The sequence below is a fragment of the Dipodomys spectabilis genome, unplaced genomic scaffold (genome assembly GCF_019054845.1).
Source record: "Dipodomys spectabilis isolate Male_0828 unplaced genomic scaffold, ASM1905484v1 ptg000186l, whole genome shotgun sequence".
Taxonomy (NCBI): Eukaryota; Metazoa; Chordata; class Mammalia; order Rodentia; family Heteromyidae; genus Dipodomys; species Dipodomys spectabilis.
Window position 1 is genome coordinate 1,730,422 of NW_024870863.1, and position 66,187 is coordinate 1,796,608.

The following is a 66,187-nucleotide window of genomic DNA, read 5'->3' on the forward strand; positions in this document are numbered from 1 at the left end:
AGGGTTAAGGTGAGGGTTTGGGTGACGGTTAGATTTAGGATTAGGGATAGGGTGAGGATTAGGGTGAGGTTTAGGCTGAAGGGTAAGTTTAGGGTTAGGGTGAGGGTTAGGTTTAGTGTGAGTGATAGGGTTAGGGTAAGGTTTAGGGTGAGGATAAGGATTAGGGTGATAGTTAGGTGAGAGTGAGGTTTAGGGATAGCATTAGATTTAGGGTTAGGGTTAGGGTGAGTGTTATGGTTAGGGTGATGGTTAGGGTGAGGGTGAGGGTTAGGGTTAGGGTTAGGGTTAGGGTTCGGGTTAGGGTTCGGGTGAGGGCTAGGGTGAGGGTGAGGGTTAGGTTCAGGTTGAGGGTTAGGGTGAGGGTTTCAGTTAGGTAAATGTTACGGTTAGGGTTAGGGTGAGGATTAGGATGAGGGTGAGGGTTAGTTTGAGGGTTTGGGTTAGGGTGAGGGTTAGGGTTAGGGTTAGGGTGATATTTAGGGTGAGGATGAGGATTAGGGTGAGGGTGAGGGTTCCGGTGCGGGTGAGGGTGAGGGAGATTGTGAGGGTTAGGGTGTGGGTGACGGTTCGGTTTCGGGTGAGTGTTGATGATGAGTTCGGATGATGGTGAGTGTTTGGGTGAGTGTGAGGGTTAGGGTTAGGGTTAGGTTTAGGGTAAGGGTTAGGGTTAGGGTTAGGGTTACAGTGAATGTTAGGTTGAGGGGTAGTGTTAGGTTTAGCGTGAGGGTTAGGGTTAGTGTGAGGGTTAAGGTTAGGTTTAGGGTTAGTGTGAGGATAAGGGTTAGCTTGAGGTTTAGCGTGAGGGTGAGGGTTAGGGGTAGCGTTAGGGTTAGGGTGAGGGTTAGGGTTAGGGTGAGGATGAGGGTTAGGGTTAGGGTGATGTTTAGGGTGAGTGTGAGTGTTACGGTGAGGATTAGGGTTAGGGTTAGGGTTATGTTTAGGGTTAGGGTTAGGGTGAGGGTTAAGGTTAGTGTGAGGGTTAGGGTTAGGGTTAGGATGAGGGTTAGGCTGAGGGTTAGCGTTAGAGTTCGGGTGAGGGTAAAGTTTAGGTTGAGCGTTAGGGTGAGGCTGAGATTTAGGGTTAGGCTTAGGGTTAGGGTGAGGGTTAGGGTGAGAGTAAGGTTTAGGGTGAGGGTAAGGGTGAGGGTGAGGGATAGGATAATGGTGAGGGTAAGGGTTAGGGCGAGGTTTAGTGTGAGGTTGATGGTTAAGTTTAGCATTAGGGTTACTGTGAGAGTGAGGGTTAGGGAGAGGGTTAGGGTTAGGTTTAGGGGTAGGGTGAGGATTAGGGTTAGGTTTAGGTTTAGGGTGAGGGGTAGGCTGAGGGATAGGGTTAGGGCTAGTATTAGGGTGAGGGTTAGGGTTAGGGTTAGGGATAGGGTGAGGTTGAGGGTGAGAGTAAGTGTGAGGATGAGGGTTAGGGTGAGGTTAAGGTTTAGGGTTAGCATTAGGGTTAGAGTTAATGTAAGGTGAGGGTTAGGGTTAGGGTTAGGGTGAGTGTGAGGTCTAGTGTTAGCATTAGAGTTAGGGTTAGGGTTACTGTTAGGGTGTGGGTGAGGGTGACGGTGAGGCTTATGGTTAGGGTTAGGATTAGGGTTAGGTTTTGGGTTACACTGAGGGTGGCGGTGAGGGTGAGGTTTAGGGTTAGGGTTAGGTTTAGGGTGCGGGTGAGGTTTAGGGTGAGGGTTCGTGTGAGTGTGAGGGTTTCAGTTAGGAACGGCTTAGGGTTAATGTTTTGGTGAGGTTTAGGCTGAGGGTGAGGTTTAAGGTGAGGTTTAGGGTTCGGGTGAGGATTAGGGTTAGGGTTATGGTGAGGGTTAGGGTGACCGTGAGGGATAGGGTTAGGTTTAGGGTAAGGGTGAGGGTCAGGGTTAGGCATAGGGTTAGAGTTAAGGTGAGGGTGAGGATTAGGTTTAAGGTTAGGGTTAGAGTTAGGCTGGGGTTGAGGGTGAGGGTGAGGATTAGAGTTACGGTTAGGGTTAGGGTTAGGAAGAGGGTTTGGCTGAGGTTTAGGTTTAGGATTAGGGTGAGGGTTAGGTTTACTGTGAGGGTTAGGCTTAGGGTTGGGGTTGCGGTTAATGTGACGTTAAGGTTTAGGGTGAGGGTTAGGTTGAGGGTTAGGGTTAGGTTTAGGGTGAGGGTAGGGTGAGAGTTAGACTTAGGGTTAGGGATAGTGTGAGGGTGAAGGTTAGTTTTGGGGTTAGGGATAGGGTTAGGTTTAGGGTGAGGGTTTGGGTTAATTTGAGTGTTAGGGATAGGTTTGGGGTTAGGGTGAGGGTCAGGGTTAGGTTTAGGGTTAGAGTTAGGGTGAGGGTGAGGTTGAGGTTTAGGGTTAGGATTAGGTTTAGGGTTAGGGTTACGCTGAGGCTGAGGGTGAGGGTGAGGTTTAGGATTAGGGTTAGGGTTAGGTTTAGGGTTAGGGTTAAGGTTAGGTTGAGGTTTAGAGTTAGGGTTAGGAAGAGGGTGTGGCTGAGGGTTAGGGTTAGGGTTAGATTGAGGGTTAGGGTTAGTTTGAGTATTAGGGTTAGGGTTAGGGTGAGGGTAAGGGTTAGGGTGAGGGTTAGGGTGAGGGTGAGGGTTAGGTTTAGTGTTCGTGTTATGATTAGGGTTAGGGTGAGGGTGAGGGTTAGGTTTAGGGTGAGGGTTAGGGTTAGGTTGAGGGTTAGGGTTAGGGTTAGGGTTTGTGTGAGCGTGAGGATTAGGGTTCGGGCAAGGGTTAGGGTTAGGATGAGGGTGAGGTTTAGGTTTAGGATTAGGGTTAGGGTTAGGGTTAGGTTGCGGGTGAGGGTGAGGGTGAAGTTTTGGGTTAGGGTGAGGGTTAGGGTGAGGGTTAGTGTTAGAGTTAGGGTGAGTGTTAGGGTTAGGGTGATGTTTATGGTGAGGGTGAATTTTAACGTGAGGTTTAGGGTTCGGGTGATGGTGAAGTTTAGGCTTAGGTTTAGGGTGAGGTTTAGGGTGAGTGTTAGGGTGATGGGTAGGGTTAGGTTTAGGGTGAGCGTTAGGGTTAGTGTGAGGGTTAGGGTTAGGGATAATGTTAGGTTTAGTGTGATGATAACTGTTAGGGTAATGGTTAGTGTGATGTTGAGGGTTAGGGTTAGCATTAGGGTTGGGGTGACGTTTAGGGTGAGCATTACAGTTAGGGTTAGGGTTAGGTTTAGGGTGACGGTGAGGGTTAGATTTAGGATTAGGGTTAGGGTTAAACTTAGGGTGAGGGTGAGGGTGAGGGTGAGGGTTAGGCTTAGGGTTAGCATTAGGGTGAGGGTAAGGGTTAGGGTGAGGGTTATGGTGAGCTTGAGCGTTAGGTTTAAGGTTAGGGTTAGGATTAGTGATAAGGTGAGGATTAGGATTTGGGTAAGTGTTAAGGTGAGGGTTAGGGTGAGGGTTATGTTTAGGCTTAGGGATAGGGTGAGGATTAGGGTTTTGGTTAGGGTTAGGTTGAGGTTTAGGCTGAGCAATAGGTTAAGGGTTAGGGTGAGGGTTAGCTTTTGTGTGATTGTTAGGGTTAGGGTAAGGTTTAGGGTGAGGGCAAGTGTTAGGGTGATGTTTAGGGTGAGGGTGAGGATTAGGGTTAGCATTAGGGTTAGGTTTATGTTTAGGGTTAGTGTTGGGGTTAGGGTTAGGGTTAGGGATAGGGTTAGGGTAATGGTGAAGGAGAGGGTGCGGGTTAGGGTTAGGGTTATTGTGAGGTTTAGGTTAGGGTGAGGGCTATGGTGAGGGTGAGGGTTAGGTTGAGGATGAGGTTGAGGGTACGGGTGATTGTTTCAGTTAGGTAAGTGTTAGGGTTAGGGTTAGGGTGAGGATTAGGGTGAGCTTGAGGGTTATTTTGAGGGCTAGGGTTAGGGTGAGGGTTAGGGTTAGGGTTGGGGGGGTTAGGGTTAGGTTTATGTGTAGAGTGAGGGTGAGGCTTAGGGTGAGGGTGAGGTTTCGGGTGAGGGTAGGGTAGGGGAGATGGTGAGGGTTAGGGTTTGGGTGAGGGTTTGGGTTCGGGTGAGTGTTAGGGTGACGGTGAGGATTAGGGTGAGTGTGAGGGTTAGGGTTAGGGTTAGGGTGAGGATTCGGGTGAGGGTGAGGGTTGGGGAGAGGGTGAGCCTTAGGGTGTGGGAGAGGGTTCTGTTTAGGGTGAGTGTTATGGTGATGGTGAGGGTTAGGGTGAATGTGAGGGTTAGGTTAGGTTTAGGGTGAGGTTTAGGGTGAAGGTGAGAGTTAGATTTAGTATTAGGTTTAGGGTTAGGGTTAGGCTTAGGGTGAGGGTTAGGATGTGGGTGAGGGTTGGCTTAGGGTGAGGGTTAGGGAGACAGTGAGGGTTAGGATGAAGGTGAAGGTTAAGGTTAGTGTTAGTGTTAGTGTGAGGGTAAGGGTGAGGATGATGGTAAGGTGAGGGTGAGGATTAGTGTTACGATTAGGTTTAGGATTAGGGTGAGGGTGAGGGTTAGGTTTAGGGTTAAGGTTAGGGTGAGGGGGAGAGTGAAGGTTAGGGTTAGCAATAGGGTTTTATTTAGGTTTAGACTGAGGGTGAGGGTGAGTGTGAGGGTCAGGGTATGGGTTAGGGTTAGGGTTAGGGTGAGGACTAGGGGGAGTGTGAGGGTGAGTGTTTCGGTTAGGTAAGTGTTAGAGTTCGGGTGAGGATTAGGTTGAGGGTTAGGATTAGGGTTAGGGTGAGGATTAGGGTGAGGGGTACGGTTAGAGTTAGGGTGAGGGTTAGGGTTAGTGTGAGGTTTAGGGTTAGGGTTAGGGTTACAGTTAGGATAAGGGTTAGGGTGAGGTTTAGTGTGAGTGTGAGGGTTAGGGTTAGAGTTAGTGTTAGGGTGAGTGTCAGGGTGAGAGTTAGGATTAGGGTTAGGGTGTGCGTGAGTTTTAGGGTTAAGGTTAGGGTTAGGGTGATGGTGAGGGTTAGATTTAGGATTAGGGTTAGGGTTAAGGTTAGGCTTAGGGTGAGGATGATCTTTAGGATTAGGCTGAGGGTTAGGGTTAGGGTTAGCATTAGTGTGAGGTTAAGGGTTAGGATGAGGGTTGAGGGTGAGGGTTAGCGTTAGGATTAGGGTTAGGATTAGTGATAGGTTGAGTATTAGGTTTTGGGTAAGTGTTAAGGTGAGGGGTAGGGTGAGGGTTAGGGTTAGGGTTAGGGTTAGGGTGAGGTTTAGGCTGAGTAGTAGGTTTAGGGTTAGGGTGAGGGTTAGGTTTAGTGTGAGTGTTAGGGTCAGGGTAAGGGTTAGGGTGAGGGTAAGGTTTAGGGTGATATTTAGGATGAGGGTGAGGGTTAGGGTGAATGTGAAGGTTAGGGTTAGGTTTAGGGTTAGGGTTAGGGTGACGGTGAGGTTGATGGTGAGGGTTAGGTTTAGGGTTAGGGTTAGGGTGAGGGTCAGGATTAGGGTGAGGGCTAGGGTGAGGGTGAGGGTTAGGTTGAGGGTGAGGGTGAGGGTGAGGGTTTCACTTAGGTAAGGGTTAGGGTTAGGGTTAGGTTGAGGATTAGGTTGAGGGTGAGGGTTAGTTTGAGGGTTAGGTTTAGGGTGACAGTTAGGGTTAGTGTTAGGGTGAGGGTTAGGTTTAGGTTTAGGTTTAATTTGAGGGTTAGGGTTAGGGTGCGGGTAAGGTTTCGGGTGAGGGTAACGGTTCGGGAGAGGGTGGGGTTTAGGGTGTGGTTGACCGTTCAGGTTCGGTTGAGTGTTAGGGTGACGGTGAGGGTTAGGGGGAGGGTGAGGGTTAGGGTTAGGGTTAGGGTGAGGGTTAAGGTTAGGGTTAGGGTGAGGGTTAGTGTGAAGGTGAGGGTTAGGGTTAGGGTTAGGGTTAGGGTGACAGTGAGGGTTAGATTTAGGATTAGGGTTAGGGTTAAGGTTAGGCTTAGGCTTGAGGTGAGGGTTAGGGTTAGGTTTAGCATTAGGCTGAGGGTAAGGGTTAGGGTGAGGGATAGGGTGAGGATGAGGTTTAGGGTTAGTGTTAGGGTTAAGATTAGTGATAGGTTGAGGATTAGGGTTTGGGTAAGGGTTAAGGTGAGCGTTTGGGTGAGGGTTAACTTTAGGGTAAGGGTTAGGGTGTGGATTAGGGTGAGGTTTAGGATTACGGTGAGGTTTAGGCTGAGGGGTAGGTTTAGGTTTAGTTTGAGGGTTAGGTTTAGTGTGAGTTTTAGGATTAGGGTAAGGGTTAGGGAGAGGATAAGGGTTAGGGTGATGGTTAGGGTGAGGGTGAGGGTTAGGGGTATCATTAGGGTTAGTTTAGGGTTAGGGTGAGTGTTAGGGTGAGGGTGGGGGTTAGGGTTTGGGTTAGGGTGAGGGTTAGGGTTAGGGTGAGGGCTCGGGTGAAGGTGAGTGTTAGGTTGAGGGTGAGGGTGAGAGTGAGGGTGAGGGTGGGGGTTAGGGTTAGGGTGAGGGTTAGGGTTAGGGTAAGGGCTAGGGTGAGGGTGAGGGTTAGGTTGAGGGTGAGGGTGAGGGTGAGGGTTTCAGTTAAGTAAGTGTTAGGGTTAGTGTTTAGGTGAGGATTAGGGTGAGGGTGAGGGTTAGTTTGAGGGTTTGGGTTAGGGTGAGGGTTAGCATTAGTGTTAGGGTGAGGGTTAGGGTTAGGGTGATGTTTAGGGTGAGGATGAGTTTTAGGGTGAGGGTGAGGCTTCGGGTGAGGGTGAGGGTGAGTGAGAATCTGAGGGTTAGTTAGGGTGTGGGTGAGGGTTCAGGTTACGGTGAGCGTTAGGGTGACGGTGAGGGTTAGGGTGAGGGTGAGGGTTAGGGTTAGGGTGAGGTTTAGGGTGAGGGTTAGGGTTAGGTTTAAGGTTAGGGTGCAGGTTAGGTTGAGGGTAGGGGTAGGGTTAGCATGAGGGTTAAGGTTAGTGTGAGGGTTACAGTTAGGTTTAGGGTTAGTGTGAGGATAAGGGTTTGGGTGAGGTTTAGGGTGAGGGTGAGGGTTAGGGGTAGCGTTAAGTTTAGGGTGAGGGTTAGGGTTAGGGTGAGGTTGAGAGTTAGGGTTATGATGATGTTTAGGTTGAGGGTGAGTATTAGGGTTAGGGTGAGGTTTAGGATTAGGTTTATGTTTAGGGTTAGGGTTTGGGTGAGGGTTAAGATTAGTGTGAAGTATAGGGTTAGGGTTAGGGTTAATATGAGGATTAGGCCGAGGGTTAGGGTTAGAGTTGGCGTGAGAGTAAGGGTCAGGTTCAGGGTTAGGGTGAGTGTGAGGGTGAGGTTTAGGCTTAAGATTAGGGTGAGGGTTAGGGGGAGGGTTAGTGTTAGTTTAGGGTTAGGGTTAGGGTGCAGTTTAGGGTGAGAGTAAGCTTTAGGGTGAGGGTTAGTGTGAGGGTGAGGGATAGGGTAATGGTGAGTGTAAGGTTTATTGCGAGATTTAGGGTGAGGTTGATGGTTCAAGTTAGCATTATGGTTACGATAAGGGTGAGGGTTAGGGAGAGGTTTAGGGTTAGCTTAGGGGTAGGGTGAGGATTAGGGTTAGGTTTAGTGCTAGGGCCAGGGGTAGACTGAGGGATAGGTTTAGCGTTAGGGTTAGGGTGAGGTTTAGGATTAGGATTAGGGGTAGGGTGAGGTTGAGGGTAAGGGTAAGTGTTAGGGTGAGCGTTAGGGTGAGGTTAAAGTTTAGGGTTAGCATTACGGTTAGGGTTAGGGTAAGGTGAGGGTTAGGGTTAGGGTTAGGGTGAGTGTGAGGTCTAGTGTAAGCATTAGGGTTAGGGTTAAGGCTACAGTTAAGGTGAGGGTGAGGGTGACGGTGAGGCTTATGGTTAGGGTTAAGATTAGGGTTAGGTTTCGGGTTAGACTGAGGGTGGGGGTGAGGGTGAGGGTGAGGGTTAGGGTTAGCGTTAGTTTTAGGGTGAGGGTGAGGGTTAGAGTGAGGGTTCGTGTGAGTGTGAGGGTTTCAGTTAGTAACTTAGTGTTAGGGTTATGGTGAGGTTTAGGCTGAGGGTGAGGTATAATGTGAGGGTTAGGGTTAGGGTGAGGATTAGGGTTAGGGTTAGGGTGATGCTTATGGGGAGAGTGAGGGTTAGGGTGAGGGTGAGGGTGAGGGTTAGGGTGTAGGTGAGGGTTAGTGTTAGGGTGAGGGTTAGGATGACGTTGAGTGTTAGGGTGAAGGTGAGGGTTAGGGTTAGGTTTAGGGTGTGGGTTAGGTTTATGGTTAGGATGAGGGGTAGGGTGAGGGGTAGAGCTAAGTTTAGGGTGAGGGTTAGGGTTAATTTGAGGGTTAAGGTTAGGGTTATTGTGAGGATAAGGTTTAGGGTGAGGGTTAGGGTGAGAGTGAGGGTTAGGGTTAGCGTTATGTTTATGGTGAGGGTTAGGGCGAGGTTTTATGGGGGGGTAAGGGTTAGGGTGAGGGTGAGGGTGAGATTTAGGGTTAGGGTGAGCTTTAGGGAAGGGTGAGGTTTAGAATTGGGTTAGTCTGAGGGTGAGGGTGAGCATGAGGGTTAGGTTTAGGATTAGGGTTAGGGTTAGGGTTAGGGTGAGTGTTAGGGTGAGGGTGAGGGTGAGGATGAGGATGAGGGTTAGGGTGTGGGTGAGGGTTAGGTTTAGGGTGAGGATTAGGGTGAGGGTTAGGGTTAGGGTTATGGTGAGGGTAAGGGTTACGATGAGGTTTAGGGTGATGGGTAGGGATAGTGTTAGATTTAGTGTGAGGGTTAGGATGAGGGTGAGGGTTAGGGTTAGAATTAGGGTTAGGGTTAGGGATAGGGTGAGGTTTAGGGTTAGGTTTAGGGTGAGGGTGAGGGTTAGGTTTAGGGTGAGGGTTAGGGTTAGGTGAGGGCTAGGGTGAAGGAGGGGGTTAGTTTGAGGGTCAGGTTGAGGGTGAGGGTGAGGGTTTCTGTTAGGTAAGGGTTAGGGTTAGGGTGATGTTAAGTGAAGGTGAGGGTTAGGGTGTGGGTGAGGGTTCGGGTTCGGGTGAGTGTTAAGGTGATGGTGAGGGTTAGGGTGAGGGTGAGGTTTAGGTTTAGGTTTAGGGTTAGTGTAAGGGTGAGGGTGAGCATTAGGGTTAGTTTTAGGATTAGGGTGAGTGTTAGGTTTAGGGTGATGTTTAGGTTGAGGGTGAGGGTTAGGGTGAGGGTGAGGTTTAGGTTTAGGTTTAGGGTTAGTGTAAGGGTGAGGGTGAGTGTGAGGGTTAGTTTTAAGATTAGGGTGAGTGTAAGGGTTAGGGTGCGTGTTATGGTGAGGGTAAATATGAGGGTGAGTGTGAGTGTTAGGGTGTGGGTGAGGGTTCTGTTTAGGGTGAGGATTAGGGTTAGGGTTAGGGTTATGGTGAGGGTAAGGGTTAGGATGAGGTTTAGGCTGAGGGTGAGGTTTAGGGACAGCGTTTGAGTTAGGGTGAGGGTGAGGGTGAGGGTGAGTGTTAGGGTTAGGATTAGGGATAGTGTGAGGTTTGGTGTTTGTGTGAGAGTTAGTGTTAGTGTGAGGATAGGGTTAGGGTGAGGGTTAGGGTGAGGGTTAGGCTTAGAGTGAGGGTGAGGGTTAGAGTTAGGGTTAGGGTGAGAGTTAGGGTTAGGGTGAGTGTTAGGGATAGGGTTAGGGTTAGAGTGAGGGTGAGGGTGTTGTTTAGTGTTAGGGATAGGATTAGAGTTAGGGTGAGGCTGAGGGTGAGGCTTAGGGTTAAGATTAGGGTTAGGGTTAGGCTTAGGCTGAGGCTGAGGCTGAGGGTGAGGGTGAGGTTAGGGTTAGGGTGAGTGTAAGGGTAAGGGGTAGCGTTAGGGTGCGGGTTAGGGTGAGGGTAAGGGTTAGGGTGACGTTTAGGTTGAGGGTGAGGCTTAGGGTTAGGATGAGGATAAGGGTTAGGGTGAGGGTTAGGGTGAGGGTGAGGGTTAGTGTTATCATTAGTGTTAGGGTGAGGGTGAGGGTTAAGGTTAGGGACAGGGTGAGGGTTAGGTTTAGTGTGAGTGTTAGGGTTAGTGTGAGGATAAGTTTTAGGGTGAGGGTTAGGGTGAGGGAGAGGGTTAATGTTATCGTTCGGGTTAGGTTGAGGGTTAGGGTGAGGGTTGGTGTTAGGATGAGGGTTTGGGTTAGTGTTAGAGTGAGAGTTAGGGTTAGGGTGATGGTTAGAGTGAGGGTGAGTGTAAGGGTGAGGGTGAGGGTGAGGTTTAGGGTGATGGTGAGAGTGAGGGTGAGCGTTACGGTTAGGGTTAGTGTTAGGGTGAGGGTTAGTGTTAGAGTTAGGGTGAGTGTTAGGGTTAGGGTGATGTTTATGGTAAGGGTGAGTTTTAACGTGAAGTTTAGGGTTCGGGTTCGGGTGAGGTTTAGGGTTACGTTTAGGGTGGGGGTTAGTGTGAGTGTTAGGGTGAGTGTTAGGGTGAGGTGTAGGGTTAGGTTTAGTGTGACCGTTAGGGTTAGTGTGAGGGTTAGGGTTAGGGATAGGGTTAGGTTTAGTGTGATGATAAGGGTTAGGGTGATGGTTAGTGTGATGGTGAGGGTTAGCTTTAACCTTAGGGTTGGGGTGAAGGTTAGGTTGAGAGTTAGGTTTAGTGTTCGGGTGAGGGTGAGTGTTAGGTTTAGGGTTGGTGTTAGAGTGACGGTGAGGGTTAGATTTAGGATTAGAGTTAGGGTTAGGCTTAGGGTGAGGGTGAGGGTGAGGGTGAGACTTAGGAATATTGTGAGGGTTAGGGTTAGGTTTAGCATTAGGGTGAGGGTAAGGGTTAAGGGAAGGGTTATGGTGAGTTTGAGGGTTAGGGTGAGGGTTAGAGTGAGGGTTAGGGTTAGGGTGATGTTTAGGATGAGGGTGAGGGTTAGTGTGAAGGTGCGGGAGAGGGTGAGGGTGAGGGTGAAAGTGAGGGTGTGAGTTACAGTTAGGGTTAGGGTTAGGGTGAGTGTGAGGGTTAGTGTGAGGGTTAGTGTTAGTGTTAGGGTTAGGGTTAGTGTGAGGATAAGGGTTAGGGTGAGGGTTAGGGTGAGGTTGAGGGTTAGGGTTTGCGTTAGGGTTAGGGTGAGGGTTAAGGTTAGATTTAGGATTAGGTTTAAGGTTAGGGTTAGGCGTAGGATGATGGTGAGAATGAGGGTTAGGATTAGGGTGTGGGTTAGGGTTAGGGTTAGCATTAGGGTGAGGGTAAGGGGTAGGGTGAGGGTTAGGGTGAGGATGAGGTTTAGGGTTAGGGTTAGGATTAGTGATAGGGTGAGGATTAGGGTTTCGGTAAGTGTTAAGGTGAGGGTTAGAGTGAGGGTTTGCGTTAGGTTTAGGGATAGGGTGAGGATTAGGTTTAGGGTTAGTGTTAGGGTGAGTTTTAGGCTGAGGGGTAGGGTTAGAGTTAGGCTGAGGGTTAGGTTTAATGTGAGTTAGTGTTAGGTTAAGGATTAGAGTGAGGGTAAGGGTTAGGGTGATGGTTAGGCTAAGGGTGAGGGTTAGGGTTAGAATTAGGGTTAGGGTTAGGGTGAGGTTTAGGTTTAGGGTTAGGGTTAAGGTGAGGGTGAGGGTGATGGTGAGGTTTAGGGTCATGGTTAGGGTGAGGGTTAGGGTTAGGTTAGGGCTAGGGTGAGGGTGAGGTTTAGGATGAGGTTGAGGTTTAGGGTTAGGGTGAGGTTCAGGAGAGGGTGAGGGTTAGGGTGTGGGTGAGGGTTCGGGTTCCAGTGAGTGTTAAGGTGAATGTGAGGGTTAGGGTGAGGGTGAGGGTTAGGGTTAGGCTTAGGGTTACGGTGAGGGTTAGAGTTAGTGTTAAGTTTAGGGTGAGGCTTAGGTTGAGGGGTAGGTTTAGGTTTAGCATGAGGGTTAGGGTTAGTTTGAGGGTTAGGGTTAGGGTTAGGGTTAGTGTGAGGATAAGTGTTAGGGTGAGGTTTAGGGTGAGGGTGAGGATTAGGGTTAGTGTTAGGGTTAGGGTGAGTGTTAGGGTGAGGGTTAGATTTAGGGTGAGGGTTACGGTTAGGGTTAGGGTGAGGGTTAGGCTTAGGGTGATGTTTAGGGTGAGGGTGAGCGTTAGGGTGAGGGTGAGGGTTAGGGTTAGGATTAGGGTTAGGGTTAGGGTTAGGGTGAGTGTTAAGTTGAGGGTGAAGGTGAGGGTGAGTGTTAGGCTGAGGGTGAGGGTTAGGGTTAGGGTTAGGATTGGGGTTAGGTTTAGGGTTAGGGTTATGATGAGGGTAAGGGTGAGGTAAGGGTGAGGGTTAGGGTTAGGTTTAGGGTGAGGGTTAAGGTTAGGTGAGGGCTAGGGTGAGAGTGAGGGTTAAGTTGAGGGTGAGGGTTTCAGTTAGGTAAGGGTTAGGGTTAGGGTGATGTTAAGTGAGGGTGAAGGTTACGGTGTCAGTGAGGTTTCGGGTTCGGGTGAGTGTTAGGGTGACGGTGAGGGTTAGGGTGAGGATGAGGGTTATGGTTAGGGTTAGGGTTCCGGTGAGGGTTAGGTTAGGGTTAGGTTTCGGGAGAGGCTTAGGTTGAGGGGTAATTTTAGGGTTAGGGTGATGGCTAGGGTTAGTGTGAGGGTTAGGGTTAGGGTTAGGGTTAGTGTGAGGATAAGTGTTAAGGTGAGGTTTAGGGTGAGGGTGAGGGTTAGGGTTAGCGTTAGGGTTAGTGTGAGGGTTAGGGTGAGGGTTAGGTTTATAGTGAGGTTTAAGGTTAGGGTTAGGGTGAGGGTTAGGGTTGGGGTGATGTTTAGGGTGACGTTGAGGGTGAGGTTGAAGGTGAGGTTGAGGGTTAGGTTTAGGATTAGGGTTAGGGTTAGGTTTAGGTTGAGTGTTAGGGTGAGCGTGAACATGAGGGTGAGAATGAGTGTTAGGGTGTGGGTGAGGTGTAGGGTTACGGTGAGGACTGGGGTTAGGTTTAGGGTTATGGTTATGGTGAGGGTCAGGGTTAGAAGGAGGTTTAGGGTGAGGGTGATGGTTAGGGTTAGCTTTAGGGTGAGGGTAAGAGTTAGGGTGAGGGTTATGGTGAGGTTGAGGGTTAGGCTGAGGGTTAGAGTGAGGGTTAGGTTTAGGGTGATGTTTAGGATGAGGGTGAGAGTTAGGGTAAGAGTGAGGGTGAGGGTGAGGGTGAGAGTGAGTGTGTGAGTTATGGTTAGGGTTAGGGTGAGGGTTAGGGTTAGTGTGAGGGTTAGTGTTAGTGTTAGGCTTAGGGTTAGTGTGAGGATAAGGGTTAGGGTGAGGGTTAGGGTGAGGTTGACGGTTAGGGGTTGCGTTAGGGTTAGGGTGAAGGTTAAGGTTAGATTAGGATTAGGTTTAAGGTTAGGGTTAGGCTTAGGATGAGGGTGAGGATGAGGGTTAATATTAGGGTGAGGGTTAGGATTAGGGTTAGCATTAGGGTGAGGGTAAGGGTTAGGGTGAGGGTAAGGGTGAGGGTGAGGGTTAGGGTTAGGGTTAGGATTAGTGATAGGGTGAGGATTAGGGTTTGGTAAGGGTTAAGGTGAGGGTTAGGTTTAGGGATAGGGATAGGGTGAGGATTAGGTTTAGGGTTAGTGTTAGGGTGAGGTTTAGGCTGAGGTGTAGGGTTAGGGTTAGGGTGAGGGTTAGGTTTAATGTGAGTTAGTTTTAGGTTAAAGATTAGAGTGAGCGTAAGCGTTAGGGTGATAGTTAAGCTAAGGGTGAGGGTTAGGGTTAGAATTAGGGTTAGGTTTAGGGTTAGGGTGAGGGTGAGGGTGAGGGTGAGGGTTAGGTTCAGGGTTAGGGTGAGGGTGAGGGTTAGGTTCAGGGTTAGGGTGAGGGTTAGGGTTAAGTTAGGGCTAGGGTGAGGGTGAGGTTTAGGATGAGGTTGAGGTTTCGGGTGAGGGTGAGGTTCAGGAGAGGGTGAGGGTTATGGTGTGGGTGAGTGTTCGGGTTCCGGTGAGTGTTAGGGTGACTGTGAGGGTTAGGGTGAAGGGGAGGGTTAGGGTTAGGCTTCGGTTACGGTGAGAGTTAGGGTTAGGTTTAGGGTGAGGCTTAGGTTGTGGGGTAGGTTACGGGTTAGGGTGAGAGTTAGGGTTAGTGTGAGAGTTAGGGTTAGGGTTAGGGTTAGTGTGAGGATATGTGTTAGGTTGAGATATAGGGTGAGGGTGAGGGTTAGGGTTAGGTGAGGGTTAGGTTTAGGGTGAGGGTTAGATTTAGGGGGAGGGTGAGCGTTAGGCTTAGGTTGAGGGTTAGGCTTAGGGTGATTTTTAGGGTGAGGGTGACCGTTAGGCTGAGGGTGAGGGTTGGGGTTAGGTTTAGGGTTAGGGTTAGCGTGAGGGTGAGCATGAGGGTTAGGTTTAGGATTAGGTTTAGGGTTAGGGTTAGGGTGAGTGTTAGGGTGAGGGTGAGGATGAGGGTGAGTGTGTCTTAGGCTGAGGGTGAGGATTGGGGTTAGGGTTAGGGTTAGGGTTATGGTGCGGGTAAGGATTAGGTGAGGGCTAGGGTGAGGGTGAGGGTTAGGTTGAGGATGAGGGTGAGGTTTAGGGTGAAGGTTTCATTTAGGTAAGGGTTAGGGTTAGGGTGATGTTAAGTGAGGGTGAGGGTTAGGGTGTGGTTGATGGTTCGGGTTCGGGTGAGTGTTAGGATGACGGTGAGGGTTAGGTTGAGGTTGAGAGTTAGGGTTAGGGTGAGGATTTGGGTTAGGGTTAGGGTTAGGGTTATGGTGAGGGTAAGGGTTACGATGAGGTTTAGGGTGATGGGTAGGGATAGCGTTAGAGATAGAGTGAGGGTTAGGGTGAGGTTGAGGGTTAGGGTTAGAATTTGGGTTAGGGTTAGGGATAGGGTGAGGTTTAGGGTTAGGGTTAGGGTGAGGCTGAGGGTGAGGGTTAGGGTTAGGGTTAGGGTGAGGGTTAGGGTTAGGTCAGGGCTATGATGAGGGTGAGGGTTAGGTTGAGGATGAGGTTGAGGGTGAGGGTGAGAGTTTCAGTTAGGTAAGGGTTAGGGTGATGTTAAGTGAGGGTGAGGGTTAGGGTGTGGGTGAGTGTTCGGGTTTGGGTGAGTGTTAGGGTGACAGTGAGGGTTAGGGTGAGGATGAGGGTTATTGTTAGGGTTCAGGTGAGAGCTAGGTTAGGGTTAGGTTTCGGGTGAGGGTTAGGTTTCAGGTGAGGCTTAGGTTGAGGGGTAGGGTTAGTGTTAGGGTGGGAGTTAGGGTTAGTGTGAGCCTTAGGGTTAGGGTTAGGATTCGTGTGAGGATAAGTGTTAAGGTGAGGTTTAGGGTGAGGGTGAGGGTTAGGGTTAGCGTTAGGGTTAGGGTGAGGGTTAGGTTGAGGGTTAGGGTAAGGGTGAGGGTTAAGGTTAGGGTTAGGGTGAGAGTTTGGGTTGGGGTGATGTTTAGGGTGAGGGTGAGGGTGAGGTTGAGGGTTAGGTTTAGGATTAGGGTTAGGGTTAGGTTTAGGGTGAGTGTTAGGGTGAGGTTGAAGGTGAGGGTGAGGGTGAGTGTTAGGGTTTTGGTCAGGGTTAGGGTTAGGGTGAGGATTACGGTTAGTGTGAGTGTTAGGGTTACTGTGAGGATAAGGTTTAGGGTAAGGCTTAGGGTGAGGGAGAGGGTTAAGATTATCGTTCAGGTTAGGTTGAGTGTTAGGGTGGGGGTTAGGGTTAGGTTGAGTGCTTCTGTTAGAGTTAGAGTGAGGTTAGGGTTAGGGAGATGTTTAGGTTGAGGGCGAATGTAAGGGTGAGGGTGAGTGTGAGGGTGAGGTTTAGGGTGAGGGTGAGAGTGAGGGTGAGGGTTACCGTTAGGGTTAGGGTTAGGGTGAGGGTTAGTGTTAGAGTTAGGGTGATTGTTAGGGTTAGGGTGATGTTTATGGTGAGGGTGAGTTTTAACGTGAGATTTAGGGTTCGGATGAGGGTGAGGTTTAGGGTTAGGTTTAGGGTGAGGGTTAGTGTGAGTGTTAGAGTGAGTGTTAGGGTGAGGGGTAGGGTTAGGTTTAGGGTGAACGTTAGGGTTAGTGTGAGGGTTAGGGTTAAGGATAGGTTTAGGTTTAGTGTGATGATAAGGGTTAGGGTGATGGTTAGTGTGATGGTGAGGGTTAGGGTTAGCGTTAGGGTTAGGTTGAGGGTTAGGGTGAGCGTTAGGGTTAGGGTTAGGGTGAGGGTGAAGGTTAGGGTTAGGGGAAGGTTTAAGGTGACGACTAGGGTTAGATTTAGGATTAGGATTAGGGTTAGGCTTAGGGTGAGGATGAGGTTTAGGATTAGGGTGAGGGTTAGGGTTAGGGTTAGCATTAGGGTGAGGATAAGGCTTAGGGTGAGGGTTATGGTGAGGTTGAGGGTTAGGGTTAGGGTTAGGGTTAGGATTAGTGATAGGGTGAGGATTAGGTTTTGGGAAAGTGTTAAGGTGGGGGTTAGGATGAGGGTTATGGTTAGGCTTAGGGATAGGTTGAGGATTAGGTTTATGTCTAGGGTTAGGCTGAGGTTTAGGCTGAGGGTAGGTTTAGGGTTAGGGTGATTGTTAGGTTTACTTTGAGTGTTAGGGTTAGGGTAAGGTTTAGGGTGAGGGTAAGTGTTAGGGTGATGGTTAGGGTGAGGGTGAGGATTAGGGTGAGCATTAGGGTGAGGGTTAGGGTTAGGGTGAGGTTTAGGGTTAGGGTTAGTGTTAGGGTAATGGTGAGGGTGAGGGTGAGGGTTAGGGTTAGGGTGAGGGCTTTGATGAGGTTGAGGGTTAGGTTGAGGTTGAGGGTGATTGTACGGGTGATTCTTTCAGTTAGGTAAGGGTTAGGGTTAGGGTGAGGATTAGGGTGAGATTTAGCGTTATTTTGAGGGTTAGGGTTAGGGTTAGGGTGAGGTTTAGTGCTAGGGTTATGTTTAGAGTGAGGGTGAGTGTTAGGGTGAGGTTGAGGTTTCGGGTGAGGGTGAGGGTTCGGGAGAGAGTTAGGGTTAGGGTGTGGGTAAGGGTGCGGGTTTGGGTGAGTGTTAGGGTGACGGTGAGGGTTAGGGTTAGGGTTAGGGTGAGGTTTAGGGTGAGGGTGAGGGTTAGATTTAGGTTTAGGGTTAGGGTTAGGGTTAGGCTTATTGTGAGGTTTAGGGTGAGGGTGAAGGATAGGGTTAGCGTTAGGGTTAGGGTGAGGGTTAGGGTGAGGGTGAGATTTAGGGTGAGGGTGAGGGTTAGGTTTAGGGTAAGGGTGAGGATTAGGGATAGGGTTGGCCTGAGGGTTAGTTTTATGTTGAGGGTTAGGTATAGGGTTGGGGTTAGGGTGTGAGTCAGGGTTAGGGTTAGGGTTAGAGTTAGGGTGAGGGTGAGGGTGAGGTTTAGGGTTAGGGTTAGGGTTAGGGTTAGGTCTAGGAAGAGGGTGTGGCTGAGGGTCAGTGTGAGGGTTAGGGTGAGGGGTAAGCTTAGTGTGAGGGTTAGGCTTAGGGTTAGGGTTAGGGTTAGGATGAGGGTAAGGTTTAGGGTGAGGGATAGTGTGACGTGAGGGTTAGGGTTAGGGCGAAGGTTAGGGTGAGCGTTAGGATGAGCGTTAGGATTAGGTTTAGGTTACGGTGAGGGTTAGGGTGAGGTTTAGTGCTAGGGTTAGGGTTAGGGTTAGGGTGAGGGTAAGGGTTAGATTGAGGGTTAGGGTGAGGGTGAGGGTTAGGGATAGCATTAGGTTTAGGGTTAGGGTTAGGTTGAGGGTTAGGGTTAGGGTTCGGGTTCGGGTTAGGGTTAGCATTAGGGCTAGGGTTAGTTTGAGGGTTAGGGTTAGGGTTAGGGTTAGGGTTAGGGTTAGGGTTACGGTGGGGGTTAGTTTGAGGGGTAGGGTTAGGGTAAGCTAGAGGGTTCGGGTTAGTGTGAGGATTAGGGTTAGATTTAGGGTGAGGGTAAGGGTTAGGGTGAGGGTTAGGGTGAGGGTGAGGGTTAGGTTTAGGGTTAGTGTTATGATTAGGGTTAGGGTGAGTGTGTGTGTTAGGTTTAGGGTGAGGGTTAGGGTTAGGTTGAGGGTTAGGGTTAGGGTTAGGGCTAGGGTGTGTTTGAGAGTGAGGATTATTGTTAGGGTTAGTGTTACGTTTAGGATGAGTGTGAGGTTTAGGATTAGCGGGAGGGTTAGGGTTAGGTTTAGCATTAGGGTGAGGGTAAGGGTTAGGGTGAGGGTTAGTGTGAGGATGAGGTTTAGGGTTAGGGTTAGGTTTAGGATTAGTTATAGGGTGAGGATTAGAGTTTGGATATGGGTTAACGTGAGTGTTAGGGTGAAGGTTAGGGTTAGGGTTAGGGATAGGGTGGGGATTAGGTTTAGGATTAGTGTTAGGGTGAGGTTTAGGCTGAGGGGTAGGGTTATGGTTAGGGTGAGTGTTAGGTTTAATGTGATTTAGGGTTAGGTTAAGGATTAGGGTGTGGTTAAGGGTTAGGTTGATGGTTAGGTTGATGTTGAGGGTTAGGGTTAAAATTAGGGTTATGGTTAGGTTTAGGTTGAGATTTAGGGTTAGGGTTAGGATTAGGATGAGGGTGAGGGTGAGAGTGAGGGTTAGGGTTAGGGTTAGGGTGAGGGTTAGGGTTAGGTGAGGGGTAGGTTGAGGGTGAGGTTTAGGTTGAGGGTGACGGTGAGGGTGACGGTGAGGTTTCGGGTGAGGGTGAGGTTCAGGAGAGGGTGAGGTTTAGGGTGTGATTGAGGGTTCGAGTTCGGGTGAGTGTTAGGGTGACGATGAGGTTTAGGGTGAGGGTGAGGGTTAGGGTTAGGATTAGGGTTACGGTGAGCGTTCGGGTTAGGGTTAGATTTAGGGTGAGGCTTAGGTTGAGGGGTAGGTTTAGGGTTAGGGTGAGGGTTAGGGTTAGTGTGAGCATTAGGGTTAGGGTTAGGGTTAGTGTGAGGATAAGTTTTAGGGTGAGGTTTAGCGTGAGGGTGAGGGTTTGGGTTAACCTTAGGGTTATGGTGAGGGTTAGGGTGAGGTTGAGGGTGAGTGTTAGCGTGTGGTTGAGGGTTAGTGTGAGGATGAGAATTAGGGTGATGTTGAGGTTTCGGGTGAGGGTGAGTGTGAGGGAGATTGTGAGGTTTAGGGTGTTGGTGAGGGTTCTGGTTCAGGTGAGTGTTAGCATGACGGTGAATGTTAGGGTGAATGTGAGGGTTAGGGTTAGGCTTGGGTTATGGTTCATTTTAGGGTTAGGGTGAGGGTGATGGTGAGCGTGAGAGTTAGCTTTAGGATTAGGGTTAGGGTTAGAGTTAGCGTGAGGGTGAGGGGTTAGTTTGAGGGGTAGGGTTAGAGTTACTTTGAGGGTCAGGGTTAGTGTGAGGATTAGGGTTAGGGTTAGGGTGAGAGTAAGGTTTAGGGTGAGGGTTAGGGTGAGGGTGAGGTTTAGGTTTAGGGTTAGTGTTATAATTAGGGTTAGGGTGAGCATTAGGTTTAGGGTGAGGGTTATGGTTAGGTTGAGGGTTAGGGTTAGGCTTAGGCTTAGGGTGTGTGTGAGCGTGAGGGTTAGGGTAAGGTTTAGGCTGAGGGTGAGGGTGAGGGTGAAGGTTTGGCTTAGGGTGAGGGTTAGGGTTGGGTTTAGGGTTGTGATGAGGATTAGGTTTAGGGTTAGGTTTAGGATGAGGGTGAGGGTTAGGATTAGGGTCAGCGTTAGGATTAGGGTTAGCATTAGGGTGAGGGTAAGGATTAGGGTGAGGGTTAGGGTGCAGGTGAGGGTTAAGGTTAGGGTTAGGTTTAGGACTAGTGATAGGGTGAGGATTAGGGTTTGGATAAGGGTTAAGGTGAGGGTTAGGGTGAGGGTTAGGGTGAGGGTGAGGGATAGGGTAATGGTGAGGGTAAGGTTTAGGGCGAGGTTTAGGGTGAGGTTGAGGGTTAATGTTAGCGTTAGGGTTATGGTGAGGGTGAGGGATAGGGAGAGGGTTAGGGTTAGGCTTAGGGATAGGGTGAGGATTAGGGTTAGGTTTAGGGTTAGGGTGAGGGGAAGGCTGAGGGGTAGGGTCAGGCTTAGAGTTAGGGTGAGGATTAGGGTGAGGGTTAGCGTTAGCATTTGTGTTAGGGTTAGTTTGATCATTATGGTTAGGGTTAGGGTTAGTGGGAGGATTAGGGTTAGGGTTAGGGTGAGGGTAAGGGTTAGGGTTAGGGTTCGGGTGAGGGTGAGGGTTAGGCTTAGTGTTAGTGTTATGATTAGGGTTAGGGTGAGGTTGAGCGTTAGGTTTAGGGTGAGGGTTAGGGTTAGGTTGAGGGTTAGGGTTAGGGTTAGTGTGTGTATGAGTGTGAGGATTAGTGTTAGGGTTAGGATGAGGGTGACGGTGAGGGTGAGGGTTAGGTTTAGGATTAGGGTTAGGGTTAGGTTTAGGCTGAGGGTGAGGGTGTTTGTGAAGGTTTTGGTTAGGGTGAGGGTTAGGTTAGGTTTAGGGTTGGGGTGAGGGTTAGGATTAGAGTTAGGTTTAGGATGAGTGTGAGGGTTAGGATTAGGGGGAGGGTTACGGTTAGGTTTATCATTAGGGTGAGGGTAAGAGTTAGGGTGAGGGTTAGGGTGAGGGTTAGGTTTAGGGTTAAGGATAGGGTGGGGATTAGGTTTAGGGTTAGTGTTAGGGTGATATTTAGGCTGAGGGGCAGGATTATGGTTAGGGTGAGGGTTAGGTTTAATGTGAGTTAGGGTTAGGTTAAGGATTAGGGTTTGGGTAAGGGTTAGGGTGATGGTTAGGGTGAGGGTGAGGGTTAGGGTTAGAATTAGGGTGAGGGTTAGGGTTAGGGTTGGTGTTAGGGTGAGGGTGAGTGTGAGGGTTAGGGTTAGGGTTAGGGTGAGGTTTAGGGTTAGGTGAGGGCTAGGGTGAGGGTGAGGTTTAGGTTGAGCGGGATGGTGAGGGTGAGGGTGAGGTTTTGGGTGAGAGTGAGGTTCAGGAGAGGGTGAGGGTTACGGTGAGGGTGATGGTTATTGTTAAGTTTAGCGTTACGGTGAGGGCTAGGGTTAGGGTTAGATTTATGGTGAGGCTTAGGGTGAGGGGTAGGGTTAGGGTTAGGGTGAGGGTGAGGGTTAGGGGAGGGGTAGGGTTAGGATTAATTTGAGATTTAGGTTTAGTGTGAGTGTTAGGGTTAGGGTTAGAGTTAGGGTTAGTGTGAGGTTAAAGGTTAGGGTGAGGGTTAGGGTGAGAGTTAGGGTTAGGGTTAGGGGTAGGGTGAGGTTGAAGGTGAGGTTAAGTGTTAGGGTGAGGGTTAGGGTTCACATTAGGGTTAGGTTTAGTTTGAGTGTTAGGGTTATGGTTAGGATTAGGGTGAGGGTTAGGTTTAGGGATAGGGTTAGGGTTACGGTGAGGGTTAGTTTGAGGGGTAGGTTTAGGGTAAGCTAGAGGGTTCGGGTTAGTGTGAGGATTAGGGTTAGGGTTACGGTGAGGGTAAGGGTTAGGGTGAGGGTTAGGGTGAGGGTGAGGGTTAGATTTAGGGTTAGTGTTATGATTAAGGTAGGGTGAGGTTGAGCGTTAGGTTTAGGGTGAGGGTTAGGGTTAGGTGGAGGGTTAGGGTTAGGATTAGGGTGTGTGTGAGTGTGAGGATTAGGAATAGGGTTAGGGTTATGGTTAGGCTGAGGGGGAGCGTGAGGGTGAAGGTTTGGGTTAGGGTGAGGTTTAGGGTAAGGGTTAGGTTTAGGGTTGGGGTGAGGGTTAGGGTTAGGTTTAGGTTTTGGATGAGTGTGAGGGTTAGGATTAGGGGGAGGGTTAGGTTTAGGGTTAGCATTAAGGTGAGGGTGAGGGTTAGGGTGAGGGTTAGGGATAGGGTGGGGATTAGGTTTAGGGTTAGTGTTAGGGTGAGGGTTAGGCTGAGGGCCAGGGTTATGGTTAGGGTGAGGGTTAGGTTTATTTATTTGTTTTTATTTTTTTTTTTTTAGGTCCGGTCGTGGGGCCTGAACTCTGGGCCTGGGGGCTGTCCTTCAGCTCTTCAGCCCAAGGCTAGCAGTCTACCACTTGAGCCACAGCAACAGTTCTGGCTTTTTTCTTTTTGCTTATGTGGTGCTGAGGAATCGAACCCAGGGCCTCAGGCATGCAAGGCAAGCGCTCTACCTCTGAGCCACCTTCCCAGCCCTGAGGGTTAGGTTTAATGTGAGTTAGGGTTAGGTTAAATAATAGGGTTTGGGTAAGGGTTAGGGTGGTGGTTAGGGTGAGGGTGATGGTTAGGGTTAGAATTAGGGTGAGGATTAGGGTTAGGGTGACGTTTAGGGTTAGGGTTAGTGTTAGGGTGAGGGTGAGGGTGAGGGTGAGTGTTAGGGTTAGGGTTAGGGTGAGGGTTAGGTTTAGGTGAGGGCTAGGGTGAGGGTGAGGTTTCAGGTGAGGTTGAGGTTCAGGAGAGGGTGAGGGTTACGCTGAGGGTGATAGTTAGTGTTAGGTTTAGCGTTACGGTGAGGGTTAGGGTTAGGGTTAGATTTATGGTGAGGCTTAGGGTGAGGGGTAGGGTTAGGGTTAGGGTGAGGGTGAGGGGTAGGGTGAGAGGTAGGGTTAGGGTTAGGTTGAGGTTTAGGTTTAGTGTGAGGGTTAGGGTTAGGGTTAGAGTTAGGGTTAGTGTGAGGTTAAATGTTAGGGTGAGGGTTTGGGTGAGGGGTATGGTTAGGGTTAGGGTTATGGGTAGGGTGAGGTTGAGGGTGAGGGTGTTAGGGTGACTATTAGGGTTAGCATTAGTGTTAGGGTTAGTTTGAGGGTTAGGGTTAGGGTTAGGGTTAGGGTGAGGCTTAGGTTTAGTGTGAGGATTAGTGTTAGGGTTAGGTTGAGTGTAAGGGTTAGGGTGATGGTTAGAGTGAGGGTGATGAGTAGGGTTAGGGTTAAGTTTAGGATTAGTGATAGGGTGAGTGTTAGGGTTTGGATAAGGGTAAAGGTGAGGGTTAGCGTGAGAGTTAGGGTTAGGGTTAGGGATAGGGTTGGGATTAGGTTTAGGGTTAATGTTAGGGTGAGTTTTAGGCTGAGGGGTAGGGTTATGGTTAGGTTGAGGGTTTGGTTTAATGTGAGTTAGTGTTAGGTTAAGGATTAGAGTGTGGGTAAGGGTTAGGGTGATGGTTAGGGTGAGGGTGAGGGTTAGGTTTAAAATTAGGGTTAGGGTTAGGGTGAGGGTGAGGGTGAGGGTTAGGTTTAAAATTAGGGTTAGGGTTAGGGTTAGGGTGAGGTTTAGGGTTAGACTTAGTGTTAGGGTGAGGTTGAGGGTGAGGGTGAGGGTTAAGGTTAGGGCTAGGTTGAGGGTTAGGTTTAGGTGAGGCTAGGGTGAGGGTGAGGTTTAGGATGAGGGTGAGGGTGAGGTTTCGGGTGAGGGTGAGTGTTAGGGTGACGGTGAGGGTTAGGGTGAGAGTGAGGGTTAGTGTTAGGTATAGGATTACTGTGAGGGTTAGGGTTAGGGTTAGATTTAGGGTGAGGTTTAGGTTGAGGGGTAGGGTTAGGGTTAGGGTGAGCGTTAGGGTTAGTGTGAGGGTTAGGGTGAGAGTGAGGGTTAGTGTGAGGATAAGATTTATGGTGAGGTTTAGGGTGAGGGTGAAGGTTTGGATTAACCTTAGGGTTAGTGTGAGGGTTAGGGTGAGGGTTAGGGTTAAGGTGAGGGTTCTGCTTAGGGTTAAGGTTAGGGTTAGGTTGAGGGAGAGTGTGAGGGTTAGGTTTAGGATTAGGGTTAGGATTAGGGTAAGGTTGAGGGTGAGGGTGAGTGTTAGCATGTGGGTGAGGGTTAGGATTAGGTTGAGGATCAGGGTTAGGGTTAGGGTTCGGTTTATGGTGAGGCTAAGGATTAGGATGAGGTTTCCCTTGAGGGTTAGGTATAGCGTTAGAGGTAGGTTGAGGGTTAAGGTTAGGGTGAGGTTTCGGTTTAGTGTTAGGGTTACGGTGAGGGTGAGGGTGAGGGTGAGGGTTTCAGTTAGGTAAGGTTTAGTGTTAGGGTGATGTTTAGGGTGAGGGTGACGGTGAGGGTGAGGGTGAGGTTTCGTGTGAGGGTGAGGTTCAGGAGAGGGTGAGGGCTAGGGTGTGGTTGAATTTTCTGCTTCGGGTGAGTGTTAGGGTGACGGTGAGGTTTAGGGTGAGGGTGAGGGTTTGGGTTAGGGTTAGGGTTACGGTGAGGGTTAGGGTTATGGTTAGTTTTAGGGTGAGGCTTAGGTTGAGGGGTAGGGTTCGGGTTAGGGTGAGGGTTAGGGTTAGTGTGAGGGTTAGGGTTAAGGTTAGCATTAGGGTGAGGATAAGGTTTAGGGTGAGGTTTAGGGTGAGGGTGAGAGTTAGCGTTAGGGTTAGGGTTAGGTGAGGCCTAGGGTGAGGGTGAGGTTTAGGTTGAGGGTGAGGGTGAGGTTTCGGTTGAGAGTGAGGTTCAGGAGGGGATGAGGGTTACGGTGAGGGTGATGGTTAGTGAAGTTCAGTGTTACGGTGAGGTTTAGGGTTAGGGTTAGATTTAGGGTGAGGCTTAGGGTGAGGGGCTGGGTTATGGTTAGGGTGAGGGTGAGGGTTAGGGTGAGGGGTAGGGTTAGGGTTAGGTTGAGGTTTAGGTTTAGTGTGAGGGTTAGGGTTAGGGTTAGAGTTAGGGTTAGTGTGAGGTTAAAGGTTAGGGTGAGGGTTAGGGTGAGGGTTAGGGTTAGGGTTAGGGTTAGGGGTAGCGTGAGTTTGAGGGTGAGGGTAAGTGTTAGGGTGAGGGTTAGGGTTAGCATTAGGGTTACGGTTAGTTTGAGGGTTAGGGTTAGGGTTAGAGTGAGGGTGAGGCTTAGGGTTAGGGTTACGGTGAGGGTTACTTTGAGGGGTAGGTTTAGGGTTAGTTTGAGGGTTAGGGTTAGTGTGAGGATTTGGGTTAGGGTTAGGGTGAGGGTAAGGGTTAGGTTGAGGGTTAGGGTTAGGATTAGGGTGTGTGTGAGAGTGAGGATTAGGATCAGGGCTAGGGTTATGTTTAGGATGTTGGTAAGGGTGAGGGTGAGGATTAGGTTTAGGATTAGGGTTAGGGTTATTGTTAGGCTGAGGGTGAGGGTGAGGGTGAAGGTTTGAGTTAGGGTGAGGATTAGGGTAAGGGTTAGGTGTAGTGTTGGGGTGAGGGTTAGTGTTAGGGTTAGTTTAAGATGAGTCTGAGGGTTAGGATTAGGGGGAGGTTTAGGGTTAGGGTTAGCATTAGGGTGAGGGTAAGGGTTAACTTTCGGGTTAGGGTGAGGATTAGGGTTAGGGTTAGGGATAGGGTGGGGATTAGGTTTATGGTTATTTTTAGGTTGAGGTTTAGGCTGAGGGGCAGGATTATGGTTAGGGTGAAGGTTAGCTTTAATATGAGTTAGGGATAAGTTAAGGATTAGGGTTTGGGTAAGGGTTAGGGTGATGGTTAGGGTGAGGGTGAGGGTTAGGGTTAGAATTAGGGTGAGGGTTAGGGTTAGGGTGAGGTTTAGGGTTAGGGTTAGTGTTAGGGTGAGGGTAAGGGTGAGGGTGAGGGTTAGGTTTAGGGTGAGGGTTAGGGTTAGATGAGGGCTAGGGTGAGGGTGAGGTTTAGGTTGAGGGTGATGTTGAGGGTCAGGGTGAGGTTTCAGGTGAGGGTAAGGTTCAGGAGAGGGTGAGGGTTATGGTGAGGGTGATGGTTATTGTTAGGTTTAGCATTACAGTGAGGGTTAGGGTTAGGGTTAGATTTAGGATGAGGCTTAGGTGAGGGGTAGGGTTAGGGTTAGGGTGAGGGTGAGGGTTAGGGTGAGGGTTAGGGTTAGGGTTAGGGTTGGGTGAGGTTGACGTTGAGGGTAAGTATTAGGGTGAGGGTTAGGGTTAGCATTAGTGTTAGGGTTAGTTTGAGGGTTAGGGTTAGGGTTAGGGTCAGTTTCAGGGTAAGGGTTAGGGTTAGGGTTACGGTGCGGGTTAGTTTGAGGGGTAGGTTTAGGGTTAGTTTGAGGGTTAGGGTTAGTGTGAAGATTAGGGTTAGGGTTAGGGTGAAGGTTAGGGTTAGGGTGAGGGTTAGGGTGAGGGTGAGGGTTAGTTTTAGGGTTAGTGTTATGATTAGGGTTAGGGTGAGTTTGAGCGTTAGATTTAGGGTGAGGGTTAGGGTTAGCTTGAGGGTTAGGGTTAGGATTAGGGTGTGTTTGAGCATGAGGATTAGGAATAGGTTTAGGGTTATGGTTAGGATGAGGGTGAGGATGAGGGTAATGGTTAGGTTTAGAATTAGGGTTAGGGTTAGGGTTAGGCTGAGAGTGAGGGTGAGCGTGAAGTTTTGGGTTAGGGTGAGGGTTAGGGTAAGGGTTAGGTTTAGGTTTGGGGTGAGGGTTAGTGTTAGGGTTAGGTTTAGGATGAGTGTGAGGGTTAGGATTAGGGTTAGGGTTAGGGTTAGGGTTAGCATTAGGGTGAGGGTAAGGGTTAGGGTGAGTGTTAGGGTGTGGGTTAGGTTTAGGGTTAGGGATAGGGTGTGGATTAGGTTTACGATTAGTGTTAGGGTGAGGTTTAGGCTGAGGGGCAGAGTTATGGTTAGGGTGAGGGTTAGGTTTAATGTGAGTTAGGTTTAGGTTAAGGATTAGGGTTTGGGTAAGGGTTAGGGTGATGGTTAGGGTGAGTGTGAGCGTTAGCGTAGAATTAGGGTGAGGGTTAGGGTTAGGGTGAGGTTTAGGGTTAGGGTTAGGGTTAGGGTTAGTGTTAGGGTGAGGGTGAGGGTGAGGGTTAGGTTTAGGGTTAGGGTGTGGTTTAGGATTAGATGAGGGTTAGGGTGAGGGTGAGGTTTAGGTTGAGGGTGATGATGAGGGTGAGGGTGAGGTTTCGGTGAGGGTGAGGTTCAGGAGATTGTGAGGGTTACGATGAGGGTGAGGGTTAGTTGTAGGATTAGCGTTACGGTGAGGGTTAGAGTTAGGGTTAGATTTATGGTGAGTCTTAGGGTGAGGGGTAGGGTTAGGCTTAGGGTGAGGATGAAGGATAGGGTGAGGGAGGGTTAGGGTTAGGTTGAGGTTTAGGTTCAGTGTGAGGGTTAGGGTTGGGGTTAGTGTGAGGTTAAAGGTTAAGGTGAGGGTTAGGGTGAGGGTTAGGTTTAGGGTTAGGGTTAGGGGTAGGGTGAGGTTGAGGGTTAGGGTTAGGGTTAGGGTGAGGGATAGGGTTAGGGTTAGGGTTAGGGTGAGGGTTAGCTTGAGGGGTAGGTTTAGGGTTTGTTTGAGCGTTAGGGTTAGTGTGAGGATTAGGGTTAGGGTTAGGGTGAGGGAAAGGTTTAGGGTGAGGGTTAGGGTGAGGTTGAGGGTTAGGTTTAGGGTTAGTGTTATGATTAGGGTTACGGAGACGTTGTGCGTTAGGTTTAGGGTGAGGGTTAGGGTTAGGTTGAGGTTTAGGGTTAGGATTAGGGTGTGTGTGAGCGTGAGGATTAGGATCAGGGTTAGGGTTATGGTTAGGATGCTGGTGAGGGTGCGGGTGAGGGCTAGGTTTAAGATTAGGGTTAGGGTTAGGATTAGGCTGAGGGTGAGGGTGAGGGTGAAGCTTTGAGTTAGGGTGAGGGTTAGGGTAAGGGTTAGGTTTAGGGTTGGGGTGAGGGTTATTGTTAGGGTTAGGTTTAGGATGAGTGTGAGGGTTAGGATTAGGGGGAGGGATAGGTTTAGGGGTAGCATTAGGGTGAGGGTCAGGGTTAGGGTGAGGGGTTGAGTGAGTTTCAGGCTGAGTTGCAGGGTTATGGTTAGGTTGAGGGTTAGGTTTAATGTGAGTTAGGGTTAGGTTTAGGATTAGGGTTTGGGTAAAAGTTAAGGTGATGGTTAGGGTGAGGGTGAGGGTTAGGGTGAGGGTGAGGGTTAGGGTTAGAATTAGGGTGAGGGTTAGTGTTATGGTGAGGTTTAGGGTTAGGTGAGGGGCAGGTTGAAGGTGAGGTTTAGGTTGAGGGTGATGGTGAGGGTGAGGGTGAGGTTTCGCATGAGGGTGAGGTTCAGGAGAGGGTGAGGTTTATGGTGATGGTGAGGGTTAGTGTTAAGTTTAGCATTACGGTGAGGGTTGGGTTAGGGTTAGATTTAGGGTGAGGCTTAGGGTGAGGGTTAGGGTCCGGGTTAGGGTGAGGGTTAGGGTTAGTGTGAGGGTTAGGGTTAGGGTTAGGGTTAGTGGAGAATAAGTTTTAGGGTGAGGTTTAGGGCGAGGGTGAGGGTTTTGGTTAACCTTAGGGTTAGGGTGAGGGTTAGGGTTAGTTTTAGGGTTAAGGCGAGGGTTACGGTTAGGTTTAGGGTTAGGGTTAGGTTTAGGATTAGGGTTAGACTGAGGGTGGGGTTGAGGGTGAGGGTTAGGGTGAGGGTTAGTGTTAGTGTGAGGGTTTCATTTAGGAAAGGCTTAGAGTTAGGGTTATGGTGAGGATTAGGGTGAGGGTGAGGTTTAAGGTGAGGGTTAGGTTTAGGGTGATTATTAGGGTTAGCGTTAGGGTGAGGGTTAGGGTTAGGGTGATGTTTAGGGTGAGGGTGAGGGTTAGGGTGAGGGTGAGGGTGTAGGTGAGGGTTAATGTTAGGGTGAGGGTTAGGGTGACGGTGAGGGTTAGGGTGAATTGAGGGTTAGGGTTAGGTTTAGGGTGAGGTGTAGGGTTAGGTTTAGGGTGAGGGGTAGGGTGAGGTGTAGGGTTAGGGTTAGGGTGAGGGTTAGGGTTAATGTGAGGGTTAGGGTTAAGGTGAGGATGAGGATTAGAGTTAGGGTTAGGGTTAGGGTTAGGTTGAGGTTTAGGTTAGGGTGAGGTTTCGGGTTAGGGTTCGGATTCGAATGAGTTTTAGGGTGTGGGTGACGGTTAGGGTTAGTGTAGGGTTCAGATGACAGTGAGTTTTAGGGTTTGGTTGAGGGTTAGTGTCAGGGTTAGTGTGAGGATTAGAGTTAGGGTTAGGGTTATGGTGAGGGTAAGGGTTAGGTTGAAGTTTAGGGTGAGGGTGAGGGATAGGGTTAGCGTAAGGGTTAGGGTTAGGGTTAGGGTTAGGGTGAGGATTAGAGTTAGTGTGAGGGTGAGGGTTAGGTTTAGGGTTAGGGTGAGGGTTAGGGATAGGGTGGGGGTTAGGGTGAGGTTCAGAGTTAGTGTTAGGGTTAGAGTTAGGGTGAGGGTGAGGTTTAGGTTTAAGTTTAGCGTTAGGGTTAGGGTTAGGCTTAGGGTGAGGGTGAGGGTGAGGGTGAGAGTTAGGGTGAGGGTTAGGGTTAGGTTGAGGGTTAGGTTGAGGGTCAGGGTTAGGGTTAGTGTGAGGGTTGGGTTAGTGTGAGTGTTAGGCTTAGGGTTAGGGTTAGGGTGAGGTTAAGGTTCAGGGTGAGGGTTAGGGTGAGGGTTAGGTTTAGAGCTAGGGTGCGAGTTGGGTGAGAATTAGGGTTAGGTTTAGGGTTAGTGTGAGTGTGAGGGTTAGGGTGAAGTTTAGGTTTAGGTTTAGGGTTAGAGTTATGGTTAGGGTGAGGGTGAGGGTTAAGTTGAGGGTTGGAGATAGGGTTGGGGTTAGGGCGAGGCTCACGTTTAGGGTTAGGGTTAGAGTTAGGGTGAGGGTGAGGTTGAGGTTTAGGTTCAGGATTAGGGTTATGGTTATGGTTAGCCTGAGGGTGAGGGTGAGGTTGAGGGTGAGGGTTAGGGTTAGGGTTAGGTTTAGGGTTAGTGTTAGAGTTAGGTTGAGAGTTAGAATTAGGGTTACGAAGAGGGTGTGGCTGAGTGTTGGGTGAGGGTTAGGGTGAGGGGTAGGCTTAGTGTGAGGGTTAGGCTTAGGGTTAGGGTTAGTGTTAGGATGAGGGTAAGGTTTATGGTGAGGGTTAGGGTGACGGTGAGGGTTACGGTTAGGGTGAGGGTTAGGGTGAGCGTTAGGGTGAGGTTTAGGATTAGGTTTAGTGGTAGGGTGAGGGTTAGGGTGAGGTTTAGTGTTAGGGTTAGTGTTAGAGTTAGGGTGAGTGTGAGGGGTAGAGTGAGGGTTAGGGTGAGGCTGAGGGTTAGGGATAGCATTAGGGTTAGTGTTAGGATTAAGGTGAGGGTTAGTTTTAGGGTTCGGTTGACGGTGAGGGTTAGGTTTAGCATTAGGGTTAGGGTTAATGTGAGGGTTAGGTTTTGGGTTAGGGTGACGTTTAGGGTTTGGTTTTGGGTGAGGGTTAGTTTGAGGGTTAGGGTTAGGGTTAGTTTTAGGATAAGGTTTAGTGTGAGGGTTATGGTTATGGTTACATGGGTAAGGGTTAGGTTGACGGTTAAGGTGAGGGTGAGGGTAATTTTTAAGGTTAGTGTTATGATTAGGGTTAGGGTGAGGGTCAACGTTAGGTTTAGAGTGAGGGTAAGGGTTAGGGAGAGGGTTAGGGTTAGGGTTAGGGTTAGGGTGAGGTTTAGGTTTAGGGTGAGGGCTAGGATGAGGGTGAGAGTTAGGCTGAGTGTGATGGTGAGGTTGAGGTTGAGGGTTTCAATTAGGTAAGGGTTAGGGTTAGGGTTAAGGTGAGGATTAGGGTGAGGGTGAGGCTTAGTTTTAGGATTAGGGTTAGGGTGAGTGTTAGGGTTAGGGTTAGGGTGAGGGTTAGGGTTAGGGTGATGTGTAGGGTGAGGGTCAGTGTGAGGGTGAGGGTGAGGTTTCGGGTGAAGGTGAGGGTTCAGGACAGGTTGAGGGTTAGGGTGTGGGTGAGGGCTCGGGTTCGGGTGAGTGTTAGAGTGACAGTGAGGGTTAGGGTGAGGGTGAGGGTTAGAGTTAGTGTGAGAATAAGTGTTAGGGTGAGGTTTAGGGTGAGGTTGAGGGTTAGGGTGAGGGTGAGGATTAGGGTTAGGTTTAGGGTTAGGGTTAGGGTGAGTGTTTGGGTGAAGTTGTGGGTGAGGGTGAGGGTGAGGGTTAGGGTGTGGGTGGGGCTTAGGGTCAGGGTGACGATTAGGGTTAGGGTTAGGGTTATGGTGAGGGTAAGAGTTAGGATAAGGTTTAGGGTGAGGGTGAGGTTTACGGATAGCGTCAGAGTTAGGGTGAGGGTTAAGGTGTGGGTTGGGGTTTGGATTAGGCTTACGGTGAGGGGGAGGGTTAGAGTTAGGTTTAGGGTGAGGATTAGGTTTAGGGTGAGGGTCAGGGATAGGGTTAGGGTTTGGGTGAGGGTGAGCATGTGGGTTAGGGTTAGGGTTAGTGTTAGAGTTAGGGTGAGGCTGAGGGTGAGGTTTAGGATTAGGATTAGGGTTAGGGTTAGGCTTAGGCTTAGGCTGAGGCTGAGGCTTAGGGTGAAGGTGAGGTTAGGGTTAGGGTGAGGGTTAGGGTTAGGGTGAGTGTTAGTTTGAGGGTAAGGGTGAGGGTTAAGGATAGGGTTAGGTTTAGGGTGCAGGTTAGGGTGAGGGTAAGGGTTAGGGTGAGCTTTAGGTTAAGGGTGAGGCCTAGGATTAGGATGAGGTTAAGGGTTAGGGTGAGGGTTAGGGTGAGGGTGAGTGTTAGGTTTAGCATTAGTGTTAGGGTGAGGGTTAAGCTGAGGGATAGGGTTAGGGTTAGGGAGAGCGTTAGGTTTAGTGTGAGGGTTAAAGTTAGGGTTAGAGTTAGGGTGTTGGTGAGTGTTAGGCTTAGGGTGAGGGTTAGGGTGATGGTGAGGGTTAGGGTGAGAGTGAAGATTATGGTTAGGTTTAGGGTTAGTGTGAGGGTAAGGGATAGGATGAGGTAAGGTGAGGGTGAGGGTTAGGGTTAGGTTTAGGATTAGGGTGAGGGTGAGGGTTAGGGTTAGGGTCAGGGTTAGGGTTAGGGTGAGGGTTAGGGTTAGGATTTGTGTTAGGGTGAAGGTGAGTGTGAGGGTGAGGTTTAGAGTTAGGGTTAGGGTTATGCTAAGGGTGAGGGTGAGGGTGAGGGTAAGGGTTAGGTTTAGGGTTAGACTGAGGGTGAGGTTGAGGGTGAGGGTGAGGGTTAGGGTTAGGTTTAGGGTTAGGGTGAGTGCTAGGGTGAGGGTGAGGGTGAGGGTTTCGGTTAGGTAAGTGTTAGGGTTAGGGTGAGTATTAGGGTGAGGTTTAAGTTTAGGGTTAGGGTGAGGGGTATGGTTAGGGTTAGGGTGAGGTTGAGGGTTAGTGTGAGGGTCAAAGCAAGGGTTAGGTTTAGGGTGTTTGTGAGCGTAAGGATTCAGGTTAGGGTTAGGGTTAGGGTTAGGATGAGGGTGAGGGTGAGGGTGACGGTTAGGTTTAGGATTAGGGTTAGAGTTAGGGTTAGGCTGAGGTTGAGGGTCAGGGTGAAGGTTTGGGTTAGGATGAGGGTTAGGGTTAGGGTTATTTTTAGTATGAGGTTTAGGCTGTGGGGAAGGGTCAGGGTGAGGGTGAGGGTTAGAATTATCGTCGTTAGGGTTAAGTTGAGGGTTAAGGTTAGGGTGAGGGTTAGTGTTAGTGTGAGGTTTAGGGTTAGGGTTAGGGTGAGGGGAATGGTGAGGGCTAGGGTTGGGATAAGGGTGAGGTTTAGGCTTCGTGAGAGGGTTAGGGTTAGTGTGAGGGTAAGGGTTAGGGTGAGGGTTAGAGTGAGGGTGAAAGTAAAGTTTATAGTTACGTTTAGGGTGAGGGTTAGGCTGAGGGTTATTGTTAGGGTGAGGGTTAGGTTTAGGGTTAGATTGAGGGTTAGGTTTAGGGTGATGTTTAGGATGAGGGTGAGGGTTAGGGTGAGGGTGAGGTTTAGGGTGAGGGTGAGAGTGAGGGTGTGGTTTACGTTTAGGGTTAGCCTTAGGGTGAGGGTTATGGTTAGATTTAGGGTGACTGTTAGGGTTAGGGTGATGTTTAGGGTGAGAGTGAGGGTAAGGGTGAGGTTTAGGGTGAGGTTTAGCTTTTGGGTGAGGGCTAGGGTTAGGGTTAGGGTGAGGATTAGGGTTAGTGTGAGGGTTAGGATTAGGGTTAGGGTTAGGGTTAGAGTGAGGATAAGGGTTAGGGTGAGGTGGAGGGTTAGGGTTTGCATTAGGGTTAGGGTGAGCATTAGGGTGATGGTTATGGTTAGGAATAGGGTGAGGGTGAGAGTGAGCATCAGGGTTAGGGTTAGAGTGAGGATGAGGGTTCGATTTAGGATTAGGTATAGGGTTAGGGTTAGGCTTAGTGTGTGGGTGAGTGTGAGGGTTAGGATTAGAGGGAGGATTAGGGTTAGGGTTAGCATTAGGGTGAGGGTAAGTGTTAGAGTGAGAGTTAGATTGAGGGTGAGGCTTAGGGTTAGGGTGAGGGTTAGGATTAGTGATAGGGTGAGGATTAGGGTTTGGGTAAGGGTTAAGGTGCGAGTTAGTGTGAGGGTTAGGGAGAGGGTGGGTATTAGGTTTAGGATAAGTGTTAGGGTGAGGTTTAGGCTGAGGGGTAGGGTTATGGTTAGGGTGAGGGTTAGGTTTATGTGAGTTAGGGTTAGGCTTAGGCTGAGGCTGAGGCTGAGGGTGAAGGTGAGGTTAGGGTTAGAGTGAGGGTTAGGGTTAGGGTGAGGGTTAGTTTGAGGGTAAGGGTGAGGGTTAAGGATAGGGTTAGGTTTAGGGTGCAGGTTAGGTTGAGGGTAAGGGTTAGGGTGAGCTTTAGGTTAAGGGTGAGGCTTAGGATTAGGATGAGGTTAAGGGTTAGGGTGAGGGTTAGGGTGAGGGTGAGTGTTAGGTTTAGCATTAGTGTTAGGGTGAGGGTTAGGCTGAGGGATAGGGTTAGGGTTAGGGAGAGCGTTAGTTTTAGTGTGAGGGTTAAAGTTAGGGTTAGAGTTAGGGTGTTGGTGAGTGTTAGGCTTAGGGTGAGGGTTAGGGTGATGGTGAGGGTTAGGGTGAGAGTAAAGATTAGGGTTAGGTTTAGCGTTAGTGTGAGGGTAAGGGATAGGATGAGGTAAGGCGAGGGTGAGGGTTAGGGTTAGGGTTAGGTTTAGGATTAGTGTGAGGGTGAGTGTTAGGGTTAGGGTCAAGGTTAGTGTTAGGGTGAGGGTTAGGGTTAGGATTAGTGTTAGGGTGAAGGTGAGGGTGAGGGTTAGGTTTTGAGTTAGCGTTAGGGTTAAGGTTAGGGTGAGGGTGAGGGTGAGGGTTAGGGTTAGGGTTATGGTTAGGTTTAGGGTTAGAATGAGGGATAGGGTGAGGGTGAGGGTGAGGGTTTCGGTTAGGTAAGTGTTTGGGTTAGGGTGAGGATTAGGGTGTGGGTTACGGTTAGGGTTAAGGTTAGGGTTAGCGTGAGGAGTAGGGTTAAGGTTAGCTTGATTGTTAGGGTTAGTGTGAGGGTCAACTCGCGGGTTAGGTTTAGGCTTAGGGTGAAGTTGAGGGTTAGGGTTAGGGTTAGGGTGACGGTGAGGGTTAGGGTTAGGTTTAGGGTTAGAATGAGGGGGAGGGGGAGGGTTAGCATTAGGGTTAGGGTTAAGGTTATGCTTAGGGTGAGTGTGAGGGTTAGGATTAGTGTGAGGGTTAAGGTTAGGTTTAGAATTAGGCTGAGGGTAAGGGTTAGGGTGAGGGTTAGGGTGAGGGTGAGGGTTAGGCTGAGGGGTAGGTTGAAGGTTAGGTTGAGGGTTAGGTTTAGTGTGGGTGTTAGGGTCAGGGTAAGGTTTAGGGTGAGGGTCAGGTTTAGGGTGATGGTTAGGGTGAGGGTGAGGGTTAGGGGTAGCATTAGGGTTAGTTAGGGTGTTAGGGTTAGGGTGAGGGTTAGGTTTAGGGTTAGGGTTAGGGTGAGGATGAGGGTGAGTGTGAGGTTTAGGGTTAGGGTGAGGGTGAGGGTGAGTGTGAGGTTTAGGTTTAGGGTGAGGGTTAGGGTTAGAGTGAATGCTAGGGTGAGGGTGAGGGTTAGGTTGAGGGTGAGGTTGAGGGTGAGGGTGAAGGTTTCATTTAGGTAGGTGTTAGGGTTAGGGTTAGGTTGAGGATTAGGTTGAGGGTGAGGGTTAGTTTGAGGGTTAGGGTTAGGGTTATGTTTAGGGTGATGGTTTTGGTTAGGGTGAGGGTGAGGTTTCGGGTGAGGGTGAAGGTTAGGGTGTGGGTGAGCGTTCGGGTTCGGTTGAGTGTTTGGGTGTCGGTGAAGGTTAGGGTGAAGGTGAAGGTTAGGGTTAGGGTTAGGATTAATGTGAGGGTTAGGGTTAGGGTTAGGGTTAGTGTGAGTGTTAGGTTTAGGGGTAGGGTTCGGGTTAGGGTGAGGGGTAGTGTGAGGGAGAGGGTTAGGGTAAGGGTGACAGTGAGGGTTCGATTTAGGATTAGGGTTAGGGTTCAGGTTAGGCTTAGGGTGAGGGTGAGGGTTAGGATTAGGGTGAGGGTTAGGGTTAGGTTTAGCATTAGGGTGAGGATAAGGGTTAGAGTGAGGGTTCGTGTGAGGTTGAGGTTTAGGGTTAGGGTTAAGGTTAGGATTAGTGATAGGTTGAGGATTAGGGCTTGGGTAAGGGTAAAGGTGAGGGTTTGGGTGAGGGTTAGGTTTAGGCTTAGGGATAGGGTGAGGATTAGGGTTAGGGTTAGGATTAGGGTGATGTTTTGGCTGAATGGTAGGTTTAGGGTTAGTGTGAGGGTCAGGTTTAGTGTGATTGTTATGGTTAACGTAAGGGTTAGGGTGATGGTAAGTGTTAGGGTGATGGTTAGGGTGATGGTGAGTGTTAGGGGTAGCATTAGGGGTAGGGTTAGGTTTAGGGTGAGGGTGAGGATTATGGTGAGGGTTAGGGTTAGGGTGAGGGCTACGGTGAAGGTGAGGGTTAGTTTGAGGGTTTTTGTTAGGGTGAGGGTTAGGATTAGGGTTAGGGTTAGGGTGAGTGTTAGGGTGTGGGTTAGTGTTAGTGTTAGGGTTAGGCTTAGAGTGCAGTTTAGGGTGAGAGTATGAGAAAGAGTGAGGGTTAGGGTGAGGGATAGGGTGAGGTTGATTGTGAGGGTTCGGGTGAGGGTTTGGGTTAGGGTGTGGGTGAGGGTTAGGGTTAGATTGAGGGTTAGGGTGACGGTGAGGGTTAGGGAGAAATTGAGGGTTAGGGTTAGTGTTAGCATTAGGGTGAGGGTTAGTGTTAGGGTTAGGGTTAGCGTGAGGGTTAAGATGAGGGTTAGAGTTAGGGTTAGGTTTAGGGTTAGTGTGAGGATTAGGGTTAGGGTTAGAGTGAGGGTAAGGGTTAGGTTGACGGTTAGTCTGAGGAGTAGGGTTAGGGTTAGGGTGTGGGGAAGGTGAGGGTTAAGATTAGAGTGAGGGTGAGGGTGAGGGTGAGGATTAGGGTTAGCATTAGAGTAGGGTTAGTGTAAGGTTTAGGGTTAGGTTTAGGGTGAAGGTGAGGGTGAGGTTTAGGATTAGGGTTAGGGTGAGGGTTAAAGTTAGGGTGACGGTTACTGTTAGTGTGTGGGTGAGGGTAAGGATTAGGGTGAGGGTTAGGTTGAGGGTGAGGGTTAGGCTTTGCATTAGGGTTAGGGTTAGGGTGTGGGTTAGGGTTATGTTTGGAGTTAGGGTTAGGGTTAGGGTGAGGTTAGGTTGAGGGTTAGTGTTAGGGTTAAGGTTAGGATTAGGGTGAGGTTGAGGGCTAGGTTGAGGGTGAGGGTTAGGGTTAGGGTGAGGGTTAGGGTTAGGGTGAGGGTTAGGATGGGGGGTAGGGTTAGGTTTAGGGTTAGGGTGAGGGTTTAGTTTAGTGTGAGGGTTAGGTTTAGGGTTAGGGTGAGAGTTAGTGTTAGGGTAAATATAAGGGTTAGGTTGAGGGTTAGGCTGAGAGTGAGGGTTAGGGTTAGCGTGAGTGTGTGGGTGAGGGTTAGGGTGAGGGTTAGGATTAGGGTTAGGGTTAATTTTAGGGTGATGTTGAGGGTTATGGTTAGGGTGAGGGTGAGGGTTAGGATGAGAGTGATGTTTAGGGTGAGGGTTCGGGTTCGGGTGAGGGTGAGGGTTAGCTTATGAGTGAGGGTTAGGTTTAGTTTGAGGTTTAGGGTGAGGGTTAGGGTCAGGGTTAGGGTGAGGGTTAGGGTTAGTGTGAGGGTTAGGGTTAGGTTTAGGGTTAGGTTTAGTGTTAGGATAAGGGTTAGGGTGAGGGTTAGTGTGAGGGTGAGGTTGAAGTTTTGGGTTAGGGTTAGGATTATTGTGAGGGTTAGGGTTAGGGTTAGGGATAGGGTGAGTGTTAGGGTTAGGGTTAGGGTTATAGTAATGGTTAGGGTGAGGGTGAGATTTAGGTTTACATTTAGGGTGAGGGTGAGTGTGAGGGTAAGGTTTAGGATTAGGGTTAGTGTTAGGGTTAGGCTTAGGGTGAGGGTGAGGGTGAGTGTTAGGATGAGGGTGAGGATTAGGGTTAGGGTTAGGGTTAGGGTTAGGGTGAGGGTGAGGGTTAGTGTGAGGGTGAGGGTTCTGGTGATGTTGAGGTTTAGTTTGTGGTTGAGGGTTAGGGTTAGGTTGTGGGTTAGAGTGTCGGTATGGGCTAGGTTGAGGGTGTTGGTTAGGGTTAGGGTTAGCTTTTGTGTGAGGGTTAGGATTAGGGTTCGGGATAAGGTGATGGTTAAGGTAAGGGTTAGGCATAGGGTTAGGGTTAGGGTTAGTGTGAGGTTTAGGTTTAGGTTTAGGGTTAGGCTGAGTGTGAGGGTTAGGGTTAGGGTTAGGGTGAGGGTTAGGGTTAGGGTGAGGGTGAGGGTGACGGTGAGGATTAGGGTTAGGGTGAGGGCTAAGTTCACGTTTAGGGTGAGGGTTAGGGTTAGGGTGATATTTAGGGTTCGTGTTCATGTTCGGGTTCGGGTAAGTGTTAGGGTGTGGGTGAGGGTTAGGGTGACGGTGAGGGTTAGGGTGAGGATGAGGATTAGGGTTAGGGTGAGGCTTAGAGTGAGGGTTAGGTTTAGGGTTAGGGTTAGGATTAGGGTGAGTGGTAGTGTTAAGGTTAGGGCGAGGTTAAGGATTACTCTGAGGGTTAGAGTTAGGGTTAGGGTTAGTGTGAAGGTCACGGTTAGGGTGAGGGTTTCAATGCGGGTGACTTTTAGGTTTAGCGCTAGGGTGAGGTTGAGGGTTAGTGTGATGGTTAGGGTTAGGGTGAGGGTGAGGGTTGGGGTTAGGGTTAGGATGAGGGAAAGGGTTAGTGTGAGGGTGAGGGTTAGGGTTAGGTTTAGGGTGAGGGTAAGTGTGAGTGTTAGGGTTAGAGTGAGGGTTAGAGTGAAGGAGAGTGTTAGGGTGAGGGTGAGGGTTAGCATTAGGTTTAGGATTAGGATGAGGGTAAGGGTGAGGGTTAGGGTTAGGGTTAAGTTTAGGGTTAGTGTGAGGATTAGGGTTAGGGTTAGGGTTAGTGTGAGGGTGAGGATTATGGTGAGCATGAGGGTGAGGGTGAGGGTTAGGGTTAGGTGAGGATTACTGGTAGGGTTAGGGTACGGGTGAGGGTGATGTTTAGGGTGTGTGTGAGGGTTAGGGTTAGGGTGAGGGTTAGAGGGACAGTGAGGGTTAGGTTGAGGGTGAGGGTTAGGGTTAGTTATAGGATTAGGATGAGAGTGAGGGTGAGTGTTAGGATTACGGTTAAGTTTAGGGTTAGTGTGAGGATTAGGGTTAGGGTTAGGGTGAGGGTGAGGGTAAGGTTTAAGGTGAGGTTTAGATTGATGGTTAGGTTTAGCGTTAGGGTGAGGGTTGGGGTGAGGGTGAGGGTTAGGGTTATGGTTAGGGTGAGAGTTAGGGTTAGGGTGAGGGTTAGGTTTAGGGTTAGGTTGAGGGTTAGGTTTAGGGTGAGCGTGAGGGTTAGGTTTAGGATTAGGTTTAGGGTTAGGGTTAGGGTGAGTGTTAGGGTGAGAGTGAGGTTGAGGGTGAATGTTAGGGTGTGGGTGAGAGTTAGGGTTAGGGTGAGGAATAGAGTTAGTTTTAGGGTTAGCGTTATGTTGAGGGTAAGGATTAGGGTGAGGTTTAGGGTGAGGGTGAGGGTTAGGGATAGCATTAGACTTAGATTGAGGGTTAGGGTGATGGTTAGGGTTCGGGTTAGGGTTAGGGTGAAGTTGAGGGTTAGAGTTAGGGTTAGGGTGAGGGTTAGGCTTAGGGTGAGGGTTAGGGATAGGGTTAGGGTTAGGGTGAGGGTGAGGGTTAGGGTTAGGGTTAGGGTTTAGTTAGCCTGAGGCTGAGGCTGAGGGTGAGGGTGAGGGTTAGGGTTAGGGTGAGGGTTATGGTTAGGGTTAGGGCTAGGTTTTAGGGGAGTGTTAGGGTTAGAGTTAGAATAAGGATTAGGATGAAGGTTAGGGTTAGGGTTAGTTTTAGTGTTAGGGATAGGGTGAGGGTAAGGGTTAGGGGGAGTGTTAGGTTGAGGCTTAGGATTAGGGTTAGGGTGAGGGTTAGTGTGAGGTTTAGGGTTAAGCTTAGGGTTAGGGTGAGGGCTAGGTTGAGGTTTAGGTTTGGGTTAGGGTTAGGGTGCGGGTTAGGGTGAGGGTAAGGGTTAGGGTGAGGGTTAGGGTGGAGGTGAGGGTTAGGGTTAGCATTAGTGTTAGGGTGAGGGTGAGGATTAGGGTGAGAGTGAGCGTGAGGGTTAGGTTTAGCATTAGGTTTAGGGTTAGGGTGAGGGTTAGTGATAGGGTTTTTGTTAGGTTGAGGGTATTGGTTAGAGTTAGGTTTTGAGATAGCATGAGGGTGAGGGTGAGGGTTAGGGTTTGGATTAGGGTTAGGTTTAGGTTTAGGCTGAGGGTGTGGTTAAGGATGAGGATGAGGGTTAGGGTTAGGGTGAGGGTTAGGGTTAGGGTTGCGGTTATGGGTAGGGTGAGGGTTAGCTTTAGGGATAGGGTTAGAAGGAGGGTTAGGTTGAAGGTTCTGGATAGGATTCTGGGGAGAATAAGGGTTAGGGTTAGGGTGAGGGTGAGGGTGAGGGTTAGGGTTAGGGTTAGGGTTTGACTGAGGGTCAGGGTGAATGTGAGGGATAGGGTTATGGTGAGAGTAAGTTTTAGTGCGAAGTTTAATGTGAGGTTGAGGGTTAAAGTTAGCATTATGGTTATGGTTAGGGTGAGGGTTAGGGTGAGGTTTAGGGTTAGGGTTAGGGATAGGGTGAGGATTAGGGTTAGGGTTAGGTTTAGGGTGAGGGGTAGGCTGAGGGGTAGGGTTAGGGATAGGGTTAGGGTGAGGGTTGGGGTGAGGGTTAGGGTTAGGATTAGGGTTAGTGTGAGGTTGAGTTTGAGGGTAAAGGTTAGGGTGAGGGTTAGGGTGAGGTTGAGGTTTAGGATTAGCATTAGGGTTAGATTTGGGATTAGGGTGAGGGTTAGGGTTAGGGTTAGGTGAGGATGAGTGCTATTATTAGCATTAGGGATAGGGTTACAGTTAGAGTTAGGGTTAGGGTGTGGGTGAAGGTGACGGTGAGGTTGAGGGTTAGGGTGTAGGTGAGGGTTAGGGTTAGGGTGAGGGTTATAGATAGGGTTAGGGTTAGGGTGAGGGTGAGGGTTAGGGTTAGGGTTAGGGTTAGAGTTAGGCTGAGGCTGAGGCTGAGGCTGAGGGTGAGGGTTAGGGTTAGTGTGAGGGTTATGGTTATGGTTAGGGTTAGTTTTAAGGGGAGGGGTAGGGTTAGGTTTAGGATGAGGGTTAGGATGAGGGTTAGGGTTAGGGTTAGTTTTAGTGTTAGGGATAGGGTTAGGGATAGGGTGAGGGTAAGGGTTAGGGGGAGTGTTAGGGTGAGGCTTAGGATTAGGGTTAGGGTGAGGGTTAGTGTGAGGTTTAGGGTTAGGCTTAGGGTTAGGGTGAGGGTTAGGGTGAGGGTTAGGGTGAGGGTTAGGTTTTGGGTTAGGGTTAGGGTGCGGGTTAGGGTGAGTGTAAGGGTGAGGGTTAGGTTTTGGGTTAGGGTTAGGGTGCGGGTTAGGGTGAGTGTAAGGGTTAGGGTGAGGTTTAGGGTGGAGGTGAGGGCTAGAGTTAGCATTAGTGTTAGGGTGTGGGTGAGGATTAGGGCGAGAGTGAGCGTGAGGGTTAGGTTTAGCATTAGGTTTCGGGTTAGGGTGAGGGTTAGTGATAGGGTTAGGGTTAGGGTGAGGGTATTGGTTAGGGTTAGGTTTTGAGTTAGCATGAGGGTGAGGGTTAGGGTTTAGATTAGGATTAGGGTTAGGTTTAGGCTGAGGGTGAGGTTGACGTTGAGGGTGAGGTTTAGGGTTAGGGTGAGGGTTAGGGTTAGGGTTAGGGTTATGGTTAGGGTGAGGTTTAGGGTTAGGGATAGGGTTAGGAGGAGGGTTAGGTTGAAGGTTCTGGTTCTGGTTCTGGTGAGGATAAGTGTTAGGGTGAGTGTTAGGGTGAGTTTGAGGTTTAGGGTTAGGGTTAGGGTTAGGCTGAGGGTTAGGGTGAATGTGAGGGAAAGGGTTATGTTGAGGGTAAGTTTTAGTGCAAAGTTTAGGGTGAGGTTGAGGGTTAAAGTTAGTATTAGTGTTACCGTGAGGGTTAGGGTTAGGCTGAGGGTTAGGGTTAGGGTTAGGGATAGGGTGAGGATTAGGGTTAGGGTTAGGTTTAGGGTGATGGTTAGGCTGAGAGGTAGGGTTAGGGTTAGGGTTAGTATGAGGGTTGGGGTGAGGTTTAGGGTTAGGATAAGGGTTAGTGTGAGGTTGAATTTGACGGTAAAGATTAGGGTTAGGGTTAGGTTGAGGTTGAGGTTTAGGGTTAGCGTTAGGGTTAGGGTGAGTGTTAGGGTGAGGGTTAGGATTAGGTTGAGGGTGAGGGTTAGGGTTAGGTTGAGGGTGAGGGTGACGGTGAGGGTGAGGGTTAGGGTGTAGGTGAGGGTTAGGGTTAGGTTGAGGGTTAGGGTGACGGTGAGGGTTAGGGTTAGGGTTAGGGTGAGTTTTAGGGTGAAGGTTACTGTGAGGATTAGGGTTAGGGTTAGGGTTATGGTGAGGGTAAGTGTTAGGGTGAGGTTTAGGGTGAGGTTGAGGGTTAGGGTTAGCGTTAGGGTTAGGGTTAGGGTGAGGGTTAGGGTGAGGGTTAGGATTAGGTTGAGGTTGAGGGTTAGGATTAGGGTGAGGGTTGGAGTTAGGGTGGGGGTCAAGGTTAGTGTTAGGGTTAGAGTTAGGGTGAGGGTGAAGGTTAGGGTTAGGATTAGGGTTAGGGTTAGTGTTAGGCTGAGGGTGAGGGTGAGGGTTAGGGTTAGGGTGAGGGGTAGGGTTAGGGTTAGGTTTAGGGTTAGGGTTAGGTTGATGGTTAAGGTTAGGGTTAGGGTGAGGGTTAGGTTTAGTGTGAGGGTTAGGGTTGGTGTTAGGTTTGGTAAGGTTTAGGGTGAGAGTTAGGGTGAGGGTGAGGGTTAGGGTTGGGTTGAGAGTTAGGGTGAGAGTTAGGTTGAGGGTTAGATTTAGGTTTGGGGTTAGCGTGAGGGTTAATGTGAGGTTTATTGTTAGTCTTAGAGTTAGGTTTAGGTTGAGATTTAGGGTGAGGGTAAGGCTTAGAGTGAATGTTATGGTGAGAGTGAGTTTTAGGGATAGCATTAGGGATAGGGTTAGGGTTAATGTAAGGGTTAGGATTAGGGTCAGTGTTAGGGTGAGGGTTTGGGTTAGGGTGAGGGTGAGGTTGAGAGTGAGGATTAGGGTTAGTGTTAGGGTTAGGGTCACGTTTAGGGTGAGATTTAGTATTAGGGTTATATTTAGGGTTCGGAGTCCGGTTCCGGTGAGGGTTAGCGTGTGGGTGAGGGTTAGGATGACTGAGGGTGACAGTGAGGTTTAGATTGAGGGTGACGATTACGGTTAGGGTGAGGGTGAGCGTTAAGGTTAGGGTTAGGGTTAGATTGAGGGTTACGGTGAGGGGAAGGTTTAGGGTTAGGGCGAGGATTCGGGTTACTGTGAGGGTTAGGGTTAGGATTAGGGTTAGGGTTAGTGTGAAGATAAGGTTTAGGATGGGGGTGAGGGTTAGGGTTAGCCTTAGGCTTAGGGTGAGGCTTTGGTTTAGGGTAAGTGTTAGGGAGAGGGTGAGGTTTAGGGTTAGGGTTAGGGTGAGGGTTAGGGTTAGTGTGAGGGTGAGGGTTAGGGTTAGGGTTAGGGTGAAAGTCAGGGTTAGGGTGAGGGTGAGCATTAGGTTTAGGATGAGGGTTAGGGTTATGGTTATGTTTAGGTATAGGGTTAGGGTTAGGGTTAGGAAGAGGGTTTGGCTGAGGGTTAGTGTTAGGGTGAGGGATTGGGTTAGGGTTCGGGTGAGGGTGAGTTTTAGGGTTAGCATTAGGGTTAGGGTTAGTGTTAGGGTGAGCGTAATGCGTAACCGTAATGGTTAGGGTTAGGGTTAAGGTGAGGGTTAGGGTTAGGGTGAGGGTTAGTGTGACAGTGAGGGCAAGAGTTAGTGTGAGGGCTAGGGTTAGTTTTAGGGTTTGGGTGAGGTTTAGGTTTAGGGTGAGGTTGAGGGAGAGGGTTAGGTTTAGGTTTAAGCTTAGGGTAGGGTTAGGCTTAGGGTGAATGTTAGGGTGTGGGTCAGAGTTAGGTTTAGGCTGAGGATTAAGGTTAGCGTTAGGGTGAGGGTGAAGGTGAGGGTTAGGGTGAGGGTGATGATGAGGGTGAGTGTGAGAGTTAGGTTTAGGTTTAGGTTTATGGTTAGTGTTAGGTTTAGGATTAGGGTGAGGGCTAGGGTGAGGATGAGGTCTAGAGTTTAGGTTAGGGTTAGGGTGCAGGTTACTTTATGGTGAGTGTTAGGGTGAGTGTCAGTGTTAGCGTTAGTGTTAGGGTGAGGCTTAGGTTTAGTGTGAGGGTTAGGGTTAGGGTTATGGTTAGGGTGAGGTTAAGGATTAGGATGAGGGTTAGGGTGACGGTGAGGGTTCGGGTTCGGGTGAGGGTTTGCTTGTGCGTGAGGGTTAGGTTTGGGGTGAGGGTTAGGGTGTCGGTAAGTATTAGGGTGAGGGTGATGTTTAGGGTTAGGTTTAGGGTTAGAGTGTGGGTTAGGGTTAGAGTTAGGTTTAGGGTGAGGTTTAGGGTGAGGGGTAGGGTCAGGGTAAGTTTGAGGGTTAGGGTTAGTGTGAGGGTTAGGGTTAGGGTTAGTGTTAGGTTTAGTGTTAGGATAAGGGTTAGGGTGAGGGTTAGAGTGAGGGTGAGGGTGAAGATGAGGTTTAGGTTTAGGATTAGGGTTAGGGTTAGGATTAGGCTTAGGGTGAGGGTGAGCGTGAGGGTGAGGGTGAGGGTAAGGATGAGGATTAGGGTTAGGGTTAGGGTTAGGGTTAGGTTGAGGGTGAGGGTTAGGTTGAGGGTGAGGGTTCGGTGATGGTGACGTTTATTGTGTGGGGGAGGGTTAGGGTTAGGTTGAGGGTTAGGGTGACGGTGTGGGTTAGGTTGAGGGTGTTGCTTAGGGTTTGGGTTAGCGTTAGTGTGAGGGTTAAGGTTAGGGTTCAGATTAGGATGATGGTTAAGGTAAGGGTTAGGCATAGGTTTAGGGTTAGGATTAGTGTAAGGATTAGGGTTAGGTTAGGGTTAGGGTCACGTTTAGGGTGAGGGTTAGGGTTAGGGTGATGTTTAGGGTTTTGTTTCGGGTTCGGGATCGGGTGAGGGTTAGGGTGTGGGTGAGAGTTATGGTGACGGTGAGGGATAGGGTGACATGGAGGTTTAGGGTAAGGGTGAGGATTAGGGTTAGGGTAAGAGTGAGGATTGGTGTTAGGGTTAGGGTGAGGGTGAGGGTTAGGGTGAGGGTTAGGTTTAGAGTGAGGGTTAGATTGAGGGGTAGTGTTAGGTTTAGGGCGAGGGTTGGGTTACTGTGAGGGTTAGGGTTAGGTTTAGGTTTAGGGTAAGAGTTAGTGTGAGGGTAAGTGTTAGGGTGAGGGTTAGGATGAGGGTGAAGGTTAGGGTGAGAGTTAGGGAGAGGGTGAGGGTTAGGTTTAGGGTAAGGGTTAGGGTGAGGGTGCTGTTTAGGGTGAGGGTTGTGGTGAGGGTTAGGTTTAGGGTGAGGATGAGGGTTGGAGCTAGGGTTAGGGTGAGGGTAAGGGTTAGGGTGAGGGTGAGGGTTAGGGTTAGGGTTAGGGTGAGGGTAAAGGTGAGGGTTAGGGTTAGGGTTAATGTTAGGGTTAGGGTGAGGGTGAGGGTGAGGGTTAGGTTTAGGATTAGGGTTAGGGTTAGGTTTAGGGTTAGGGTTAGTGTGTGTTTGAGAGTTAGGGTGAAGGTGAGGGTGAGGGTTAGGGTTCAGGTTACCATTAGGGTGAGGATTACGGTTAGGGTTAGGGTGAGTGTGAGGTTTAGAGTGAGGGTGAGGGTGAGGGTGAGGGTTAGGTTTTGGGTGAGGGTTAGAATTAAGCTGAGGGTTAGAGTGTCAGTGAGGGTTAGGGTAAGGGTGAGGTTTAGGGTTAGGTGAGGGTAAGGGTTAGGGTGAGGGTGAGGGTGTGGGTTAGGTTTAGCGTTAGGGTGAGGATTACGGTTAGGGTTAGGGTTAGGGTGAGGTTTAGGGTGAGGGTGACGGGTAGGGTGAGGGTGAGGGTTAGGGTGTGGGTGAGGGTTAGGATTAGGGTGAGGGTTAGAGTGACGGTGAGGGTTAGGGTGAGTGTGAGGTTTAAGGTTAGGTTTAGTTGTAGTGTTAGGATTAATGTTAGGGTGAGGGTGAGGTTTAGAGTGAGGGTTAGGGTGAGGGTTAGGGTTAGCATTAGGTTTAGCGTTAGGGTTAGGGTGAGGCTTAGGGTTTGGGTTAGGGTTAGGGTGAGGATGAGGGTGAGGCTGAGGGTTAAGGTTAGTGTTAGGGTGAGTGTTAGGGTTAGGGTGAGGGTTAGTGTGAGGAGTATTGTTAAGGTTAGGGTGAGGGTGAAGGTGGGGTTAAGATGAGGTTGAGGGTGAGGGTGAGGGTGAGGGTTAGGGTTAGCATTATGGCTAGGGTTAGTGTTAGGGTGAGGGTTAGGGTGAGGGTTAGGTTTAGGATTAAGGTTAGGGTAAGGTTGAGGATTATGGTTAGCGTTACGGTGAGGGTTAGGATTAGGGTGATATTTAGGTTGAGGGTGACTGTTAGGGTGAGCATGAGGGTTCAGGTTAGGGTGAGGGTTACGGTGTGGGTGAGGGTTAGGGTTAGGTTGAGGGTTAGGGTGATGGTGAGGGTTCAGGTGAAGCTGAGGTTTAGGTTTAGGGTTAGGGTTAGGGTGAGGGTTGGGATTAGGGTTAGGTTAAAGTTAGGGTTAGGGTGAGGTGTAGGGTTAGGGTTAGGGTGAGGGTTAGGCTTAGTGTGAGGGTTAGGGTTAGGTTTAGGGTTAGTGTGAGGATAAGGGTTAGGGAGAGTGTGAGGGTGAGGGTGAGGGTTAGCGTTAGTGTGAGGGTGAGGGTTAGGGTGAGGGTTAGCGTTAGGGTTAGGGTGAGTGTTAGGTTTAGGGTGAGGGTGAGGGTTAGGGTTAGGGTTAGGGTTAGGGTTAGGGTGAGCGTTAGGGTTAGGGTTAGGATTAGGGTTAGGGTTAGGGTTAGGGTTAGGGTGAGGATTAGGGTTAGGATGAGGGTTAGGCTGAGTGTTAGGGTTAAGGTTAGTGTGAGAGTTATGGATAGGGTTAGGGATATGGTGAGGGTAAGGGTTAGGGGGAGTGTTAGGGTGAGGGTTAAGATTAGGGTTAGGGTGAGGGTTAGGGTTAGGTTTAGGATTAGGCTTTGGGTTAGAGTGAGGGTTAAAGTGAGGGTTAAGTTTAGGGTTAGGGTTAGGGTGGGGGTTAGGGTGAGGGCAAGGGTTAGGGTGAGGTATAGGGTGAGGGTGAGGCTTAGGCTTAGGTTGAGTGTAAGGGTTAGGGTGAGGGTTAGTATGGGGGTTAGGGTTGGGGTTAGCATTAGTGTTAGGGTGAGGATGAGGGTTAGGGTGAGGGTGAGCGTGAGGGTTAGGTTTAGCATTAGGTTTAGGGTTAGGGTGAGGGTTAGGGATAGGTTTAGGGTTAGGGTGAGGGTGAGGGTATTGGTTAGGGTTAGGTTTTGAGTTAACGTGAGGGTGAGGGTGAGGGTTAGGGTTTGGATTAGGGTTAGGGTTAGGTTTAGGCTGAGGGTGAGGTTGAGGGTGAGGGTGAGGGTTAGGGTTAGGGTGAGGGTTACATTTAGGGTCAAGGTTAGGGTGAGGGTTAGGGTTAGGTATAGGGTTAGAAGGAGGGTTAGCTTGATTGTTATGGTTAGGGTTCTGGTGAGGGTAAGGGTTAGGGTGAGGGTTAGGTTGAGGGTGAGGCTTAGGTTTAGGGTTAAGGTTAGCCTGAGGTTTAGGGTGAGGTTTAGGGTTAGGGTTAGGGTTAGTGAGAGGTTGAGTTTGAGGGTAAAGTTTAGGGTGAGGTTTAGAGTGACTTTGAGGTTAAGTGTTAGCATTAGGGTTAGATTTAGGGTTGGGGTGAGGGTTAGAGTTAGGGCTAGGGTGAGGGTGATTGAGACATTGAGGGTGAGGGTTAGGGTGTAGGTGAGGGTTAGGGTTAGGGTTCGGGTTAGGGTGACGGTGAGGGTTAGGGTGAAGGTGAGGGTTAGAGTTAGGGTTAGGGTGAGTGTTAGGGTGAAGGTTAGTGTGAGGATTAGGGTTAGAGTTATGGCTACGGTGAGGGTAAGGGTTAGGGTGAGGTTTAGGGTGAGGGTGAGGGTTAGGGTTAGCGTTAGGGTTATGGTGAGGGTTAGGGTGAGGGTGAAGTTGAGGGTTAGGATTAGTGTGAGTGTTAGTTTTATGGTTAGGCTTAGGGTGAGGCTAAGTGTTAGGGTGAGGGATAGGTTGAGGGTGAGGGTTAGGATTGGGGTTAGGTTTAGGGTGACAATTAGGGTGAGGGTTAGGGTTACGGTTAGTGTGAGGATTAGGTATAGGGTGAGCGTTAGGGTTAGGGTTATGGTTAGTATGAGGATCAGGTTTAGGCTGAGGTTTAGGGTGAGGGTGAGGGTTAGGGTTAGCGTTAGGGTTAGGGTGATGGTTAGGGTGAGGGTTAGCATAGGGTTAGGGTGAGGGTTAGGGTTAGGGCGATGTTTAGGTTGAGGGTGAGAGTTAGGGTGAGGGTGATTGTTAGGGTTAGGTTTAGGGTTAGGGTTAGGGTGATGTTTAGGTTGAGGGTGAAAGTTAGGGTGAGGGTGAGGTTTAGGGTTAGGTTTAGGATTAGGGTTAGGGTTAGGTTTAGGGTGAGTGTTAGGGTGAGGGTGAGGATGAGGGTGAATGTTAGGGTGTGGGTGAGGGTTAGGGTTAGAGTGAGGATTAAGTTTAGGTTTAGGGCTATCGTGAGGGTAAGTATAAGGGTTCGGTTTAGGGTGAGGGTGAGGTTTAGGGATAGCGTTAGAGTTAGGTTGAGGGTTAGGGCGAGGGTTAGGGTTTGGGTTAGGGTTAGGGTGATGGTGACGGTTAGAGTTAGGGTTAAGGTGAGGGTTAGGTTTAGGGTGAGGGTTAGGGATAGGGTTAAATTTAGGGTGAGGGTGAGGGATAGGGTTAGGGTTAGGGTGAGGGTTAGGGTTAGGATGAGGGTTAGGCTGAGTGTTAGGTTTAAGTTTAGTGTGAGTGTTAGGGATAGGGTTAGGGATATGGTGAGGGTAAGGGTTAAGGGGAGTGTTAGGGTGAGGGTTAGGATTAGGCTTAGGGTGAGGGTTAGGGTGTGGGTGAGGGTTAGGCTTAGGGTTAGGGTGAGGGTTAAAGTGAGGGTTAGGTTTAGGGTTAGGGTTAGGGTGGGGGTTAGGGTGAGGGTAAGTGTTAGGGTGAGGTATAGGGTGAGGGTGAGGCTTAGGCTTAGGTTGAGTGTAAGGGTTAGGGTGAGATTTAGTGTGGGGGTGAGGGTTAGGGTTAGCATTAGTGTTAGGGTGAGGATGAGGGTTAGGGTGAGTGTGAGCGTGAGGGTTAGGTTTAGCATTAGGGTTAGGGTTAGGGTGAGCGTTAGGGATAGGTTTAGGGTTAGGGTGAGGGTATTGGTTAGGGTTAGGATTTGAGAGTTAGGATTTGAATTAGGGTTAGGGTTAGGTTTAGGCTGAGGGTGAGGTTGAGGGTGAGGGTGAGGGTGAGGGTTACATTTAGGGTCAAGGTTAGGGTGAGGGTTAGGGTTAGGTATAGGGTTAGAAGGAGGGTTAGGTTGAGGGTTCTGGTTAGGGTTCTGGTGAGGGTAAGGGTTAGTTTGAGGGTTAGGTTGAGGGTGAGGGTTAGGGTTAGGGTTAGGGTTACCTGAGGGTTAGGGTGAGGTTTAGGGTTAGGGTTAGGGTTAGTGAGAGGTTGAGTTTGAGGGTAATGTTTAGGGTGACTTTGAGGTTAAGGGTTAACCTTAGGGTTAGATTTAGGGTTGGGGTGAGTGTTAGAGTTAGGGTTAGGGTGAGGGTTATTGAGACTTTGAGGGTGATGGTTAGGGTGTAGGTGAAGGTTAGGGTTAGGGTTTGGGTCAGGGTGACGGTGAGGGTTAGGGTGAAGGTGAGGGTTAGAGTTAGGGTTAGGGTGAGGGTTAGGGAGACATTGAGGGTTAGGGTTAGGGTGTAGGTGAGGCTTAGGGTTAGGGTTCTGGTTAGGGTGACGGTGAGGGTTAGGGTGAAGGTGAGGGTTAGGGTTAGGGTTAGGGTGAGTGTTAGGGTGAAGGTTAGTGTGAGGATTAGGGTTAGGGTTATGGTTATGGTGAGGGTAAGGTTTAGGGTGAGGTTTAGGGTGAGGGTGAGGGTTAGGGTTAGCGTTAGGGTTATGGTGAGGGTTAGGGTGAGGTTTAGGATTAGGTTGAGTGTGAAGGTTAGGATTAGTGTGAGTGTTAGTTTTAGAGTTAGGCTTAGGATGAGGCTAATTGTTAGGGTGAGGGATGGGTTGAGGGTGAGGGTTAGGATTGGGGTTAGGTTTAGGGTGACGGTTAGTGTGAGGGTTAGGTTTACGGTTAGTGTGAGGGTTAGAGTGAGGGTAAGGGTTAGGGTGAGGGTTAGTCTGAGGTGTAGGGTTAGGGTTAGGGTGAGGGTGATTGTGAGGGTTTGGGTGAGGGTGAGAGTTAGGGTGTGGGTGAGGGTTAGGTTTAGGCTGAGGTTTAGGGTGACGGTGAGGGTTAGGGTGAGGGTAAGGGTTAGGGTTAGGGTTAGCATTAGGGTGAGGCTTAGTGTTAGGGTTAGGATTAGGTTGAGGTTTAAGGTGAGGGTTAGGGTTAGGGTTAGGTTTAGGGTTAGTGTGAGGATTAGGGTTAGGGTTAGGGTTACAGTGAGGGTTAGGGTTAGGGTGAGGAGTAGGGTTAGGGTTAGGGTTAGTGTGAGGGTGAATGTGGGGTTAAGGTGAGGTTGAGGGTGAGGTTGAGGGTGAGGGTTAGGGTTAGCATTATGGCTAGGGTTAGTGTTAGGGTGAGGGTTAGGTTTAGGCTGAGGTTTAGGGTGACAGTGAGGGTTAGGGTGAGGGTGAGGGTCAGGGTTAGGCTGAGGGTTAGGGTTACGGTGAGGGTTAGGCTTTGCATTAGGGTTAGGGTTAGGTTGAGGGTGAGGGTTAGGGTTATGGTTGCGGTGAGGGTGAGGGTTAGGGTTAGGGTTAGGGTGAGGGTTAGGGTTAGGTTTAGGATTAGGGTGACGGTGAGGGTTAGGGTTAGGGTGAGGGTTATGGTGAGCATTAGGGTGAGGGTTGGGGTTAGGTTTATGGTTAGGGTGAGGGTTACGGTGATGTTTAGTGTTAGTGTTAGGTTTAGGATTAGGGTGAGGGTAAGGGTTAGAGTAAGGGTTAAGGGTGAGGGTGAGGGTTCGAGATAGCATTAGGGTTAAGGTTAGGCTTTGGGTGAGGGTTAGTGTTAGGGTTCGTGTGAGGGTGACGGTTAGGTTTAGCATTAGGTTTAGGGTTAGTGTTAGGGTGAGGATTAGGGTTAGGGTTAGGGTGAGGGTGAGGGTGAGGGTTAGGTTGACGGTGAGGGTAAGGGCTAGGGTGAGGGCTAAGGTTAAGGTTAGGTTTAGTGTTAGGGTTAGGGTGGGGGTTAGGGTGAGGGTAAGGTTTAGGGTGAGGTATAGGGTGAGGGTGAGGCTTAGGCTTAGGTTGAGTGTAAGGGTTAGGGTGAGGTTTAGTGTGGGGGTGAGGGTTAGGGTTAACATTAGTGTTAGGGTGAGGATGAGTATTAGGGTGAGGGTGAGCGTGAGGGTTAGGTTTAGCATTAGGGTTAGGGTTAGGGTGAGGGTTAGAGATAGGTTTAGGGTTAGGGTGAGGGTATTGGTTAGGGTTAGGTTTTGAGTTAGCGTGAGGGTGAGCATGAGGGTTAGGGTTTGGATTAGGGTTAGGGTTAGGTTTAGGCTGAGGGTGAGGTTGAGGGTGAGGGTGAGTGTTAGGGTTAGGGTTAGGGTTACATTTAGGGTCAAGGTTAGGGTGAGGGTTAGGGTTAGGTATAGGGTTAGAAGGAGGGTTAGGTTGAGGGTTCTGGTTAGGGTTCTGGTGAGGGTAAGGGTTAGGGTGAGGGTTAGGTTGAGGTTGAGGGTTAGGGTTAGGGTTAGGGTTAGCCTGAGGGTTAGGGTGAGGTTTAGGGTTAGGGTTAGGGTTAGTGAGAGTTTGTGTTTGAGGGTAAAGTTTAGGGTGAGGTTTAGGGTGACTTTGAGGTTAAGTGTTAGCATTAGGGTTAGATTTGGGGTTAGGGTGAGGGTTAGAGTTAGGGTTAGGGTGAGGGTCAGGGAGACATTGAGGGTGACGGTTAGGGTGTAAGTGAGGGTTAGGGTTAGGGTTCGGGTTAGGGTGACGGTGAGGGTTAGAGTGAAGGTGAGGGTTAGGGTTAGGGTTAGGGTGAGTGTTAGGGTGAAGGTTAGTGTGAGGATTAGGGTTAGCGTTATGGTTATGGTGAGGGTAAGGGTTAGGGTGAGGTTTAGGGTGAGGGTGAGGTTTAGGGTTAGCGTTAGGTTTAGGGTGAGGGTTAGGGTGAGGTTTAGGATTAGGTTGCGTGTGAGGGTTAGGGTTAGGGTGAGGGTTGGGGTTTTGGTGAAGGTCAAGATTGGTGTTAGGGTTAGAGTTAGGGTGAGGGTGAGGGTTAGGGTTAGGATTAGTGTTAGGGTTAGGGTTAAGCTGAGGGTGAGGGTGAGGTTTAGTGTTAGAGTGAGGGGTAGGTTTAGAGTTAGGTTTAGGGTTAGTGTGAGGTTGATGTTTTGGGTTAGGGTAGGAAGAGGGTTTGGCTGAGGGTTGGGGTTAGGTTTAGGGTGACGGATATGTTTGGGGTTAGGGTTAGGATGAGGGTAACTTTTAGGGTGAGCGTTAGGGTTAGGGTGAGGGTTAGGGTTAGGTTGAGGGTTAGGGTGAGCGTTAGGGTGATGGTTACGTTTAGGTTTAGGGTTAGCATGAGGGTTAGGGTGAGGTTTAGTGTTAGTGTTAGGGTTAGGGTTAGGGTGAGATTTAGGGTGAGGGTAAGGCTTAGAGTGAATGTTATTGTGAGGGTGAAGTTTAGTGATAGCATTAGGGTTAATGTGAGAGTTAGGGTTATCGTGAGGGTTAGGGTGAGGGTGAGGGTTAGTGATAGGGTTAGGATGAGGTTGAGGGTTAGGGTTAGGGTTAGGGTGAGGGTTAGGGTTAGGGTTAGGGCTAGGGTGATGGTGATTGTGAGGATTAGGGTTAGAGTGAGGGTTAGGGTCACGTTTAGGGTGAGATTTACGTTTAGGGTGATATTTAGGGTTCAGATTCTGGTTCGGGTGAGGGTTAGGGTGTGGGTGAGTGTTAGGGGACGATGAGGGTTAGGGTGACGCTGAGGTATAGATTGAGGGTGAGGATTAGGGTTAGGGTTAAAGTGAGTGAGAAGGTTAAGGTTAGGGTTAGTGTGAGGGTTATGGTGAGGGGTAGGGTTAGGGTTAGGGTGAGGGTTAGGGTTACTGTGAGGGTTAGGATTAGGGTTAGGGTTAGGGTTAGGGTGAGAATAAGAGCTAAGATGAGGGTTAGGTTAGGGGTGAGGGTTAGGGTTAGCGTTAAGGTTAGGGTGAAGTTTAAGTTGAGGGTTTGGTTTAGGGTAAGGGTTAGGGTGAGGGTGAGGTTTAGGGTTAGGTTAAGGGTGAGGGTTAGGGTTAGGGTGAGGGTGAAGGTTAGGGTTAGATTTTGGGTGAAGGTAAGGTTTAGGGTGAGGGTGAGCAGTAATTTTAGGATTATGGTTAGGGATAGGTTTAGGTTTAGGTTGTGGATTAGGGTTACGGTTAGGAAGAGGGTTTGGCTGAGGGTTAGGGTTAGAGTTAGGGTGAGGGTTAGGGTTAGTGTGAGTGTTAGGCTTAGGGTTTGGGTTAGGGTTAGGACGAGGGTAAGGTTTATTGTTAGGGTTAGGGTTATGGTGAGGGTTAGGGTTATGTTGAGGGTTAGGGTGAGTGTTAGGGTGAGGGTGAGGGTTAGGGCTAGGTTTAGGGTTAGGTTTAGTGTTAGGATAAGGGTTAGGGTGAGGGTTAGGGTGAGGGTGAGGGTGAGGGTTCAGGTTTGGGTTAGGGTTAGGGTGAGGGTGAGGGTTCAGGTTCGGGTTAGGGTTAGGGTGAGGGTGAGGTTTAGAGTTAGGGTTAGTGTGAGTGTTAGGGTTAGGGTGAGGGTTAGGGTTAGTTTTAGGGTATGGGTTAGGGTGACGGTGAGGGTTAAGGTTAGGTTTAGGGTGAGGGTGAGGGTGAGGATGAGGGTTAGGGTGAGGGTTAGGGTTCTTGTGATGCTGAAGTTTAGTGTGTGGGTGAGATTTAGGGTTAGGTTGAGGATTAGGGTGACGATTTGGGTTACGGTGTGGGTGTTGGTTAGGGTTAGGTTTAGCGTTAGTGTGAGGATTAGGTTTAGGGTTCGGATTAGGGTGAGGGTTAAGGTAAGGGTTAGGCATACCGTTAGACTTAGGTTTTGTGTGAGGATTAGGGTTAGGTTCAGGGTTAGGTTGAGGGTGAGGATTAAGGTGAGGGTGAAGGTTAGGGTTAGCTTTAGGGTTCGGGTTAGGGTGTGGGTGAGGGTTAGGGTGACAGTGAGGGTCAGGTTGACATTGATTGTTAGGGTGAGGGTGAGGGTGAGGATTAGGGTTACGGTGAGGGTGAGGGTTAGAGTGAGGGATAGGGTTAGGGTGAGGGTCAGGGTGAAGGGTAGGGTTAGGGTTAGTGCGAGGGTTAGGGTTACTGTGAGGGTTAGGGTTAGCGTTAGGGTTAGTGTAGGGTTAGGTTAAGGGTAAGGGTTAGGGTGAGGTTGGGGTTTAGGGTTAGGGTTAGGGTGAGAGTTAGGTTAAGGGTGAGGTTGAGGGTTAGGGTTAGTGATAGGGTTAGGGTGAGGGTGATGGTGAGGGTTAAGTTTAGGGTTAAGTTTAGGGTTAGTGTGAGGATTAGGGTTAGGTTTATGGTTAGGGCTTAGGGTAAGGTTTAGGGTGAGGTTTAGATTGAGTGTTAGGGTTAGGGTGTGTGTGAGGGTTAGGTTGAGGGTGAGGGTGAGGGTTAAGGTTCGAGTGAGGGTTAGGGTTCATGTTAGGGTGAGGGTGAGGGTTCAGTTAATGGTGAGGTTTAGGTTGTGGGTGATGGTTAAGGTTAGGGTGAGCGTTAAGGTGACAGTGGGGGTTTGGGTGAGGGTGAGGTTTAGGGTTAGGTTTAGTGTGAGGATTAAGGTTAGGGTGAGGGTTAGGTTAATGGTGAGGGTAAGGCTTAGGGTGAGGTTTAGGGTGAAGGTGAGGATTAGGGTTACCATTAGGGTTAGGGTTAGGTTTAGGGTTAGGATTAGGGTTATGGTTAGGGTGAGGGTGAGGGTGAGCATTAGGGTTAGGGTTAGGGTGAGGATTAGGGTGATGGTGAGGGTTAGGTTGAGGGTTAGGTTTAGGGTGAGCATTAGTTTTAGGGTTACGGTGAGGATTAAGATTAGGGTGATGTTTAGGGTGAGGGTGAGGGTAAGGGTGAGGGTGAGGGTGAGGGTGAGGATTCCGGTGAGGGTGAGGGTTAGGGTATGGGTGAGAGTTAGGGTTCGGGTGAGTGTTAGGGTGACGGTGAGGGTTACGGTAAGGGTGAACGTTAGGGTTAGGGTTAGGGTTGGGGTGAACGTGAGGGTTTCGGTTAGGAAAGGGGTAGGGTTAGGGTTAGGGTGAGGATTAGGGCGAGGGTGAGGTTTAAGGTGAGGGTTAGGGTTAGGGTGAGGGTTAGGGTTAGGGTGATATTTAGGGTGAGGCTTAGGTTTAGGTGAGGGTGAGGATTCGGGAGAGGTGAGGGTTAGGGTGTAGGTGAGGGTTAGGGATAGGGTGAGGGTTAGGGAGACAGTGAGGGTTAGGGTGAGGGTGAGGGTTAGGATGATGTTTAGGGTGAGGGTGAGGGTTAGGTTGAGAGTGAGTGTTCGGGTGAGGGTGATGGTACGGGTGATGGTGAGGCTTATGGTGTGGGTGAGGGTTAGGGTTCGGGTGACTGGGTGACAGTGAGGGTTAGGGTGAGGGTGAGGGTTTGGATTAGGTTTAGGGTTAGGTTTAGGGTGGGGGTTAGGCTGAGGGATAGTGTTAGGGTTATGGTGTGGGTTAGGGTTAGTGTGAGGGTTAGTGTTATGTTTAGTGTGAGGATAAGGGCGAGGGTGAGGATTAGGTTTAGTGTTAGGGTTAGGGTTAGGGTGAGGATGAGGGTGAGGGTTAGGTTTAGGATTAGGCTTAGCGTTAGCCTTAGGGTAAGTGTTAGGGTGAGGGTGAGTGTTCTGGTGAGGTTGAGTGTTAGAGTGTGGGTGAGGGTTAGGGTTAGGGTGAGGATTAGGGTTGGGTTTAGGGTTAGGGATATGGTGAGGGTAAAGTTTAGGGTTAGGTTTGGGGTGAGGGTGAGGTTTAGGGTTAGCGTTAGGGTTAGGGTGTGGTGAGGGTTAGGGTGACGGTGAGGGTTAGGGTGACGGTGAGGGTTAGGGTGAGGGTGCGGTTTCGGGTTAGGGTTAGTATTAGGGTGAGGTTTAGGGTTAGGGTTAGGATTAGGGTGAGGGTTAGAGTGAAGGATGTGGTGAGGGTTAGGGTTAGGGTTAGTGTGAGGATTACGTTTAGGGTTAGGGTTAGGGTGAGGGTTAGGGTTAAGGTGAGGTTTAGGGTGAAGGTGAGGGTTAGGGTTAGCGTTAGGGTTAGGGGGAGGGTTAGGGGGAGGGTTAGGGTTAAGGTTAGGGTTAGGATTAGGTGTAGGGTGAGGGGTAGGGTTAAGCTTAGGGTGAGGTTCACGGTTAGTGTGAGGGTTAGGGTTAGGGATAGGGTTAGATTGAGGGTAAGGGTTAGGGTCAGAGTTAGGGTTCGGTGAGGGTTAGGGTGTGGGTGAGGATTAGGTTTAGGGTAGCGTTAGGGTGATGGTGAGGGTAAGGGTTAGGGTGAGGTTTAGGGTGAGGATTAGGGTTAGGGTTAGGGTTAGGATTATGGTGAGGTTAAGGGTTAGGTGAGGTTTAGGGTGAGGTTGAGGGTTAGGATTAGAGTTAGTGTTAGGGGTAGGGTGAGGATTAGGGTGAGGGTTAGGTTTAGGGTTAGGGTTAGGGTGAGGGTGAGGGTTAGGGTGAGAATTAGTTTTAGGGTGAGGGTAGGGATAGGGTTAGGGTTAGGGTGAGGCTGGGGATTAGGGTTAGGGATAGGTTTAGACTTGGGGTGAGGGTGAGGTTGAGGGTGAAGGTTAGGATTAAGGTTAGGTTTAGGGTTAGGATGAGGGTGAGTGTGAGGGTGAGTGTGAGGTTGAGGGTTAGGGTTAGGGTGAGGGTTAGTGTTAGGGCTAGGGTGAAGGTGAGGGTTAGGGTGAGGGTGAGGGTGAGGTTGAGTTTTTTGGTTAGATAAGGGTTACTTTTAGGGTAGGGTGAGGATTAGTGTGAGGTTGAGGGTTAGGGTGAGGGTTAGGGTTAGTGTAAGGTTTGGGGTTAGGGTTAGGGTGAAGGTGAGGGTTTGGGTTAGGGTGATGTTTAGGGTGAGGTTGAGCGTTAGGGTGAGGGTTTGGCTGAGGGTTAGGGTTAGGGTGAGGGTGAGGGTTAGGTTTAGGGTTAGTGTGATGATGAGTGTGAAGGTTAGGTTAAGGATTAGGGTTGGGGTTAGTGTTAGCCTTAGGATGAGGGTTTGGGTGAGGGTTAGGGTTAGGTTTAGGGTGAGGGTTATGGTTTATGTGAGGGTTACGTTGAGGGTGAGGTTGAGGGTCAAGGTTAAGGTGAGGGTGAGGGTGTGGGTTAGTGTTACGATTAGGGTTAGAGTGAGTTTTAGGGTTAGGGTTAGGATTAGCGTTAGGATGAGGGCTAGGATGAGGGTGAGGTTAAGGGTTAGGGTAAGGTTGAGGGTTAGGTTTAGGGAGAGTGTTAGGGTAAGGGGTAGGTTTAGGGTTAGATTTAGGGTAAAGGTTAGGTTTGGTGTGATGGTTAGGGTTAGAGTTAGGGTTAGTGTAAGGTTTAAAGTGAGGGTTAGGATGAGAGTGAGAGTTAGGGTTTACGTGAGTGTTAGGGTGAGTGTTAGGGTGAGGGTTAGGGTAAGGGTTAGGGTTAGGGTGAGGGTGAGGGTGAGGGTGAGCGTTAGGGTGTGGGTCAGGGTTAGATTTAGGGTGAGGGTTAGGGTGATGGTGAGTGTTAGTGTGAGGGTGAGGGTTAGTGTTAGGTTTAGGGTTAGGGTGAGGATGAGGGTTATGTTTACGATTAGGTTGACGGTTAGGTTTAGGGTGAGGGTTAGGCTTAGGTTTAGGGTAAGGGTGAGGGTGAGGGTAGAGTGAGTTTTAGATTTAGGTTTATGGTTAGGGCTAGGGTGAGGGTGAGGGTTAGGTTTAGGATTAGGGTTAGGGTTAGGTTTAGGCTTAGGGTGAGGGTGAGGGTGAGTGTTAGGGTTAGTGTGTGGGTTAAGGTTAGTGTTAGGGTGAGGGTGAGGTTTACGGTGAGAGTGAGGGTAGGTTTGGGATTAGGGTTAGTGTGTGGATGAGGGTTAGGGTGAGGGTGAGGGTTGGGGTGAGGGTGAGGATTAGGGTGTGGTGAGGGTTAGGTTTAGGGTGAGGGTAAGGTGACGGTGAGGGTTAGTGTGAGGGTTCAGTTTCGGGTTAGCATTAGGGTGAGATTTAGGGTTAGGGTTAGGATTAGGGTGAGGGTTAGAGTGAAGGATGGGGTTAGGGTTAGGGTTAGGGTTAGTGTGAGGATTAGATTTATTGTTTAGGATGAGGGTAAGGTTTAGGGTGAGGTTTAGGGTGAAGGTGAGGGTTAGGGATAGCGTTAGGGTTAGGGTGAGGGTTAGGGTGAGGGTTAGGTATAGGGTGAGAGTGAGGGTTAGTTTTAGGTTTAGGGTAAGAGTTAGGGTTACGGTGAGGGTTAGGGTTAGGGTGAGGGTGAGGGTGAGGGATAGGGTGAGGGTTAGGATCAGGGTTAGTGTTAGGGTTAGGGTTAGGATTAGGCTTAGGCTGTGGGGTAGGGTTAAGCTTGGGGTGCGGTTTAGGATTAGTTTGAGGGTTAGGGTTAGGTTTAGGGTTAGAGTGAGGGTAAGGGTTAGGCTTAGGGTTAGTGTTAGGATGAGGGTTAGGCTAAGGGATAGGGTTAAGCTTAGGGTGAGGGTTAGGGTTAGTGTGAGGGTTAGGCTGAGGGGTAGGGTTAAGCTTAGGGTGAGGGTTAGGGTTAGTGTGAGGGTTAGGGTTAGGGTTAGAGTGAGGGTTAGGGTTAGGCTGAGGTTGAGGGTGAGGGTGAGGATTAGGGTTAGGGTTAGGGTTAGGGTTAGTTTGAGGTTTTGCGTGAGGGTTAAGGTTAGGGTTAGGTTTAGGGTGAGGTTTGGGGTTAGTGTGAGGGTTAGGGTAAGGGTGAGGTTGCGGGTGACGTTTAAGATGAGGGTGAGGGTTAGGGTTGCGATTAGGGTTAGGGTGAGTTTTAGGGTTAGGGTTAGGGTTAGGTTTAGGATTATGGTTAGGATGGGGCTAGGGTGAGGGTGAGAGTTAGGGTTAGTTTTAGGGTGAGGTTTAGGTTTAGGGTGAGGGATAGGGTGTGGAGTAGGTTTAGGGTTAGAGTTAGGATGAGGGTTAGGATTGGTGTGAGGGTTAGGGTTAGGGGTTAGGATTAGGGTGAGCGTAAGGTTTAGGGTGAGGCTTAGCGTGAGAGTGAGGGTAAGGGTTATCGTGAGTGTTAAGGTGAGGGTTAGGGTAAGGGTTAGATTTAGGGTTAGGGTTAGGTTGAGGGTTATGTTTAGGGTTAGGTTGAGTGTTAGGTTTAGGGTGATGTTTAGGATGAGGGTAAAATGTAGCGTGAGGGTGAGGGTTCGGTTGAGGTTGAGGGTTAGGGTATGGGGGGTTAGGGTTAGGTTAAGGGTTAGGGTGAGGGTAAATGTTATGTTTACGTATAGGTTGACAGTTAGGTTAGGGTGAGGGTTAGGGTTAGGGTTAGTGTACGGGTGAGGGTGAGGTTTAGGGTTTGGTTTAGGCTTAGGCTTATGGTGAGGGTGAGTGTGAGGGTGAGGGTTAGAGTTAGTGTGAGGGTTAGAGTTAGGTTAAGGGTTAGGGTGAGGGTTACGATGAGGGTGAGGGTGAGGGTGATGGTTAGGGTGTGGTGAGGGTTAGGTTTAGGGTGAGGGTTAGGGTTAGGGTTAGGATTAGGGTGAGGGTTAGGGTGAAGGTTAGGGTTAGTGTGAGAATTAGGGTTTGGGTTTGGGTTAGGGTTAGGGTGAAGGTAAGGGTTAGGGTGAGGTTTAGGGTGAGGTTGAGGGTTAGGGTTAGCGTTAGGGTTAGGGTGTGAGTTAGGCTGAGTGTTAGGGTAAGGATTAGGTTTAGTGTGAAGGTGAGTGTTAGGGTTAGGGTTAGGGCGAGAGTTTGGGTTAGGGTTAGGATGAGAGTGAGGATTAGGGTTAAGGTGAGGGTTAGGGTCAGTGTTAGGGTTAGGGTTAGGGTTAAGATGAGGGTTAGGCTGAGGGATAGGGTTAAGCTTAGCATGAGAGTTAGTGGTAGTGTGAGGGTTAGGTTTAGGGTTAGAGCTAGGGTTAGAGTGAGGGTAAGGGTTAGGGTAATGGTTACAGTTAGGGTTAGGGTTAGAGTTAGGGTGAGGGTGAGGGTTATGTTTAGGTTGACGTTTAGGGTTAGGATTAGGGTTAGGGTTAGGATTAGGCTGATGGTGAGGGTGAGGGTTAGGGTTAGGGTTATGGTTAGGGTTTGGGTTAGGGTTAGGGTGAGGATTAGTGTTAGTGTGAGTGGTAGGGTTAGGGTTAGCGTGAGGGTTAGGGTTACTGTGAGGGTTAGGTTTAGGGTTAGGTTTAGGGTGATGTTTAGGGTGATGTTTAATGTGAGGGTAAAAGTTAGGGTGAGGGCGAGGGTTCGGTTGAGGGTGAGGGTTAGTCTATGGGAGGGTTAGGGTTAGGGTGAGTGTTAGGGTGATGGTAAGAGTTAGGGTGAGCGTTAGGGCTAGGGTTAGGTTTAGGGTTAGGGTGAGGGTGAGGGTTATGGTTATGTATAGGTTGACGGTTAGGGTTAGGGTGATGGTTAGGGTTAGGGTTAGTGTAAGGGTGAGGGTGAAGTTTACGTTTAGGTTTAGGGTTAGGGTTAGGGTTAGGCTTATAGTGAGGGTTAATGTGAGGGTGACGGTTAGCTTTAGTGTGAGGGTTAGAGTTAGGGTTAGGGTGAGGGTGAGGGTTAGTGTGAGGGTGAGGTTTCGGGTGAGGGCGAGGGTTAGGGTGTGGTGAGGATTATGTTTAGGGTGAGGGTTAGGGTTAGGGTTAGGTTTAAGATTAGGGTGAGGGTTAGGGTGAAGGATGGGGTTAGGGTTAGGGTTAGTATGAGGATTAGGGTTAGGATTTGGGTTGGAGTGAGGGTGAGGGTAAGGGTTAGGGTAAGGTTTTGGGTGAGGTTGAGGGTTAGGGTTAGCGTTAGGGTTAGGGTGTGGGTTTGGGTGAGTGTTAGGATTAAGATAAGGTTTAGGGTGAGATTGAGGGTTAGGGTTAGGGTGAGGGTTAGGATGAGAGTGAGGATTAGGGTTAAGGTGAGGGTTAGGGTCAGGGTCAGGGTTAGGGTTAGGGTTAAGATGAGGGTTAGGCTGAGGGATTGGGTTAAGCTTAGCGTGAGGGTTACGGGAAGTGTGAGGGTTAGTTTTAGGGTTAGGGCTAGGTTTAGAGTGAGGGTAAGGCTTAGGGTAAGGGTTAGTGTGACGGTGCGTGTTCGGGTTAGGTTTAGGGTTAGTGTGAGGGTTAGGGTGAGGTTTAGAATTAGGGTTAGGGTTAGAGTTAGGGTGAGGGTGAGGGTTATGGTTATGGTTAGGGTTAGGGTTAGGATTAGGGTTAGGGTTAGGATTAGGCTGAGGGTGAGGTTGAGGGTGAGGGTGACGGTGAGGGTTAGGTTTATGGTTAGGGTTTGGGTTAGGGTTAGGGTGAGGGTTACGGTTAGTGCGAGTGGTAGGGTTAGGGTTAGTGTGAGGGTTAGGGTTAGTGTGAGGGTTAGGGTTAGGGTTAGGGTGAGGGTTAGTTTTAAGGTTAGGATTAGGGATAGGGTGAGGATTAGGTTTAGCGTAAGCGTTAGGGTGAGAGTTAGGGTTAGGGTGAGGTTTAGGGTTAGGGTGAGGGTGAGGGTGAGGGTGATGTTTAAAGTGAGGTTGAGGGTTAGAGTTATGATTAGGGTTAGGGTGAGTTTAAGGGTTAGGGTTAAAGTTAGGTTTAGGATTAGGGTTAGGATGAGCCTAGGGTAAAGGTGAGGGTTAAGGTTAGGGTTAGGGTGAGGTTTCGGATTAGGGTGAGGGATAGGGTGTGGGGTAGGTTTAGGGTTAGAGTTAGGATGAGGGTTAGGATTGGTGTGAGGGTTTGGATTAGGGTTAGTGTTAGAGTGAGGGTAAGGTTTAGGGTGAGGCTTAGCGTGCGAGTGAGGGTTAGGGTTATCGTGAGTGTTAGGGTGAGGGTTAGGGTGAGGGTTAAGGTTAGGGTTAGGGTTAGTGTGAGGATGAGGATTATGGTTAGGGTTAGGTTGAGTGTTAGGTTTAGGGTGATGTTTAGGTTGACGGTAAAAGTTAGGGTGAGGGTGAGGGTACGTTTGAGGTGAGGGTTAGGGTATGGGAGTGTTAGGGTGAGTGTTAGAGTCATGGTAAGGGTTAGGATGAGGGTGAGGGTTAGGGTTAGGGTTAGGGTGAGGGTGTGGGTTAGGGTTAGTGTAAGTGTGAGGGTGAGGTTTAGGGTTAGGTTTAGGGGTAGGGTTAGGGTTAGGCTTAGGGTGAGGGTGAGTGTGAAGGTGAGGGTTAGAGTTAGTGTGAGGGTTAGAGTTAGGGTTAGGGTGAGGGTGAGGGTTAGGGTGAGGGTGAGGGTGAGGGTGAGGGTGATGGTTAGGGTGTGGTGAGGGTTAGGTTTAGGGTGAGGGTTAGGGTTAGGTTTAGGGTTAGGATGAGGGTTAGGTTGAAGGATGGGAATACGGTTAAGGTTAGTATGAGGATTAGAGTTAGGGTTTGGGTTAGGGTTAGGGTGAGGGTAAGGGTTAGGTTGAGGTTTAGGGTGAGGTTGAGAGTTAGGGTTATCGTCAGTGTTAGGGTGAGGGTTAGGGTGAGTGTTAGGGTTAGGATTAGGTTTAAGGTGAGGGTGACGGTTAGGATTAGGGATAGGGTGAGAGTTAGGGTTAGGGTGAGGGTTAGGTTGAGTGTGAGGTTTAGGGTTAAGGTAAGGGTTAGGGTCAGGTTAGGGTTCTGGTTAGGGTTAGGATGAGGGTTAGGCTGAGGGATAGGGTTAAGCATAGTGTGAGACTTAGGGGTAGTGTGAGGGTTAGGGTTAGGGTTAGGGCTAAGTTTAGAGTGACGTAATGGTTAGGTTAAGGGTTAGTGTGAGGTTGAGGGTTAGGGTTAGGTTTAGGGTTAGTGTGAATTTTAGGGTGAGGGTTAGAGTTAGGGTTAGGGTTAGAGTTAGGGTGAGGGTGAGGGTTATGGTTAGGGTGAGGGTTAGGGTTAGGATTAGGGTTATGGTTAGGATTAGGCTGAGGGTGAAGGTGAGGGTGAGGGTTAGGGTTATGGTTATGGTTTGGGTTAGGGTTAGGGTGAGGGTTATGGTTACAGTTAGTATTAGGGATAGGTTGAGGATTAGGGTTAGGGTAAGGGTTCGGGTAAGGCTTAGGGTTAGGGTGAGGGTTAGGGTTTTGGTGAGGGTTAGGGTTAGGATTAGGGTTAGGGTTAGCTTTAGGTTTAGGATGAGGTTAAGGTTGTGTGTTAGGGTTAGGGTTAGGGTGAGGGTGAGGTTAAGGTTTAGGGTTAGGATTAGGGTTAGGGTTAGGGTTAGGCTGAGGGTGATGGTGAGTGTATGGGTGAGTGTTAGGGTTAGGATGAGGGTGAGGCTTAGGTTGTGGGTGATGGTTAGGGTTAGGGTGAGCTTTAGGGTGACGGTGAGTGTTAGGGTGAGGGTGAGGGTTAGGGTTAGGTTTTGGGTGAGGGTTAGGGTTAGGGATAGGGTTAGGTTGATGGTTCTGCTGATGGGTAGTGTTAGAGTTAGGGTGAGGTTTAGGGTTAGTGTGAGGGTTAAGGTTAGGGTTAGTGTGAGGATAAGGTTAGGGTGAGTATTAGTTTGAGGGTGAGGGTTAGGGTTAGTGTTAGGGTTAGGGTGAGGTTTAGGGTGAGGGTTATGGTTAGGGTTAGGGTGAGGGTTAGGGTTAGGGTTGGGTTAGGTTAAGGGTTATGGTTAGGGTGAAGGTTTGGGTTAGTGTTAGGGTTAGGGTGAGGGGTAGCGTTAGGGTTAGGATGAGGGTTAGGCTGAGGTTTAAGGTTAGGATCATGGGGAGGGTTAGGGTTAGTGTGAGCGTTAGGGTTAGGTTTAGGTTAGGGTTAGGGTTCATGTGAGGTTTAGGGTGAGGGTTAGGGTGAGGGTGAGGGTTATGGTTAGGGTTAGGGTGAGGGTGAGGGTGAGGGTTAGGGTTAGGGTTAGGGTGAGAGTTAGGGTGACGGTTAGGGTTAGAGTTAGGGTTTGGGTTAGGGTGAGGTTTAGGATGAGGGCAAGGGTTAGGGTGAGTGTTAGGTTGAGGATGAGCGCTACAGTTATGGTGAGGTTAAGGGTAAGGGCGAGGGTAAGGGTGAGGTTGACGGTTAAGGTTATCATTAGGGTTAGGTTGAGGGTGAGGGTTAGGGTGAGGGTGAGGTTTAGCGTTAGGTTTTGGGTTAGGGTGTGGGTTAGGGTGAGGGTTATGGTTAATGTGAGGGTGAGGGTTAGAGTTAGGGTTAGGGTGAAGGTTAGGGTGAGTGTGAGGGTTAGGGTTAGGGTGAGTGTTAGGGTTAGGGATAGGGTTTGGTTGAGGGTTACGCTTAGTGGTAGTGTTAGGGTTAGGATGAGGTTTAGGGTTATTGTGAGGGTTAGGGTTAGGTTTAGGGTTAGTGTGAGGATAAGGTTAGGGTGAGGATTAGTGTGAGGGTGACGGTTAGGGTTATGGTTAGGGTTAGGGTGAGGGTTAGGGTTAGGGTTGGGTTAGGGTAAGGGTTAGGGTTAAGGTTAGGGTTAAGGTTTGGGTTAGGGTTAGGGTTAGGTTTAGGGTGTGTGTGAGGGTTAGGCATAGGGTGAGGATTAGGGTGATCATGAGGTTTAGGGTGAGGGTGAGGATTAAATGTTAGGGTTAGCATTAGTGTGAGGGTAAGGGTTAGGGTTAGGTTTAGGCTGAGGGTGAGGTTTAGGCTTAGGGATAATATTAGGTTTAGGGATAGCCTGAGTATTAGGGTTAGGGTAAGTGTTAGGGTGATGATTAGGGTTAGGTTTAGGGTTAGCGTGAGGGTTAGGCTGAAGGGTAAAGTTAGACTTAGTGTGAGGGTTAGGTTTATTGTGAGGGTTAGCATTAGGGTTAGCGTGAGAGTTAGGGTTAGGATTAGGGTGAGGATGAGGGTGAGGGTTAGGGTTAGGGTGAAGGCTAGGCTGAGGGTGAGGGTTAGGGAGAGGGTGAGGGCGAGGGTGCACGTTAGGGTTAAGGTTAGCGTGAGGGTTAGAGTTAGGGTAATGTTTAGGGTGAGTTTGAGGGTTAGCTTGAGGCTGAGGCTTCGGGTGAGTGTGAGGGTTCGGTTTCGGGTGAGGGTTAGGGTGTGGTTGAGGGTTAGGGTTCGGGTGAGTGTTAGGGTGACAGTGAGGGTTAGGGTGATAGTGAGGGTTACGGTTAGCATTAGGGTTAAGGTGAGGGTGAGGGTTTGGGTGAGGCTTAGGGTTAGGGTAAGGGCTATGGTGAGGATTAGGGTTAGTGTGAGGCTTAGGGTTAGTGTTAGGGTGAGGGTAAGGTTTAGGGTTATGGTGAGGGTTCGGGTTAGTGTGATGGTTAGGTTTAGGGTGAGGGTTAACGTTAGGGTGAGGGCTAGGGTGAGGGTGATTGTTGGGGTGAGGGTGAGGGTGAGGATCAGGTTTTCTTTTAGGTAAGGGTTAGGGTTAGGTTTAGGGTGATGATTAGGGTGAGGGTGAGGTTTAGGTTGAGGGTTAGGGTTAGGTTGAGGATTAGGGTGAGGGTTAGGGTTAGGATGATGTTTAGGTTGAGAGTTCTGGTTAGGTTGTGGGTGAGGGTATGGGTGAGGTTGAGGGTTCGGGTGAGGGTGAGGTTTAGGGTGTGGGTTAGGGTTAGGTGGGGATTAGGGTAGGGTTAGGGTTAGTGTCAGGATAAGGTTTAGGGTGAGGGTTAGCATGAGGGTTAGGGTTAGTTTTAGGGTGAGGTTTAGGGCTAGTGTGAGGGTAAGGGTTAGGGTCAGGGTTAGGGTGATGTTTAGGGTGAGGGTTAGAGTGACTGAGGGTTAGGGTGAGGGTGAGGGTGAGGGTTAGGTTTAACGTTAGGGTGAGGGGTAGGGTTAGGTTTAGGGTGAGGTTTAGGTTTAGTGTGAGCGTTAGGGTTAGAGTTAGGGTTAGTGTGAGGATAAGGGTTAGGGTAAGGGTTAGGATGAGGGTGACGTTTAGGGTTAGCTTTGGGGTGAGGGTTAGGGTTCGGGTGATGTTTAGGGTGAAGGTGAGGGTGCGGGTGAGGGTTAGGGTGAGGGTGAGTGTGAGTGTTAGCGTGAGGGTGAGGGTGAGGGTGAGGTTTTTGGTTAGGTAAGGGTTAGCCTTATTGTTAGGGTGTGGATTAGGTTGAGGGTGAGGGTTAGTGTGAGAGTTAGGGTTAGGGTGAGGGTTAGGGTTAGGGATTGTTTGAGGGTTAAGTTTAGGGTGATGTTTGGAGTGAGGGTGAGGATTAGGATTCGAGTTTGGGTTCGGGAGATGTTGGGGGTTAGGGTGTGGGTGAGGGTTAGGGTTAGGGTGAGGGTTAGGGTTTCGGTGAGGTTTAGGGTGAGGGTGAGGGTTAGGGTTAGGTTTAGGGTGAGGGTTAGGGTTAGTGTTAGGGTTAGGGTGAGGGGTATTGTTAGGGCTGGATGAGGGTTAAGGTTAGTGTGAGGGTTAGATTTAGATTTAGGGTTAGGGTGAGGGTGAGGGTTTGGGTTATAGTTAGGGTTAGGGTGAGGGGTAGGGGTAGTGTGAGGGTGAGGGTTAGGGTTAGTGTGATGGTTAGGTTTAGGTTTAAGGTGAGGGTGAGGGTAAGGTTTAGGATGAGGGTTAGGGTGAGTGTGACGTTTTGGGTTATCGTTAGGGTTTGGGTGAGGGTTAGGGTGAGGTGTAGGGTTAGGGTTAGGGTGTGTGTTAGGGTTAGTGTGAGGGTTAGGATTAGGGTTAGGTTTAGGTTTAGGGTTAGGGTGAGGGTGAGGGTAAATATTAGGGTGAGTGTTAGGGTGAGGGTGAGGGTTTGGGTTATCATTAGGGTTAGGGTGAGGGGTAGGTGTAGTGTGTGGTGAGGGTTAGGGTTAGTGTGAGGGTTAGGTTTAGGGTTAGGGTGAGGGTGAGGGTCAGGGTTAGGGTGTGGGTTAGGGTGAGTGTGAGGTTTTCTGTTATCGTTAGGGTTTGGGTGATGGTTAGGGTGAGGTGTAGGGTTAGGGTTAGGGTGAGGGTTCGGGTTAGGGTGATGTTCGGGTGAGGGTGAGCGTTAGGGTGAGGGTTAGGTTGAGGGTTAGGATTAGGTTCAGTGTGAGGGTGAGGGTTAGGGTTAGGGTGAGGGTTAGGCTTAGCATTAGTGTTAGGGTGAGGATGAGGGTTAGGGTGAGGGTGAGCGTGAGGGTTAGGTTTAGCATTAGGGTTAAGGTTAGGATGAAGGTTAGGGATAGGTTTAGGGTTAGGGTGAGGGTATTGGTTAGCCTTAGGTTTTGAGTTAGAGTGAGGGTGAGGGTGAGGGTTAGGGTTTGGATTAGGGTTAGGG